The sequence below is a fragment of the Arachis hypogaea genome, chromosome 14 (assembly GCF_003086295.3).
Source record: "Arachis hypogaea cultivar Tifrunner chromosome 14, arahy.Tifrunner.gnm2.J5K5, whole genome shotgun sequence".
Taxonomy (NCBI): domain Eukaryota; kingdom Viridiplantae; phylum Streptophyta; class Magnoliopsida; order Fabales; family Fabaceae; genus Arachis; species Arachis hypogaea.
Window position 1 is genome coordinate 103,799,054 of NC_092049.1, and position 56,535 is coordinate 103,855,588.

Genomic DNA, 56,535 nt, shown 5'->3' on the forward strand with positions numbered 1-56,535 from the left:
TGAAGCTTTGTTTGCAATTGTTTGAACAGAGCATTCTAATTAGTTTGCACTAGTCACTTTTAAGAGATAGCAGTTAGAAAAGTTGTTCCAGTTTGGTACTGCTACCATCCAAATTTTGATTATTCATTTCTTCAAGTTCATCTGATTCCTGTTTCTTATCAGATATAATGTGTAACAGGTACAGTATGCTTGATCAAGGTCTTGTTAAGGAATTGGCGTTTTCATTTTGGCTGAACTATAACCCATAGGAAGAGAATGGGGGCGAACTTATTTTTGGAGGTGTTGATCCTAATCACTACAAGGGAAAGCACACTTATGTGCCTGTGTCAAGAAAAGGATATTGGAAGGTTAATCATTAAATATAGTCTTTTTTCTTAAAAATTACAATGCATTTTTTATTTCCCTTCTTTTTTTTACTAGCTTTTATCCTTTTTTTTTCTTTGCAAAAGTTTGATATGGGAAATATACTTATTGGAGACAAAAATTAAAACTGGTATGTGAAGACCAAAAAAATTAGCATAATTCTATTAGTTTTTCTTATGACATGATCATAAATGGTTCATGATTTCAGTTCTAATTTACTGACCTGATCACATTGCTATCTAGGAATTTGTGCTGACAGCTATTCAGCTATTGCAGACTCAGGGACTTCTTTGTTGGCAGGTCCAACGGTATGAATAAAATAAGTACTCTAACTATGGTTGCCAGTTTGTTCTTCAATACCTCCACTTGATGATTCTAATTCAGGTAAAGTAAATTGATTTATGCTGGCTGATTGGTTTCTTTTGACCAACAATTGAGCTATTTGGGAAGCCATTATAGGTTGTATCTTATTAATAATTAAAATGCAGATGGAATTCTGACAATTTTACATGATAAATTGAGCAAGATTATTTCGGGTGATGACACAAAAGCAATACAGAAGATTGCTATATCCATTGGACATATATGTGTAAAGGAAACATCATCTACACAGCTGGATGTGGCCCTAACTTTTATTTGTGGAATTCTTGTGTTGATGGTGCAAATGTCATAGGATTTCACATTTGCGTTTGCGAGTGACTTAGGGGACTTAGAATTAGAATATAGGAGGGAGGATAGTTTTGCATTGTAGTGTTCTAGCTACTAGCTGGTTGAACTGATCAAAGTTGTGAAAAGAGAGCTGGTTGAACTGATCAAGAGAGCGAGAGGTGTTTTGCATTAGCGGCTGTGTGTGTGCGTGTTACTTATATGTTGTAATTTAGGTTTTGCATCAGCTGCTTGTGGAATTGATAGTGGAGTAAGCATAGTTGTTGTTGTTTGTGGATTGATCATCCTCAAAGATTTAACTACTAGGTGGAGGCTCAGGAGTCAGTAAGAGTCACTTTGTTGCACTTGAAGTGCTGCGCTGAAAATTCAAGTGTATATTGAAATGGCTTTTCAGCGCGTTAGTGAAAATTAAAGGTCTGTCATCCTATATTGGATATTTTGAAATCTTAGTGCCTGTTTGTTTATTCTATTCTGTGAATGCAATGTGGACTTCCATATTGATAATTCTTCTTTTGTTATTTGGCCAAAATTTAAAAGTGTATTGAATATTTTGGAGAAATCATTGATTTTTTATTTTTCCCATTTCAAAATATGCTTGGAAGTTTTCAGTTATAAGGTTTTTTGAACTCAAAATAAGCTGATTCAAACATGAAGTTCTATTTCATTACCAGGTAGAGAAATTGACATATTCCCCCTATTTCAGTCACCTTACTATAAAATATGACACATAGTAATTTCACAATAGATACATAAATATATCTATATATCAATATATGTTATGGAAGCTTGTCAAGGAACTTATGAAGACAATCTAACGCCCCATGCCTTTGGAATAGGAAAAAGAAGATTTGGCACCTATCCTCCTGGTGAACATCTCAAAACTTCCTCTTCAACACCAGGAAATTATCCTTAGAATTATTGTTAAGGTATCAGCCTTCTTGAATCTTTTAATTGTGATATATTGTATATCTCTTTAATATATACTTCTGATTATTTATGGCTTTTGTAAGTAAGTCTGAGATTGAGTCCAAAGCTTAGGCATTGACTTCTTTGCATGGGAATTCTGTGGATGTATTTCATTGATTTAGCTTTTTGGAATCTTATCTTCCCTATTATGTGCTAGCAAGAGTCATGCTCATTCCATCCATCTTTGGGATATGCTGCTCCTTCTAATCAATTACTGCTTGCTTTTAGGTAATTGGTGAATGCCACTCAAGCCAAATTGGAAAATTGTAACCTTGTTTTGTCCTTTTATGTACTTCTGGCTACTGTGTCTTTCCATAAATCATTCCAAGGGTCTTATGTTAGTATCCTGTCTGCAGGAGTGCTCGGAACTAAGATAATAGATGAATCTCACGATCAGGATGCCACAGATTTACACAAATGTATTGTTTTTATTTATATATTAGATGGTGCTACTTCTATGTTATTATTTTTATTTTGAGACTTTTATGTAATTAGATGATATTGAAATATTAAAGTTGTTTTATTTTACTTTTTAAAGAAAAACAATATCATATAGAATTATGTTTGGAACTATTGATATTGAGAATTTTTTTATATAGAGTTATGTCTTATATTGATGAATTGTGTTATAAAAGATTTAGTTTTTAAATTTTGATTTTAAAAAATAAATTTCTAATTTGAGAGTATATGAATGAGATGAGATTAATGAATGATTTAAAAATAAAAATAAATAATTAATTACAGGATTTGTGGAGGTTTGAAAATCACACAAAATAGTTAATTTTTGTTAAATTAAAAAATTAATTTATGGGGATTTTAAACTGCCACAAAAGTGATTTAAAACCATCACAAAAGTCCAATATAAAACCCCCACTAAACACTCACAAAACCCCTCCTGAATAGATTGTGGAGGTTTTTAAAAATTCCCACAAAAGACCTCGTGGCACCTCAAATTTTGGGAATTTGAGAAACCCCCACAAACTATTTGGTGGGGGTTATAAACCTCCACAAATAAGAAAAAAAACTGCCACAGATCAGCAAATACCTTGTAGTGATCGTTCCCACGAGGATTAAAGGATTGAATCAAGCAACTTCTAATTAAATCTTCTAATTAGATCAATCGAACCTTTTCAAGAGGAAGATTGTCAATCTTGAAATAATAAAGAACGGTAAAGGATATTGTTTGGTGTGAATGAATGAATGCTTATGAAGTTTAAGATAGAAAACAGTAAACAAAGAATGTTAAAGGCTTCAGAGATGTTTAACTTCCAAAAAAGAAAACCCTCATGTTTCTTCACTTTGATTCAAGCAAAAATATTTTCACAACAAATTATATGTAATCAAATTTCAATTCCTTGACAATTTATTTTCTCTTAACTTATTTAATTACCAATTTCTTGGTTAACTAATTAAGAAAAGAGGTTAAGCACGATTCCGATTTAACACCGCACAACTTTTCAGAATACTATTCCTAGTCAAGTTGAAAATTATGAGAAAGAGTTTCAAGCTAATTTCAATATAAAATTTCCCAAAGTAATAACAGAATCCAAGACAGAATTAGAATATTTTTCAATACTTCTAACCATTAAAGATGAAAAATGAGACTCAATCTTGAAAAAAGTATAAATGCATAAATCAGAATGAAAGAAATAATTTGATTAATAATCCATTAAAAATTCAAATAGAGCTCCTAACCTTTAATAGAGGAGGTTTAGTTACTCATGATAAAGAAGAAAACAAACTAAAACTAATGAGATGCTGGATCAATTTCAGTTCGGTCCTCCTTTGTGAACAATACGTTCACTTATTTATATCGTAACTTTCTAGCTTAGAATTCAAATTCAAAAAGTTAATCGAATTTTATCTTTGAAGGATAAGATAGCTCAAAATAATAATTTAATTCTAAACTAAATCGTAACTTTCTAGAAGAATTTAATGATAACTAATCATTCAAATCTTGAACCTTTCGATTAAATTTAGAGCTCCTTGGGAGAAGATAATGGTCTTGGCACTGAGCTTGAGTGGTTGGCACCTAACTTAAGTGCGATTGTTAGCCACTGGGAGTGAAAAATCACTTAAAGTCGAGCTCGGGGAGTTGGCGTTGGGTGCCCAGTATGTTGGATCACGTGGAAGCTGGGCGCTAGCTTTGGGAGTTGGGCACCAGCATTGGGAATTGGGCGCCAAGGTCATCTTGGACCCCTGGAGGTGCAAATTGAAGCATGGGCACTGGGCTTCATGGTTGGATGCTGGGCTTGGATGCTTGAAGCTAGGCGCCACCCTTAGGTGTTGGGTTTGGCCTTCTAGGAAGTTGGGCACCCTACTTAGGTGCTGGGTTTGGGTGGCTGGCATTGGGCTTCAGATCCTTGAAACTTGGCGCCAGCTGCTCTTCTTCTTCTGGGAGTTCACTTTGTGTTTTCTTATTTATTTCTTTTATCCATATAATTTAAAAATAAATCCTGAAAATACAATAATCCTAAAACAACACCAAACATGTGATTAGATATGAAAACTTCATCAAAACATTAGAACTTTGATTTAAACCTAAGAAAACTATTCAAAAAGATATATAAAAATTACTAAATATGCCAAGGCATCAAAAACACTTCGATAGAGTTCTATATCGGGGCTAAGAAGTAATTACACACTACAGGGTTGTCAATCCCACTTCCTTGCATCTTCATCCCTGTCATATTTACATAACCTTTAATATAAAACTATTCACTAGGAAAAGAAAGAGAACAAAGCATAACATTAGCAGGAGACACAAAGTGACTTACTAGAGAGATTAGAGAGAGGCAGGTGAGAGAGACTAAGAGGATCGAAGAAGGAGGAAGTGACGTCATGAGGAGTAAGCTGGGAGACGGATTTTTGTTAAAATAAAAAAAAAACTAAATTCTATAGTTATATGCAAGATTGCGAGAACCGGACCGGTTAGTGAATCGGTGAAGTGACTGGTTCAATAGTTTAATGGTTCAACCGAGGTCGAATTGTGATTGAACCGATTTAATTAAATATAAAATAAATATATTAAAATTCAATATAAAATTTTAATATTTAAATTTAATTTCTAGTTTAATAAAATTCAAAATTTTACAATTTTATCTAATAATTTGTCTATAATTTATCATTAAAAATTTACAAACAAATTCAAAATTTATGATTAAAGAAAACCAAGGTAGCAATAAGGCATCAATTATTAACAAATCAATAAGAACAGCTATGTAGCACTTATTAGGCAACAAAAACAATCAGCAAGACTGCAAATCAAAGCACAATAACAATGAAACTAAAAAATTAGCCGAAGCTTGGTTCTTTCGTTTAAGTTTCTCGATCTTCATATATATATATATATATATATATATATATATATATATATATATATAACTCATTAGCAATAGGACTTCTAATATTGATCAAACAATATTTGTTCCAAATATAACAACAGAAGATAATCATCCATGATAGGCAACCGGTAGGTGATACCTATAAAACAAGTTTTACATTCTTTTAAGTACAAATTTTTTTTCTCTGATTTGTAAAAAGGTTCCATTTCAAGTGGATATACCAATTTTCTAAGACCAAATTCTGCAGCCCACCTCAATTTGAATAGGATGAAAAGAAATCATTGTAGTCTCCAATTTGAATGGGAAGAAGCAATTCCACGTCACAGTAACAAATTAAGAACACAACAAAATTGAACAACTAAATAAAACTAAACAAAAAAAAAAGAAGCAGTCATCAACAAAATGTGTTCTCAAAACTCAAAATAAAAAAAAAAGAGTCATGTACCTAACAGAAGCGAGCAAGGCTGGATGGAGAAATAAGGGCGGAGGCGACCAAGGCTAAGCTCAGTGGAGTGACAAATCATGACTGGAAGCAGCACAGCTAGAGGCGAGACTGGAGGCGACACAGCAGAGTGGGAAATCGGGATTGGATCTTCTCAAATTTTTCTCACTTGAGAGGGTAAAGTGTGATCTCTCACCATACATTTATTAGTGGGACCAAAAGAAAACATGAGAGAGAAAATATTGATGGATTAGATATCGCACTTTATTCTCTCAATTATAAAAAAATTGAGAAGATCCATTCCTAGAGAAAATCGGGCTTCAAGAGGGTAATGGCAGAGCAACGAGGAACGACATTGGCTAGAGAAGAGAGAGATGCCACCAAATGGAGCAGAAAAGAAAGCTGTGATTGGAAAATAGAAAGACAACAGAGGCTAGAGCAGAAGCAGACGACGACGATGACACCCTCGAGTGGACGAGAGGAGTTCAACGATGGATAATGTGGCTGCTAGGGCTGCTATTAGGGTTGGGTTTGAATCAGAGAGAGATAGAGAGAGAAAAGGGCAGGGATAGGCGTCGTTTTGATAGGTTTTATCTTTTTTCTTTGGGATAAAACGACACCATTTTTAGGGGTGGGATAGCAAACTGGAAGTCTAAAAAACTGGACCGGTTCTGTGGGTTCCCCAGTTAACCATTGATTCGTTCGATTTTTTTATTGGTCTTTTACAAGGTGGTTTTGAGAGTCAACTGGACTGGCCAAAGGACCAGTTCTTGGTTAACCTGATTGAACCGGTTAGTCCGGTCCAATTTTTAGAACATTGGTTATATACATATGTAGACTTAATGCATTCTTTTTCGTGTGGAGAGCATAAATCTAAGGGTTAGATTTGTGACCTTTAATTTTTTCTTTAACATGGAAATCTGAGGATCAGATTTGTTTTTTTTTTTAATTTAAAAATTTTTAAACATATAAATTTGACTCTCATATTTGTATTTTAAAATTAAAAAAATTAATTGTGCAAATCGGAGCATTTGATTTGTGAACTTAAAAAAAATCTGCCCATAAAAATATCTACAAACTTTATTATTCTTCAAATCTGAAAGTCAAATTTGTTATTTAAATTAAAAAAATAAAATCTATATCAAAGATGTTACGGACTCAGATTCCGGCCTTAGCGGCCTAATAACGATTCGGCCTTCAAGCCCAATTCATCCCCCTCGGCCCAAGAATTCGAAACCTTCTGGATAGCCACAAATCCTTAACTGGTATTTAAATTCAAATACGAATCGTATCTTTCCCAATTTAAAAGATCAGAGGAAGGAAAAAGCACTTATATAAGGGGAGTCTCAAACTCCCCCAAGTATGAAATAGATGAAATCCTAAAACCCTACCTTTTAAATTGATTCTCACTTGAGCTTCGGAATGCCTTTATAGGTCACCCCTCCATCGAACTGGACATCATAAAGCTTGTCACCTTATTGGATCGTTGATCCCATTGTTCAAGGTAACTCGTGAACATTGGTGCCGTCTATGGGGATCCACGACAAGAGAGCTTCATGCAATGGATAACCAGCACTCCCTCGCAGAGAATGGAAAGTACAACCCCCTAACAACCACCAGGCACCAACAGGGTTAGGATTTCGAGCGTGGTCCAGACGGCGATGACACCCAATCATCAGCCACAGTACAGTCAGAACTCACACTTTTAGTCATTCTCACGTCCTTTCGGCAGAACAGGATTCAATAGCCCCCAAATCATCCAAGAATTGGGACACAGGTAGAAATTAGAAAGAGAAGAAGATTCCACAAATTGCTACCATCCAGCACCTAGCTCCGAGGCACACTCGAGGATGCAACCCCAAGAGAGGCATCGCTCCCAATCGCCAGAGTGACAAAAACAGAGGATGCCACGGTAAGGATGATCAGTGCACGCCTATCGAGATGAAACAAGATCCCAAACCAAGCGCAACCCCTATCAAAGGGGAAACAGCCAGCCTCCCGAAGGGAAGATAAGGCGGTGCGGCGAACCCGTTATTCTAGGAGCAACCCTTTTTTATGAAAGAGTCTTCTGGGTTCGTGTTCCCAAACCCTTCGACAAGCTGACAAACATGCGCTATGACAGGACCAAAGACCTCTAAGAGCATCTAGCTATTTTTGAGGCACGGATGAACCTGGAAGTGGTTCCCGACGTAGTGTGATGTCATGCATTCCTAGTAACCCTTGCAGGACTAGCAATCAAGTGGTATAACTCGCTCCCTCAAGGGTCCATCCAGTTCTTCTCAGATATCTCCCAAAATTTTCTAGCCCAATTCACCACTTGGATCGCTAAAGCAAAGGACCCCATAAGTTTTCTAGGGGTGACTCAGCGTGACAGCGAGCCGACACAAAAATACCTAGACCGATTCAACGATGAATGCCTAAAAATTGACAGCCTCACAGACTCAGTTGCAAGCCTCTGCTTGACTAATGGATTGACAAACGAGGACTTCTGAAAGCACCTTACCACGAAACCCGTTTGGACCGTGCATGAGATCCAAACTGTAGCTGGAGAATATATAAACGACGAAGAGGTGAGTCAAGTAGTTGTAACCAATAAGGGAAGCACAACCAACCCGCCGAATCATCAAAACGGCCCACCCCATGCTGCCAGGGAAAGAGCCAAGGAATAGGAAAACAAGTCCTCTGAACCTCAAGAATTGGAAAGTTCACGAACTACACGCCCTTGGCCTCCCTGATTGCAAAATTCTATCAACAGATAGCGGATAGAGGCGTAATCCCAATAGCTTGATAACTAAACAATCGAACTGGAAAAAAATCCTGTACTACGATTACCATCATGCATACAGACACAAAACACAAGATTGCACAAACCTGAAAGATTCCCCCGAGCAGGCCATCAGGGGCGAAAAACTCCCTGAGTTTGAGAAAATTTTCCGCGAACCAAGGAAGTCTGCCCACAAAATGCCACCTGAGGTGGAAGAAGGACGGAATCCCAAAATCGTTAGAACAATCCCAAGAGATGAAACAGACCCTGACCCTACCAAAAGAAAAATCCAAATCCTCTCAAAAAAGGAACTCAAGATCCTTGTGGCCACCATCTCTAAATCCCGGACATAACCCATATTACCTCATATTAACCTCAACACGCAGGACTACAAACTCAGGGACCTGGCTGATGACCCACCCATGGTCATCACGGCCAGGGTGGAAACGGGCCTCGGTAAGAGAATTCTAGTGGATATAGGTGCCGACTCCAACATATTATTTCAGAATGCTTTCGACTCCCTGGGACTCAAAGAAGCAAACCTCCAGACCTATCAACACGGTGTAGTCGGCCTAGGAGACTTCTTCATCAAACCAGACAGAGCTATCAGGCTACCGATTTGTATAGGGAGCAGAAGCCAAAAGAGGTTGGTTCTGGCCGACTTTGTTATCCTCAAGGACTTCACTTCCTACAATGCCATTTTGGGAAGAAAAATCATAAAAAAATTCTATGCATTGGTCTTCACAATGTTCCTAATAATGAAATTTTGGGCAGACGACGAGAACAGAGGAACCATTCATGGCGACTTTCAATTTGCTATTGCCTGCAACAACGCCAATCTATCCCTGAGAAAGAAATATTGCGATGCTGCAGGAATATTCATCACCGACCTAGATGCGAGGATTGAGGAGCATCTCCAACCTGAACCAGAAGGAAACCTGGAGAAAGTACAAATAGGTGACACTGAGGAAAAATACACATTCCTAAAAAGAAACATACCTTACAAGCTCAAGGGAACCCTCTCAATCCTCCTAAAAGAAAATGAAGACCTATTCGCATGGACGCCTGCCAACATGTCGGGGCTAGATCCAGGGTTCATATCCATAGGTTGTCCATAAAATCACAGGCCAAGCCAATCGCACAAAAGAGCCGGAAAATATCCGCTGACTGGGCAGCTGACGTTAAAAGGAAGACCACAAGTCAACTCCAGGCTGGGTTTATCTGGGAACTCACATACTCGACCTAGTTATCTAATGTTGTCCTCGTCAGGAAACCCAATGGAAAATGGAGAATGTGCATGGATTATTCGGACCTCAACAAGGCTTGCCCAAAGACTCTTTTTTGTTGCCCAGCATTGACAACCTAGTCAACACAACTTTCGGATACAGGTATCTAAACTTTATGGATGCTTACTCCGGGTACAATCAAATTCCGATGCACTAGCCTGACGAGGCAATAACAGCATTCATCATGCCAAACGGCATCTACTATTACACAGTTATGCCATTCGATCTGAAAAATGACGGAGCCACATACCAGCGACTCATGACAAAGATCTTCCATGATCAAATCGACAAGACAGTAGAGGTATACATCGACGATATGCTCGTCAGAACTACATATGCGAGATCTCTATTAGAAAAATTGCAACTAGTGTTCAAATCGCTCTGCAAGCACAGAATACGACTAAACCTGAGAAAATGTGCTTTTGCCATAGAGGCAAAAAAATTGCTCGGCTTCATGATAACACATCATCAGTCGAGGCAATCCTAGATAAGTATGATGCGGTCATCCAGATGACCAGCCCCGAATCCATTAAATAACTGCAGAGGTTAACAGGACGATTCACTGCCCTCTCCCAATTTCTAGGAACCTTAACTCAAAAAGCGTTACCTTTTTTCAAGCAGATGAGGAAGAAAATTGCATTCCAATGGACAAAAGAATGCGAGGAAGCCTTTCTCCACTTTTAAAAACTCCTATTGGAAGTAAGAAAATTGGTTACAAAGATTATTAGTGGAATTCGGACACAAACAGGATATGATTCCAATATTTTATGATAGTCAAAGTGCTTTGCACATCCCAAGGAATCCAACATTTCACTCAAGAACAAAATACATTGGCGTTCAATATCATTTTGTTCATGAGGTAGTGGAGGAAAATAAAGTAGATACGTAAAAAATCCACACCAACAATAATTTTGCACATATCATGATAAAATTAATCAATACAGACAAATTTGGTTGGTACAGATTTTTTTTCCTATTAAAATTATTGCAGCATGGATGTGACAAAATGAAAAGATAATTTAGAAGATCTCAAAATTAATTTTGAGTGAGAGGTTGTGAAATTACAAAATTAATTTTGAGTAAAAGATTGTAAAAATCTATTATCTATCTATCTATCTATCTATCTATCTATCTATTAAAAGAGAGCCCAATGTAGTCTCAGAATGAGTTTTGGCTACTCAGTTTTACCTCATTGTGCTACATCAGATTATTTTAGTAGATGGCATATGGTTTTGTTTATCACTCTATTATTTGTTCTATATATCTTTTTATGTGATAGTAACTGTTCCTCAATTCAAGAACCATTATTTATTCCTTCTTTAATGAATGAATGATAACGTACCAAAAGAAATTAATGTGTGAATAATCATTTCATCCTTCAAGACCTATATTATTCCTTTTCTATAAACCCTGCTCGCCATAGTCTTTGCCATGAATCAACATCACTTATTATCACTGTTATTCTCTTTTTTTTTCCAATATTTTCATGTAAGTGCCTCTGCAATGATGCCTCTCCCTGTGCCTAAAGCAACACATGCCTTTACGATTCTAAGAAGGTATTGCATTAAAGGGCCTGCAACTCGTGAAACACGATTCCGAAAAGTGCAAAAAGCATAGATATAGCTTTTTGCCATATTTTTTGAGCTATCAGCATGCTTTTGAAAAGGTTACATCTGCAAGCGTGCCAGTTATTCTAGCGGCATGCTTTTCTCGATCTATTGGTATGCTTTATTTTTTCCACGCTTTCATCTATTGCCACGCTTTTGAAGCGTGCCAAAAAGTGAAGATACAGTCACGCTTTCAAAAGCGTGTCTATTGATTGGTTTTGGCTACGCTTTGAAAGCGTGCTAATAAGTGACATACAGCCACGCTTTCTTAAATATACTTAGATGGGTAAATCTATTGCCACACTTTTAAAGCGTTGCTATATCCATATGAAATTAAAAAAAAAATCCTGGTATGTGCTTTTACATTTATTCTAATGCGCTCTAAAAATAATAAAAAGACATTGACAAAAATCTATAAATATCATTTAAAAAATTAATCAATAAAAATTAGTATTACATTAATAGAATTTAAACCAAATTAGCAATATCGATCTCTTATAGCCAAAGTAGTTATAAAATACATCGGGATAAAAAAATTAATTACAATAGTTAAGTACAGTTAAAATCAGTCTAGCCTTATTTGGAGGGGGTCCAATATTACATTAGCTGAATCATCAAATCATAAACCCTGTGACCAAGTTCATTGAATCAATCCTATTACTTACTAACAGAGTCATTAAGCACATTAAGTAATTACACTACTATGTTGCACCATGATCTATCATTTGCCAACATTATCCTTGTGGGGGATTTTGAGTCTTTTTACCTTTATCCTCTTTTGTAATTTTTTCCTACATTTATAAAACCAAAACAGAATAAAGATATGTGCAAGACTTCACAATGTGAATGTAGCGATATATAAAAATAAAAAAACACACACTTGTCTGCATAATATCTCTAAATTGTTCTGTTTTAAAATCTGCACCATGAATAATCTTTGGATTTCCATAATGATAACCTTCATGAATTTTGTTGTCTTGTAGATCGTTCATAATTCAAAGAAGAGCACGTCAGGTAGCATCAACTTCAATTCAATCTCATTCTACCTCATCTTCCAATGGTCCAAGATTAATACTGGTGTCCTCTCGAATCGTGGCATGCAAGCAGCCCCCAATTTCTATAGCATGTATCCTTTCCTCATGAAGAGCTTTGTGTTTCACCAATAAATTGCCATCTTCTTTATAAGTTTGATAATATATTGTAGAAAAAAATTGCATAGCTTTATAAATTTGAAAACACTACAAGTTTTACTATCTCTTTTTCGTTGTTGTGTAGATCAATGTCTTGTCCTAGTAATAATTTTAGGATAATTCTTTAAAGTAAACGCAATTTCCAAGAATGTAATTACGAATAAGAAAAAGTTTTTTTTTTTTGAAGAAAGTGAGCTCAACACAGTAAAGTGGAGCAAGTATAAACAATAAACAACAAAGAAACCAAGATAAAGATACATAACTATGCGGTAGAATCCGTTGTCATCTCCGGCATTGCCATCAACAACCAAATGGATCTACACCACACCATTCCTTATAACTCAGAAACGACTTATTCTTGATTCCATCAACACCTGTCTCCAATCTCTGAAAGATTCTGCTATTTCTTTCTAACCAAATGTTCCAGATAACCACACAGAATCCTATCAGCCACCTCTTTCTCTCAGAATTACGACCAGGCACTTCAATCCAACTTTTAAACAGTTCTTTGATAGTCCCCGAAATAGCCCAAGCTCTGTCTGCACCTGTCAACCAAGCACACCACACCTGCTAAGTAAATTTACAACCAAGAAATAAATGGTGCATAAATTCTATTTTTTTACACAAAACACAAATGTTATCGCTATGATATATGATTCCTAGCCTACTCAGCCTCTCTTTAGTGTTGATCCTGCCTATTAGGACAAACCACGCAAAGAGCTCTACTCTTGGAGGAACCAATCCTCTCCAAATGACACTAGTGAAGCTGTAGCTTGTGATGTCTTCTGGGAGAGTCTCGTTCTGTAGCACCTGCACAAAAGATTTTGTAGAATAGATACCTATTTTATCATATTTCCATACAATTGTATCTCTACTAGGCGACATTCTTACTAGTCGCAACCACTCATGAAGTTGATTGAGCAACTCAAGTTCTCATTGGAATAACTCTCTCCTCCACTGAAAGTTTCACACCCATTCTATCCCATCCCAGAACCCACAATCCCCTACGATAGATCATTGTTGATTTGAAACAGAGAAGAGTCTCGGAAAACTATCTTTCAACGGACCACTTTGTAGCCAATCATCCTCCCAGAAACGAATACGTCTTCCATTTTCCACTTCCATAGCCAATCCACTGATCATCATATCTCTCACATGTGACTCTTTAATATTAAGCTGACAAATATCTTTCCACGGGCCACCCCTTAACGATAATTGCTATTTTGACATCATTACAGAAGGGTTCAAAAGATTATAAGAACATACAACCTTCTTCCATAGCAGACAAGCTTCCTTCAAAAAACGCCACCACCACTTGAACAGAAGCGTCGTATTCCTGATTAACGCATCCCCCACCCCCAAACCGCCTAACTTTTTCGGGGCTTGCACCATCTCTCATTTCACAAGTGGTATACAATTATTTCCATCTTCTTTACTCCATAAAAATCTTCTCTGTAGCCCGATTATCTTTTCTGCCACCGCTTTTGGCATTTTGTACAAGCTTAAGTAGTAAACCGGCAGACTATTTAGGACCGATTTTATGAGAACCAGCTTGCCAGCTTTGTTGAGGGACTTGGCTTTCTACAAACTGAGCTTATCTTCCCCCTTGTCTATGATCGGTTTCCAGGTCTTCACGAGCCGGGGGTTCGCACCTAAAGAGATTCCTAAATACCTGACAGGTAAAGTAGCTTCGGTGCATCCTAACAAACCACACATATTCGTCACCCATTTCTGCTCGCAGTTAACCGGAAGCATATTTGACTTGTCAAAGTTAATACTCAGGCCAGACATCCACTCGAAACAACGCAAAAGCCTCTTATAGTTCAGTATTATTTCCGTATCCTGTGGGCAAAATAAAATTGTGTCATCCGCAAATTGGAGATGCGACAATTCTATGTTGTCTCTACCCAACAACAGTGGAGAGATGCGACCATTCCTAACTGACTCGTCCACCATCCTATGCAAGACATCGACAACTAGTACGAACAGAAAAGGAGACAGTGGATCTCCTTGTCTCAGACCTCTCTCCATCCTGAACGGCTTGGATGGTGATCCATTAATCAAGACTGACATAGACGTTGTGGTCACACATTCTTCACCCATGCCCTCCATCTAAGACCAAAACCCATCTTTTGGAGCACCACATCCACAAAGCTCCATCTCACTCTGTTGTGGGCTTTCTGAAAATCTAGTTTGATAATTGCTGCCTGCTTTTTACGCAACTTCAACCATTGGACCGTCTCACAAGCAATGAGTGCACCATCATGTATTTTGCGACCCTTTACAAACGTAGACTGAGTTTCTCCCACTAAACCTGGCATTACTGACCGCATTCTTCTCACCAAGATTTTGGATATCACCTTATAGACGCAACCAACCATACTAATTGGCCTTAAGTCTTTAATTTCCTTAGCTCCCACAAATTTTGGAGCTAGCGCCACCCATGTTACGTTAGCATCTGTTGGTAGCTTCGCACTTTGGAAAAAACCTAAAACAGCTGTAGTAAACTCTTGGCCAATCTCACCCCAACATTTCTTTATGAAATTCATATTGTAGCCATCAATACCTGGCGCTTTACTGGAACCACAATCCCATACTGCCTCACGTACTTCCTCAGGCGATGGCATTACCTCTAACTCCCCTGCCTCCTCCTCATTAATCTGCCTTACCAACCCATCACAGATTCCAACCCTCAGATAATACTCCTGTCGATATAGTTCTTTATAAAATCCTGTATAATTGCAACTTTTATTCTGGCCTGCTTCCTCACCACTCTGCCATTAATTACCAGGGAGTCGATTCTGTTGTTTCTTCTTCTAGCCGATGCTAGGTTATGGAAGTATATGGTGTTCTTGTCCATATCTCTAGCATGTTGAGATCGAGACATCTGCTTCCAATGAATCTCCTTTCTGGCATACCACTTTGCACAACAAGTCACAAGAGCCTTCCGTCTAGCCTCCAACGTTCCATCATGACTACCAGCACTAACCATGTCATCAATCTTCTTAATTTCTTCCTCGAACTTATTTATCCTGTTGTCAATGTCCCCAAAATTGTCCTTGTGCCATCTCCTCAGCGGAACCGCCAAAGCCTTCAGCTTACTAGTAAACTGTTCATCACCCAATTTTCTCCACTCATCCTTCACCATCCTCAGAAACCCTTCATGTGTAAACCAGGAGTCTAAGCTTCAGAACGGTCTTAGACCCGCACTAAACCTCGCATCTTCTAGAATCAACGGGCAATGATCTGATAGCCCTCTAGGTCCTCTTCTCAAACGAGTATCTAGGAACTCCTCAAGCCACTCCACGCTGACAAGAACCCTATCTATGCGGCTAGAGGAACGACCTCGAAACCATGTGAATTTTTTATCAGTAAGCGGTAAATCCACTAACTGTAATATTGTACCCATTCCTTAAAGTCTTCTGCAGATGCCGGTAAACTAGCTGCGCCTTTTCTTTCCTCCAACTTTAGTATCTCGTTGAAATCTCCAATGAAACAAAACGGAACCTGACATAGACCCGCAATATAGCTCAACTCCTCCCACATCATCTGTTTCTCACTACGGACATGTGTGCAATACACCAAACAGAATGCATAGTTAAAGTTATTTTTTGTCAGCACTCCTTGCACACAAAGCCAACTATCTCCTTTATAGCAGTTTAACCGTTTAAATAGCACATCATCCCACATTAATAATAAACCGCCAAAGGCTCCTACTGATTCCACATATTCCCAGCCCGCCGCGTCACAACCCCACACTCGAGCAACATCAAATTTGGTCACTACCTCCCTCTTAGTTTCAATTAATCCTAGCATATTCAACTTAAACTTCTTTTTCAACTCTTTTACCATACTCAACTTTCCATCCCCCATAAACCTCTAATATTCCAACAACTATAAATCATTTAAATGAAATTTTACACACCTTTTATGTTGCTTGGGCCTACTCCTCCTTGCTTTCTCCTTTTGTTTTGCCATCTTTCTTTTTGCCGCCATAGCTGCATTCTGACTTTGTAAAATCGCCATGATGTCTTCTTCTTCTTCATAGAAAATTGCACCAGACTCCACAACCAACTTCCATGTTTCTTTATTTTCGGCTAACTAATCTTCCTGCGTAAGCCTCTTATCAACATCTTGATTTGTTTCTTCCTCTTCTGCATTGGATCCTACCTCCTTTGTGCCTCTTCCTTCCACTTTATGTTCTGCAGCTGCGTCCTCTTCTCCGACCTTTGCATCATTTCTCTTTTCTTTCTGGAGTTGCACCCTGCCGCTTACATGAGTCTCCCGGTTCACTCTTCTTCCATCCGACCCCTCTATTGCCAGACCTTGTTCACGGCTAACCTCACTGTCTTTCACTGACTAGCTCTCCACAGTAGCGTCACGGTTGCCTCTAAGTTGGCTCCCAAGACGCGTCACAGAATCAGGATGTAGGAGGCTTTCCTTCAATGCGGCGTGAGTAAGGATTGGGGAGCGCTGAAGTGAGCAGCCCAATTCGCAAAGCCCAGCAGAGTTCATGGAGGGATCTGCCCGGCCCGAACCGACTCCCCTGACCAGCCCCTAACCCGACCCATGTCCCTGACCGGTCTCCTGTGACATTATCTCCCAGCCCATTCGCTTCTCTTTTACCAGCCCATTTTTCGTATGACCCAATAGAAGACAATACTTGGTACCTTGTGCGTGGGCCTCAGAATTATTAGAGCCCAGACCACACCTTTCCAGCCTTGTACACTTACCTCTACTCTTTTGGTCCCACTTCCCTCATCAATACATGTATCCGTTTTTGTTCTTTCCAAATCAACCTCCACATAATTATCAAATCCCACGCAATCAGCCTCGCCATTAATTCTATTAATTCTGAAGGAACCCGTTATCATTTGCATTTGATGCTGTTTTGAATTTCCTTGATTGCACTCGTTCAAAAACATATCTGATGTTACCATTCTACCCTTGTCTTCGTCTTCCTCATTTTTGCGTTCCATGATGATCTCAGTCACCGGATCCCACACCGCCGCCATCACGACCCTTCCGCCAGACTGTGAACTAGAACTTTCCCCTCTCCATATACCTCCTGTCCCACCTCTTTCACGAAGACATCGAAGCCACTAGTACCTACGGTGATATGAACCCATTCCTTGATAACATCAAACACACAAGTATCAATTAGCACACAAGCAGAACTGAATGATAAGGCTGATTTCGTCCTTTCATCACACTTGATTACTTCTTCCCATAGGCCACCTATCCTGTTGAACGTCTCCACTGACCAAATATGTAGCGGCACTCCATAACATTCTAGCCAAACTCTTCTAGTCTCACTACGTTCCGATTCCTCCCATCTCCATATACTATGAAAGAATTGTAGAAAGCTGTTCATTTTGAATGTGAACGCTTCTTCTACATTCTTCACAGTATCGAAAACAAGCAAGGCTTTATATTCTCCAAGTTCTCTGACTTTGACAACTTGAGAAAAATTCTTTCTGATCGCTGTCTATAGCGATATGAAGTTAATGGCCGTCGTCGTTCCTCCTACTAGACTCCTCAGCAACCAATCGAAATTCTCTTTTGCTATTGGAACTTCAACCTTCTTCGTCCAACCTTTTTCGTGCGGGTCCTTGAAAGATGTAACGTTCTGTGTTTCTTCCACTCGTGTCAGACTTTTGCGTTTCTTAAGTTGTATGTTCTCTGTATCAGGTCCTGCCCTGACTTCCTTTCGTTTCCCGGTAGTCTTCCCCTCCATTGGCCTTCTATACTTAGCCTTACTTACTGAGATTATATTCCCCCTTATACTTGTTTGATGCATTTCTGCTATGGCCTTCATTGTCTCCCCTTTCATTGTATATCGAACAAACACAAACAAGTACACCTTCTCATTTTTCAGTTTTCGAGATAAGTAGATATCATTGATTCGCCCCGTTTATTGGAACAACTTAAATAATTCCTTCTTGAAAATATCTTGTGGCAGATTGGTGATAAAAACAAAGAGTGAATCGTTTTCCAATCTTAGATACTCTTCTCGATTCCAAACCTTAGGATCCTTTATCTGTAAACCTCTAGTTCTACCATACTCTATGTTTTCCCCCTCGCTCTCTCTCTCATCTCTCTCTCTTGTTTTGTTTTTAATTTATTTGGCCTTCCTAGTAGATAGATAGTAAATGATTTTTTTATTACAAATCATCAGCCAAAGCATAGTAATTACGAATAAGCGGAATAGCTTTCGGAAAACTACCTTATTTCTTTCAATATATCCAAGGCCTTCATAGGAAAAATTTTAACATGTTGTGACTAAAAAATCCAATAGAACAGATCAGAATAGAATGTATACTAAGAAATCATAACGACAAAATTCTTCTATGTTTCATCATGCAAAACACACCTTAACAGCCACCCTTCTCAAAATGAAAAACACAGCAGTTGATTACAGACACCAACGTTAGTGTACTTGGATTTGCTTTGCTTATTTCATGCCTCGCAGTTTGGCACCAAAGGCCCTCTCCAACTCTCCAATTATCTACTGGTTTGGAATCACTTTTCCTGACTCGTACTCCTAGATCACTTGAGGCTTCTTATTGATAATCTACAAGTGACAGAATCACCATTAATGGTGTCAAAGTATACATTATCAACATGAATGGGTGAACAACATATTTGGTGAAAAGGTGAAAGAGTAAAAGGATAGTATGGTACCTAAGCAAGTTGTGCTTAAGCGAATTTCTCGTCCATCCTTGCTTGCATAATAGCCTTCTTAAGTTCAGTCGACACGCGTTCATTTACACACAAAATTCAAATTTCATGACATAAGCAAAATGGCTGGAAGAGATGTCAATAATGTGTGTGTATGTGTATCCAAGAAGGTGTCATCTTGAAGGGATCAAATAATTAAAAGTTTAGACAAATAAAAAAAATAAAAAATCAAGAAGTTTATAACAAAAAACTTTAAACCAGGATTCAACTCTTTACTGCCGACGTCGGCAATCCATCTGGTGTCGAGCTCGAGAGAGACACCACCGAATATTTCCTTCCGAATCCTGCCGCCGATTCATGGATAAACACTAGAGACGTGTTCGGTAGGTCGGTTACCGGACGGTTCGGGTTAGGATCTATTGTGAAGGAAGGGGCTCGTCGGGTCACAGTCTTCCAGTCCAGGGGGCGCGAGTTCCCGAGCACTTCGTATGAGAAAAAGGGGGGGTGCCACCTGCAAAGACACTCCGACGCTCTTGTCAGAATATGTGCAGGCGGAATGAGGGTGGTGTAGGGATGTGACATACCTTGGGGGAAGAGCCAGTCTTCCCCTTATATACATGTCAGTAGTGGGCCCCTCTGGAGGGCAGGCCCATATTCTCAAGGACGCTGTCCCATAGCTGCAGGAGAGCCGTACGGGACGCGTGTCCGGGTTGGTTGAGAGGCGTGTAGTCGGGCCGGGTGGAGCTCGGGTCGGGTTGACCCGCGGGAATTCTGGGCCGTAACAGTGCCCCCGACGCGTCAGTGATGGTCGTGAGGTGATCGGTGGCGCGTGATGTCCTTGTTCGTGCGTTGTCGCCGAGTCGGCTGACCGTGGGAGAGGCGCGTCTCTTGTGCGCGTGTCTCTTGCTCTGCTGAGGCGTTCGTTCGCCGCTTCGTTCTTCGCGCTGAGCATTAAATGCTCATAATAAGTTAAAACCCCGTGCGTAAAGACCATTTTGCCCCTGTCTCTTTTCGCGCTCCTTGTGGTGGTTTTTAAACAGTTTCTTTCTCTTTTCCTCCTACCCTTGCTATTTTCACTTTCCTCTCTCCCTGATATCCAAAATTCCTTGTTCGAGCCCTCTCGTGCCTCTTTTTTTCTCTCAAGTTCCTGCAACCAATTCAGGTAATTTTTGCTTCCTATTCCCTTGTGTTTACGCTATGTTTTACTGCTGCGTAGTTGTTATTTGCGATTGTTGCATGCTTGGTTTACTTTTGCCGAATGACCTTCCAATGGTGGGGTAGACGAATTAAGGGAGGGGTACCATTCCTGGGTAGGTTTTAGGTGATTTGCGTGATAGGCGTAGCTTTTAACCGTATTCGGCCATGATTTGAGTTTGAAAAGGTGTAGTTTTTGGGTTTCTATGGACTCCCGACCTCATAGTCTAACGGAGTGGTACCCCGCTGTAGGTATGCCTCGCATCATTTCCCGGTCTTCTGGATCTGGCGCGGCCTACGACCCGTACGCCTGGGTGACTGACGATATAAAGATCTCGCCCAACCAAATGGATTTGGAGGAGTTGACCGAGTTCCGGCGAGCCGGCTACTTATGTGGGGGGACGGACGAGGAGGCCAACTATGAGACCATTGTTCCCGCCCCCCACGAGCGTATTTATGAGCTTAACTTCCACTCTCCTCGTGTCCCCGATTGGATTTGGTTTTACAAGTCCATGTTCACACAAGTTGGCATTCGGATACCGTTCTCTGATTTTCAAATGGCGCTGTTGAACCGGATATCCGTCTCCCCCTCTCAACTTCATCCGAACAGCTGGGCCTCGATCCGCTGCTTCGAAATGGTTTGCGAGCACCTAGAGCTGCCGGTGTCAGTGGACGTCTTCCTCTTCTACTTCAGCCTTACCAACCCTTCCAAACAGGGGAAGGCGAGGAAAGGGTTTCTCTCTTTTCGTTCCGCCCAGGGTAGGAGAATTTTTGGCCTTTTTGAGGACTCCTACCATGGTTTTAAAGACAAGTATTTCAAAGTTCGTCCCGTCAAAGGTCGTCACCCCTTCTGGTTGTCGTTGGAAGGGGAGCGCCTTATCCAGACTTATTGGAGTTTTGGGGCGGGGTCGAATCCCTTCATCAAGGTGACGTACAAGAGGTTGTCGCCTGTAGATAAGCAAATAGCTGACGTACTTTTTGCCATTTTTGAAAAGAACCCCGTGAACCCTCATCTTCTTATGGGTGAACGGGAGGCCGCCAGGAGCTATATCCGTGAGTTGTCTTCTTTGTTTGCTTACGTTTGTTTATTGTTGTTTTCTTTTCCCGATCTAACGACTAATGTGCCTGTTGTTTACTGTAGTGGAAATGTCTGCCACCGTGACTGGTCTTGAGAATCTGATGAAGACCTTTTTTGAAGCGAGTGACGACGAGAATGCCAAAGAAAAAGATGCCGGTAAGTCGGGGGGTCCTTCTGGGGAGAAGGAGAATCAGGCTGTGTCTTCTCCCCAGGATACCGGCGTGTCGGAGAAACAGACTGCAGGGGTCCAGGCTTCCCCTATTCGTGAAGAGGGGCCCGCTGAAGGGCACGCGTCCTTTACCCCCAAGCCGGATAGCGACGTGGAGCTCATCCATACTCCCAAGAGGCAGAGGATGTCTTCCATCCCGGAAGGGGCCCTTACTATAATGGAAAGGAACTTTGATGCTACCAAATTTATTGACTCACAGCTGATACCCGGGACGGAGGAGCATTTTCATGGGACCGATCTGTCCGGGCAGGCGAGGTGGATGTACCGGACCTTGCTTCGTGGAGCCGTGATAGCTCGGAAGGCTGAATTCGAGTTATCGGGAATGGAGGCGCTCTGGAGGAAGCTTGAATCCTCTGTTAAAGCGAACAATGACTTCAAGGCCCAAGTTGAACTCCTCCAGGGTCAGCTGTCCGAGATGGGGGGAAAGCTTAGTGCTTCTGAGGAGAAAGTGTCATTCGTTGCGGAGAGGTTGAAGGCGTCCGATGAGACCGTGGCCCGGCTGCTTGAGCGTGAGATGACCTTGGAGGGTCAGCTGAATGCCGCTCAGGGTCGGGTTGCCGTCTTGGAGAAAGAGCGGGAGCAGGCCGTCTCCGAGGCAAAAACCGCTAAAGCCGAAGCCGCAGAGCTTAAGAAGAAGCTTAAAGTGACCAAGGAGCAAGGGAAGAACGCCATCTCGATGACCGAAGATGCCCTGAAGGCTCAGCTAAAGATCGCAGCTCCTGATTTCGACACGTCGTCAATTGGCGTTTTCAAGACTATCCAGGACGGAAAGATTGTTGACATGCCGAGGAAGTGAGGTCTTGTAACTTGGGATATTTTGTAACGCATTTGCTGAACAACTTATTGCTCGTTTTTTGTTTTGACTCTTTATAAGTTATACTTATTCAATCGTTTGGCTGGGTTGCCGTTTACTATATTTGTTATCGTTATTTCTCTCGGGGGTGGGCTCGCGCCCATTTTCCCGTTTTATGTTTGTTATGTCTTGGATCGCCGTGGTCGTGTTGTCGTCGTAGTTGGCTCTGGCCATAAGGAAGATGGCCCCCGGGGTGATCAGTCCCGGTCTGCCGTTTTAGGGCGCGCTCGTGCGCGGCGCACGTAGGAAAGTAGTGGACAAGTACGAAAATTTTTGACAAGTATGAGTTAGTCGTTAGCTAAGCAAATTAATCAATATGGCGAGTATTTGATAAAATAAAAAGGCAGATCATCATGCGAACAAAGCGAGTATTTACTATTTGTTTGGGTTTTCAGGTCGGCAAGTCGTCTGGTCATGAGTAGAACCTTCTTAGGCTACCCGCATTCCATGTTCTGGGTATTTCCTTGCCGTCGAGTCTTTCGAGCTTGTAAGCACCTTTGCCGAGTACCTCCCTTACCCTGTAGGGACCTTTCCAGTTTACCGCCAGCTTGCCTTCCCCTGGGGTCGGGACACCGACGTCGTTGCGTCGCAGGACGAGGTCCCTTTCCTCGAAATCTTGTTTGAGGACTTTAGCATTGTAACGCAGGGCTATTCTTTGTTTCAGCGCTGTTTCTGATAAGCGAGCCATCTCCCTTGTTTCCTCGACCAGGTCCTTTTCGACCGCTTCGCTCATGCCCGCGAGTAGTAGTCGGGGGCTCGGTTCGCCGATTTCGACGGGTATCACTGCATCGACCCCGTATGTTAGGCGAAAAGGAGTTTCCCCCGTGGCACTTTGCTCGGTTGTCCGGTAAGACCATAGGACGGAGGCGAGTTCGTCAGCCCATGTTCCTTTCTTATTGTCTAGGCGCTTCTTTAGACCAAGAAGGATGACTTTGTTTGCAGCTTCTACCTGCCCGTTTGTTTGGGGGTGTTCTACCGAGGAGAACCTCTGTTTTATCCCTAGGCCAGAGAGGAACTCCATGAATTTCTTGTCTGTGAATTGGGTCCCATTATCTGAGATAACGACCTCCGGGATACCAAAACGGGTTATCACCTGCCTCCACATGAACTTCCGGCAGTTGGAGGACGATATCGTAGCCAGCGGTTCAGCCTCCACCCATTTGGTGTAGTAGTCAATGGCGACAATGAGGTATTTGACTTGTCCTGGGCCGATCGGGAAAGGCCCCAGGAGGTCGACTCCCCATTCTGTGAAAGGTCGAGTAGTCGTCAGAGAGCTTAGCTCGGAGGCTGGTGCCTTGTGGAAGTTGGCATTTTGTTGGCACTTTATGTACCTTTTGACAAATTCCCTTGAGTCATTCATCATTGTTGGCCAATAGTACCCGGCTCGGATGAGCTTTCTTGCTAGGGCCTTGCCCCTGATGTGGTGCCCGCAACACCCCTCATGGACTTCTCTAAGCACGTAGTCCATTTGGTCGGGGTGTAAGCACTTCAATAGGGGCTGGTTGAGTCCCTTTTTGAATAGTTGTCCCTGTATGATTGCGTATCTGGCCGCTTCCCTTCTTAGAACTTTGGCCGCTTTCTCATCTTCAGGCAACTTGCCGAGTTCCAGGAAGTTAGTGATGGGGTCTAGCCATGAGGGGCTTGACTTCGTCAAATGGAGGGCGATCATTGGTTCCTTCGCCATGCCTTGGATGAGGGACCGGTTACCCGATCCTGGTTTTGTGCTCGCCAGCTTGGACAGGAGGTCCGCACGTGTGTTCTTTTCTCTTGGGACGTGTTGGACGATGACTTCCTGGAACTGACTTGTTATTTCTTTAACCTTTTCCAAGTATTTTTGTAGGAGGGGGTCCCGGGCTTGGTAGCTCCCGTTTACCTGCGCAGTGACAACTTGTGAGTCGCTGCATACTTCGACCTTTGTCGCTCCGACTTCCCGAGCTAGTATTAGTCCGCCCAAGAGAGCTTCATATTCTGCTTGGTTGTTCGACACTGGAAACTCAAACTTGGTCGATTGCTCATAGATGACCGCTGCTGGGCTTTCTAAGATGACCCCTGCTCCCCCGGACGTTTGGTTGGAGGCCCCGTCAACGTGGAGCCTCCACCGTGTGCCCGTTTCCTCGGGGGTCCCCCGTCACCTCTACCAGAAAGTCTGCCATTGCCTGAGCTTTGATTGCATGTCGGGGCTCATATTGTAGGTCGTATTGGGAGAGCTCGATGGCCCAGGTCATCATCCTACCGGCCAAGTCAGGTTTTTGCAGTACTTGGTGAATCGCCTGATCCGTCCTCACTACTATACGATGGCTCTGGAAGTATTGTCTTAACCTTCGGGAGGAGACTAGGAGTGCTAGCGCCAGTTTTTCCAGCTTGCTGTATTTCAGTTCTGGTCCTTGGAGGACCCTACTCACGAAGTAAATGGGTTGTTGGGTCTTCCCCTCTTCTCTAACGAGCACTGTGGCAAGTGCTTCCTCGGTTACTGATAAGTAGAGATAGAGCGGTTCTCCGGCCCTGGGTTTTCCGAGAACTGGTGGTGCCGCTAAGATCTCCTTGAAGTGGTTGAACGCCTCTTCGCATGCTGGGGTCCATTCGAACATCATTCCCTTTCTCATTAGGTTGAAGAAAGGTAGGGCTCTCGCTGCCGACGCTCCGAGGAATCGGGATAAAGCCGTTAGCCTCCCGGCAAGTTGTTGTAGGTCCTTGATACAACCCAGGCTCTTCATCTGGATAACTGCTTGGCACTTCTCGGGGTTGGCTTCCACTCCTCTTTGAGTGATCATGAATCCCAGGAACTTCCCGGCCTCCATGGCAAACGCGCATTTGAGCGGATTAAGCCTCATGCCGTGCTGCCTTAGTGACGAAAAAACACCATCAAGGTCGTTCAGGAGGTCGTCGGGTCGCGCGGTCTTTGCGAGTATGTCATCCACATAGACTTCTACTGTTTTGCCTATGAGTTCACTGAATATTTTATTCATCAGCCTTTGGTACGTGGCCCCAGCGTTTTTCAAACCAAAAGGCATTACCCTGTAACAATAGATTCCCCCTGGCGTTATAAACGCCATTTTCTCCTCGTCGGGTCGGTGCATCGGTATCTGATTGTATCCTGAGTAAGCATCCATGAAGCTCAGATACTGGTACCCCGCCGCTGCGTCGACGAGTGCGTCAATGTTAGGCAGGGGGTAGCAGTCATTGGGGCACGCCTTGTTGAGGTCAGAGTAGTCTACGCACATTCTCCATCTCCCATTGTGTTTTTTAACCAGGACCACGTTCGACAACCAAGTCGAGTAGTTCAATTCCCGGATGAATCCTGCTTCGAGGAGGCTGGCCGTCTGCCTGGCTACCTCTTCTGCCCTTTCCTGCGACATCTTTCTCCTCCTCTGGGCCACTGGCTTGGTTCCCGCCTTGACGGCCAGATGATGCGATACGAGCTGGGGATCTATCCCGGGCATATCGGCAGGCGTCCAGGCAAAGAGGTCGGCATTATCCCTGATCATTTCCATCAAAGGTTCCTTCATCTCATGGAGGAGGTTTCTGTTTATGAATGTGAATTTATCGTCCTCCTCGCCGACCCTGAACTTCTCCAAGTCTCCTTCTGGCTCTGGTCTGGTTTATCGTCTATCCTGGCGTCCAGGTCAGCAAGGAAGACCCCGGATGCTTCTTTGGACTTTTTCCTGAGAGAAAGGCTGGCGTGGTCGCAAGCGACTGCCGTTTCCAGGTCGCCTTTGATGGATCCTACGGATCCATCATCGGTGACAAACTTCATCACCAGTAGCTTTGTACTAATGGCCTCCCCCAGGTCGTTGATGTTTTTTCTCCCCAGGATGATGTTATAAGCCGTGGAATCTCGTAATATTACAAAGTCCGCCATGACTGTTCGTCGCTTCTGCCCCTGTCCCACGGAGGTCGGGAGTGAGATGATTCCATCCGGCTTGATGAAATGGTCCCCCAACCCTACCACACCGTGCTGGTGGGTCGTCAGGTCGGCGTCTCTTAGTCCCAGGGCATCGAAAACGTTTCGAAACATGATGTTTGAGTCTGCCCCCGTATCTACCAGGATTCGCTTGACGAGGCCCGTTCCGACCCTGGCCGTGATGACCATGGGCGGGCTTTCTGGCGCCTCATCAAACCATTGGTCCTCTGGCCCGAAGGAGATGGGTGGGAGGCCCTGGGGACCCCTAACAGACGAGGTGGAGACCGCTAGGACCTTGGCATCTTTTTTCCATGCCGACGTTGACCTTGGGGCGGTGTTCCTGGCCGTTACCACGTCCCGGTTGCGTCTCCTCGTCTCCCGTATAAGGTGGGAGAAGTCGGCAAGTTTCCCATCCCTGATAGCTTGTTCCAGGGCGTCTTTTAGGTCGAAGCAGTCTTGGGTCTTGTGCCCGTAACCCTTGTGGTACTCACAGTAGAGGTTCTTGTTTCCTCCGATCCTGTCCTTCAGAGGTCGGGGCTTTGACAGTATCCCCTTTTCCGCTATCTGTTGGTAAACTTCGGTGATTGATGCCGTGAGGGGGGTATAATTGGTGAACTTCCCAACTCGGGGGAACGGTTTGGGTGTTTTACTCGGACCGCCGTTCCCAGCGTGTTCCTTTGGTCTTTCTCTGCCTTCATAGTGCCGGGCTTGGTTGTAGGCAGGCTGCCGTTTATTGGCAGCCACGACCCGGCTGACTTCTTCGTCATTGATGTACTCTTTGGCCACGCACTGGATCTCTTGCATTGTCCAAACGGGCTTTGTGGTAAGGTGTTTCCTGAAGTCCTCATTGGAGAGCCCGTTCGTCAAGCACAGACTTGCCACCGAGTCCGTTAGACCGTCAATTTCCAGGCACTCGTCATTGAAACGGTCCAGGTATTTCCTGGTCGGCTCTCCGGGTCTCTGTGTCACCCCTAGCAAATTGATTGGGTGTTTGACTTTGACAATCCTGGTCGTGAATTGAGCCAAGAAGGCGTGGCTGATGTTGGAGAATTGGGTCACCGAGCCCTGTGGGAGGTTGTTGAACCACCGTATCGCTGGGCCCGCCAAGGTGACCGGGAAGGCACGACATCTGACCTCGTCTCCCACCCCTTCCAGGTTCATTCTGGCCTCAAAGGCCGTTAAGTGTTCCAGGGGATCTTGTGTTCCATCATACTTCATGTCCGTTGGCTTGTCGAAGTGTTTCGGCAGCCGGACCTCGAGTACGGAACGGTGGAAAGGGGTCGCTCCTATTATCACTGGTCCCCGGGTAGTTCTCCTCGGCTCGTCATTCTCCCGACGGGCGTCCTCTTCGCCCCTGTTCGACGCACGCAGCCTCTCGTGTCGGGAGTAAATGATGGGGTCCCGACTTCTTCTTCTGGCTCGCCCCCGTCCCCCGGTGCTCTCCGACTCGTATTGGGGGCTGGGTGAGCGCCTCGAGCGGCTCCTTGAACGGGAGCGAGTGGGGCTCTGCTCCGGGGTGCGTTGGTCGCGTTCTCTTTCGGCTAGCCGACGTTCTAAGTCTTGCATCCTATGGCGTAGCTCTTGCATTATCTTGGCGTGGTTGTCGCCAGTCCCTCCAAAGGGGCGTCTTTCGTGAGTTTGCGTCGTGTCCCTTGGAGGCGACCTCTGTTATTGTCGAGTTTCTGTCGGGACGGCGCCTCCTCCAGGCACAGGGGGTGCGGCCTCGCAGCCTGTCCCAGTTTGGACTAGCACGAAGTCCATGGACGAGTCCCCACAGACGGCGCCAATGTTCGGTAGGTCGGTTACCGGATGGTTCGGGTTAGGATCTGTTGTGAAGGAAGGGGCTCGTCGGGTCACAGTCTTCCAGTCCAGGGGGCGCGATTTCCCGAGCACTTCGTGTGAGAAAAAGGGGGGGTGCCACCTGCAAAGACACTCCGACGCTTTTGTCAGAATATGTGCAGGCGGAATGAGGGTGGTGTAGGGATGTGACGTACCTTGGGGGAAGAGTCAGTCTTTCCCTTATATACATGTCAGTAGTGGGCCCCTCTGGAGGGCAGGCCCATATTCTCAAGGTCGCTGTCCCATAGCTGCGGGAGAGCCGTACGGGACGCGTGTCCGGGTCGGTTGAGAGGCGCGTAGTCGGGCCAGGTGGAGCTCGGGTCGGGTTGACCCGCGGGAATCCTGGGCCGTAACAAGACGCTAGTACCGACAATTATGACGGAGGAAAAGAGTGAAAGTCCATATAGAGAGAAAGGGAGAGAGAGAGTAGCAGAATAACAGTTGATGCTGATGGATGACGCTAACGGTTGGCGCGACGAGTGAAGGAGAGGGAAATGGCGGTGCGAGGCAAGTTCTCAATGTGTGAATAAAATTGGGTTAACCACCAAAAATACCCCCGAATTATTCAAACACTGACAAAAATGCACCCGAATTTTACTATCGACAAAAATGCCTTCAAATAATTTAAAAACACAACAACAATACCTAACAGTAAATATATATTTTCAAAAAATACCTTAGAAATTGAATTTTGATGTAATTTTTTGTAAGAATGATTATAAAAATAAGATATTATTATAAATAAAAATTAGTGATTTTTCGGTAAGTATATATTTTTTTATAATTTTTTTTGTTAACAACCAATAATACTTTTAAAAAATCACAAAACAATATATACATAACAAAAAATTACCAAATTTTAAGAATAATAATATCTCATTTTTATAATCATGTTTGCAAAAAATTACATCAAAATTCAATCTCTAATGTATTTTTTGAGAAATACATATTTAATGTTAGTTTTTTTTGCAAGATTATCTAACATTAAATATGTATTTTTCAAAAAATACATTAGAGATTGAATTTTGATATAATTTTTTGCAAACATAATTAAAAAAATAAGATATTATGATCCTTAAAATTTGGTTATTTTTCGTTGAGTATATATTTTTTTGTAATTTTTTTGTTAACAACTAATAATACTTTTAAAAAATCACAAAAAAAAATATACTTAGAAAAAAAAATACCAAATTTTAAGAATAATAATATCTCATTTTTTTAATTATGCTTGTAAATAATCACATCAAAATTCAATCTCTAAGATATTTTTTGAAAATATATATTTATTGTTGGATATTGTTGTTGTATTTTTAAATTATTTAAAGGTATTTTTATCGATAGTAAAATTCGGGTGTATTTTTGTCCGCGTTTGAATAATTCGGAGATATTTTTGATAGTTAACCCGAATAAAATTCAAGTCAAAGGCAAATTCATAGTTTGCCAAAGCATTTAATGCACACCTGTAACTTAAATTTCAAGTGGGATTCGTAAAAGATTTTTGAAGAAGCAAGAAAGAATAAATTTGAAGCACATAAAGATTGAATAGTTAAACACCAACTTGACAAGTTGAAAGGATTTGATAACATCGTCAACTTATACGTATTGGACTTGATGAAGCTAAATTTAAGATGTTCTTTATGTTTACCGTCATAGCTTTGTATATGGGGTAAAGCTTCATATCTTTTTTTATGCTTTGTTTTGTAAGTTTTAGTGTGAGAAAAAATTAAGAGTGAAAATAGTAAAGTTTTACATATATATAATTCTTTTGTACGAGTATTATTTTTATAATATATATGAGAATATTATAGATATTTTTATATATTTTTTAAGAATTATAATTTTACTATTTAATCATATTATTTTTATTATTGTCTAAATCTTATTTAGTTCTATTCATTTTTTGTCTACGAATTTTAATTGTCTTATTCTACTCCATTAACTCTAGTAAGTAACAGTAAACCGTTCAAATTTATTGGATTGATCCCTGAACTCATCAAATAGAATATATCATCGGACTATTATTTGAAATTCTTAAAATAAAAAAAAAAAATTGCCAAAATCACGGGTTTCAGTAGAGGTTTTGACGGGCGGACAGGCTGACCCGTCATGTCAAAGGCTCTTTTTTTAATTTTTTTTATAAAAAAATGATTAATAATAAAATAGATATATAATTAATAATTATATAATTTTTAAATATATTTTTTATTTTTTTATTTTTTATTATTTATTTTATTTTATATTTTTATATATATGTTTAAGTTGTGTGATTTATTTTTTACCACAAAGATAATTTTATTGACAGCTATTATTGGGAATAATTCTATTAAAATTAAAAATTAAAAAAATAAAAAATATATTATAATTTGAATATTTTTTATTTATATTTAATTTTAAATAATTATTTTTATATTAATTTTAATTAATTTTATTAATTTTTCTAAAATAGTTAAACGGGTTAGCCCACAATTTACCAACCCTCCATAAAGCGGGATGAACCAACATTTTAAAACTATTTTATTTTAACAAGTTGGTCTATTCCGCTTCTGTTTTAGGTCGGCCTTAGAAGCGGAGCGGGCTATCCGCCTTGTCTCTTTGCCACCCGTAACTCGTGTGAATTCTTACAATGGACAATGAGACTCTTTACAAGAAAAATGATACTTTTGCCCCAATTTTATTGTTTAAGACAACTATGAATTCTATTAAAAAATCTGTCAGATAGTAAAAAAATTGATTTTGTGAAGTTTTTATTTGTGATTTGTGGAGATTTAAACTTCTTCATCATAAACCTCTTTTCTACAATAGAACCAATTATCAATCTTTTTTATTATGCAATCATATTTTGTCATTATCAATATTTTCTTTAACATTATCAATCTAACACCCTAACTATCAAAATGTCACGCTTCCGGCTGCGTCATTCTGATAGATCGAGTATTACGACAACTCTTATAATATTTAATACTAAAATATGAGCCTGTTTAAAACTTTAAACCGAATATTTCAAAAACATACATTCATACTCACAATATAAATTACAATACTCATAGAAAATACATATATATACATACATTTATATACATATTACTTTACAAGCATCTCATATCAAAATCATATCCCTCTTACAAAACTTGCAAAGTTAAAGGCGAGGGAAACATAAGTACTAAAACAATACAGAAATATCATCTAACAGAAAAGAAATAAGCTCTTTCGAACTTCGTCGTCCGTAACCTGAAAAGGAAAGACCTGTAGGGGAGTGAGAACATCATCCTCGAACGGGTTCTCACTATAGGGTTGCAGAATTACTATAATAGGATCATTACAGTGATTAATAGTTGCCTTATGCATCTTTTCAAAATAAAAGGTTTATTATAAAAGAAAAATCTGAAATCTTTTCTGAAAGAGGAAACTGTTCATTTCTTAAAAATTAAAAAAAGTCTTTCAAAAGGTTTATCTATGCTGAACCATAGTTTTTCATACTTTTCTAAACCAGAAACATCAACCAAATATAGCCTTCGGCCCACCTCATGATCAATCACGGCCCTAGGCCCAAACAGTCCAAACAACAACCAATCACCACGGTCCAACAGAATCCCAGTCGTAAACACAAGTAGAAAAGTTCAAGCACAAACAAACAATTACTTCAAGTAGAACAATTAGCAGTTAACCACAATTAATCACAAAGGCAAACCAAGTACAATATGCACACCCAAACAATGTCACATAGATGCATATGATGAATGCCTGTCCTAGTGGCTGATGAGTCTCATCTGTCGGTTATAAAGCCAACCTGACAAGTCCTGGTAGCTAACCATTGGACTGTCCCTCTGTCGTGCATCCCCAACTCGAGTTATTCACAATCATAATCATAATTCACATCCAACACCCTCACTGGTGTATATTCATGGGGGTGAATTCATCTAAAACTTTCACAGTGTCTGGCCACACTTACGACATAGGGTCAACAGAGTATCGAGTCTCAACCTGGAGCACGTGGTGGCTAGTTACTGCTTCTACCCAGGGAAACTCGTATCTCAGATAATTGGAAGTGCAACAATCACAATATCAATAACTCATCATATATGCATTTATTCTCGGCCATAAATCAACATTCAACTCAGTCATCCGGCTTAAATTCATGATTCATAGTCAGCCATCTGGTTCATAACATATTCCGCAATCAGCCATAATTCATTATCATACACAGCTATTCCGGCTCATAACAAAATAGCACTTCCACCATCCAACATCATCAAATTCATAAAATCATCATTCAAGCCATAAATCACTTTTTCTCAATTCACTTCACTTTGAAATCAAAAATTAATTCTTTTCAGCCTTGGCTTTAAAGTTCCCATTCCTTAAATCATCTCAGGCTCATAAGCCACTTTTACTCAAAGTAGGTTCCCTTTTTAAAACAAAGCCACTCTCGGCATCCTCTTTCCAAAACTTCCAAAACCATGGCAAATTAAAGATCTCTTTCGAAATATTCAAAATCATCCATCCAACAACGGGATTTTATAATAAAAGTTCCTCGACAGAGTCTCAAGTCTTTAGGGGAGAATAACATAACTCATTTCCTCAATTTCGTTCAAAATCTTTAAAACATTGGCTTCCTGATTTTAGTAATAAAAATAGAATCTAAGCCAAACCGAGTCGTGTAATCAATTACTCCTTTCAAAACCATTTTCTTTACTTAAGCAAAATCAGCTTCAATTCCCTGATTAAATCTAAAGCGTTTCAAACTGCTCGAAAATTGTTTTAGTCTTGCAAAAATTCATAATTCAAGGAGTACTTAAAACTTTTCCCCAAAACATTGTAAAATGAAACTTTTCAATAGACATTCAGGTTCTTTCAAAGTCACTGAAACTCCTCCAATTGAAACCCTCAAGTCAAATTCAAAGACATAAACTCTTTTCACATTTAAAACAGCCTTAAAACATAAGTCTTATCTAAATAACTTGCTCCCAAAAGAGATACAATACTTTTCTGAAGAAATAAGACTAAATCATAATTTCCCTTTTAATAATTCATTTCAAAAGCATAAGTCATCCCTTTCTTAAATAATCCAAATAAAATAGTAGAAGTCTTTAACTCATAATTTTCCAAATAACATTTCAATAGAGTTCCGAATTCTATCGGAATTTCGGCAGCACCTCCCCTAAAACTTGGACTCTGTCACCCTTTCCGGGTCCCATCCAAACCAATCCACAACCCTCTTTAAAGGGTTCAAAACCAAATAAGCTTAAATTTCAACTGAATCCAAAGGTACATTCCATTTTCATATTTCAAGAAAACCAAATCAAACTCAAGTAAATTTTCAACAGATTAAACTTGATTTCAAAGTTTTAAAGAAGCGACTTTAAAGAAACACTTCAAAACCGTCCGTTTCACAAAACCAAATAATAATCGAATTAACCAAGCATTCATATTCATCCAAAATAACCAACATTAGATAAGACTTATACAATTACTCAAGTATACATTTTTACCACATAATATCCATATATAATAATTTCAATTTATAAAATATGCTTTTCTGAAAAGGCCCCTACCTCGACAAATTGAAACCATAACCCAAAAGCCTCTCAGAAAGCCTTTCGTCTCGACCCAAAATCAATGGCAGCTTCAAAGCACAGCCCCACACACTTTCGCAGCAGCATAAACAGCTTTAAATCACAACAAGCAACCTCGATTACTAAATCCTAAGAACATTAATATCGTAAAGGCTTTAATACACGTACAGAACACTAACATGGGAATTTCCAAAACATAAATACTTACTTAAATGACCAAACAAGGTAGCTGCAACTCCAAACACGGAATGCGAGCACGAATACACAAACCTATGACGGACAACACCGCAACGCCTCAGCATAATAAGTTTACAGGGCAGTGACAAAAGGCCTTTCAAATTAGAAATGCTTACCAAATACAGAGGACTCAGCGGCTGTTTCCGGCGACAGAGGCGGCGGAGGCAAGGTACGGCGACACCCAACGGCTCTTCCTCCCTCCACGCGACCCAGACGGCGGCTGCATCAACATTCAGTGACTACAGTATTTCCAGAATTCAAAAAGGACCAAAGCTAATAACAAGACCCTTACCGCAACTAAGAAGAAGTGACTGAGCCAAGTAGCGGCATCCCTGGCGGTGTTTCCGGTGGCCACAAGACTGCTCCTGGCGGCCAGAATAGCGGCACGGCTTCTTCCTCCTTCGACAGCAACACCAGTGGTGTTTTCCGGCAACCACAGATCTCCAGCAACAGTAACAGAAGCTCCAGTTAGGCACCGCGGAGCAGCAGTTCGGCAGTGACGGAGGTAGACGGCGGTGATAGGAACCATCTCAGCCTCGGACCTCTCCCCTTCTTCTTCACGCACGTCGGGCTCCTCCTCATGCATCTCGTCTCTCCTGGTGAAACCCCATTGACGGCGACGATGGAACAGTGGCAGTCGGTGGCGCGACACTACTAGAAATAGGACTTTTTCGGACGAAAATTTCAAACGAAATTTATTCCGTCTAAATGACTTTTTCATTTCGGATAAATTTGAGACAAATGTTGAACAACTTTTAGTGGAGACATTGGAATAATATATTCTGTCCTAAATTTTATCCCAAATTTTGGCGCCAAATTTTTTTTGGATGGTGCTAAAATTTTCATAAAAATTAGCAATACATTTTGGACAAAACTATAATTCGTCCATATTCCATCTGAATATGCACAATAACTTCAGACGGATTTGGGAGCATTTTGAAAAATGTTAATTCTATCCCAAATTTGTCTATAATTAGTCTTAAATGCTTTTACTATAGCTAATCCTTTGAAGTAGCTAAAATTTTTTTCCGACAAATTTGGGACGAAAATAACATCATTTGTAAATTCTGTTTGAAAATGCATCAGTTTTCAAACGAATTTCAAATGTTTATTGAAAAATTTTAACATTTAATATAAAAATATTGTTTATATTTTAAACTAGTCTATTATTTTTTAATTTATTCTTTTAATTATTTACGTTATAATAATTCAAAATTTAATTTTATAACAAATTTAAGATAAAATGTATCTAAAAGAATCACATATATAAAAACTTGAAAATAAATTATATCCAATCTTCTAAAAAAATAATACAAATAAAATATAATAAAAAATTATATAAAATAAAAAAATCATATACTTTTTCATATAAGATTAAGGTATAGTGAAAATTAAAAAAAGAAAATACAAATGAATATATTTTATAGTGCACTTTTTCATACTATTCAGTTTGACCTTCATCCTCATTGTTCTCATCCTCATCCTCGTCTTCATCCTCGTCCTCGTCCTCATCCCCAAGTGTGTCATCATCATCATCATCATCATCATCATCATCATCATCATCATCATCATCGTCTTCATATATTGTACTATTGGTATCCAATAAATTAATAATAGTGTCAATATCATTTGAGATATGATTGTTAGATTGATTTGTGGCATTTTCTTGATATGCAAAATCTTCCGTTGTTTCAATCTCAATCTCACCTCTTGCTTTAGTCTTGAATATATACAAACCACCATTCTGCTTTTTTCCTGGTGTTGCTCATTGGATGAGGTGCAAAATATACTTGGATTGCTTTATGTGCAATGATAAATGGATCATATTTACCATATCGTCAATTCTTTCAAATCTGTATGATTCCATACTCTTTGTTTACCTTTGTTCCTTTGCCAATTATGGGATCAAACCATTCACATTTAAATAGTACAACTCTTTTTAGTGGTAGCCCAGTATACTCAACTTGAATAATTTCATCAAGCTGGCCATAGACATATTCACCATAACCTATGCCTTTGACACATTCTATAATTCTGAGTTGACTTTCTACTTGAGTGAGATTTTGTGTGAAACTTGAAGCCATTGACTTTGTAAATAGGCCAACATTTAACAATTCTCAAAGGACCCAATACTAAGGAATGAATATTCAAATCCGTCACATTATTTAAAGGATCATGAACCTATATTAAATAAGAACCAATAAGTTTGAATATAATATGTCATCTACCAAAAAATGTGTATACAATAAGACTATCATATCATGTTGACTTACATAATTTTTAAACGACTTTGTAAAATTCGCTTCAATAAATTGATCAACTTGTTCATCACTTAAAGTAATATGATTTTGGCGTATAAAGTCACAAAGATCCTATAGTACATGAATTTCAAAGAAATTTAAATTATTAATATAAAAAAATATTATTAATAGTAAGAATATACATAAGAAGATAAATACTCACTCAATATATGGCTTAATTTTATCACAATTTATTAGTATATGATTCATGGCTGCACTGAGTTCTTTGATATCTAAATAAAGAGTTTTGCATTCACCAGCCAAACAACCAGGCAAATTAAAAATAGACAAAGTTGGTTGTATTGAATCATCACCCTCATCATTTTGCTTTGTGTTGATGCTAGTTTGGTTAAAATAGTACCCACAAAAGTAAGAAATCTCCTCAATTAGGTATGATTTAATGATAGATCCTTCAACGTGTGCTTTGTTCTTGACCTTTTTCTTAAGGTGATGGAGAAATCTGTCATAAAAAAGTTCATAACAAAAATCAAATAACAAATAATTGGCTTAATAAAATAGTAAAAAAAATTTGAGAATAAATATAGAGGTGTGACTAAGGTACCTCTCAAAAGGATACATCCATCTATATTGCACAGGATCACCAAGCAATGCTTCAAATGGCAAATGAATAGGTAGATGTTCCATTGAATATAAAAATTCAGGAGGAAAAATATGTTCTAACTTGCATAGCACAGTTGGAATATTTTCTTCAAGCTTATTGAGAACATCTTCTCGTAATGATTCTGAGCACAAATCTCGGAAGAATTGACTTAACTTTGTTATTGGCTTCCATATCTGCTCTGGCAATGAACTAAACGCAATTGGGAGTAAACGTTCTATAAATATATGACAATCATGACTTTTTATTCCAGATAACTTGCCCTCCTTCATGTCAACGCATCTCCCTAAATTTGAAACATATCCATCAGGCATCCTTAACTCTTTCACCCATTCACATATTGCCCTCTTTTGCTAGAGGATAAATGTGTAGTTTGCTTTGAATTTTATAATTTTACCTCCACTTTGTTCTAGCAGTTCTAAACTTTTTCACTTGCAGTATAATGACAGATCCATTCTAACATTTGCATTATCTTTAGTCTTCTCTTTGATGTCCATGACAGTATTAAATATATTATCAAATACATTCTTTTCAATATGCAATACACCAAGGTTATGACGGATTAAATTATGATGCCAATAAGGCAAATCCCAAAATATGCTTCTTTTGGTCCAATTATGCGTACTTCCATATCCTTCTATCTCAAGTTGCTCAACATCACTTATCTTTTCATAATTCTTAATTATATCCCATGCTTTCCCTCCAATTAATCTTGGCGGAGGTTCTGATCTCTCAATTCTATTCTTATAGAATGCATCGTTGTTTCTTCTAAACATGTGATTATCTGGCAAGAATTGTCTGTGGCAGTCAAACCATGATGGCTTTTCCCTATTTTTTTAATTAGAATGCCTTGGTTCATTCCATACAGTATGGATATGCTAGCCTACCTGCTGTCATTCATCCAGACAACATCCCATATGCAAGAAAATCATTAATAGTCCACAACAAGGCAGCTCGCATTACAAAATTTGACTTGGAATGAATATCATAAGTTAAAACACCATCTTCCCATAGTAGTTTTAGCTCATCAATCAATGGCTGCAGGTATACATCAATCCTAGTTTTGGGATTACGAGGACCAGGGATAATCATGGATAAAAACTTGTAAGGAGTTTTCATGCACATAGAAGGAGGCAGATTATAAGGAGTGACAATTATTGGCCAACATGAATATTGTTTACCAGATTGACCAAAAGGGGTGAATCTATCAGCACATAATCCTAGTCTGACATTGTGTGGTTCTTGAGAAAATTGTTGATATTTTCTATCAAAATACTTCCATGCTTTTGAATCCGATGGATGCTCAAGAATTCCTTTAAATTCGTGATCAAAATGCCATCGCATGTGAGGTGCTGTGTGCATTGAAGTATAAAGTCTTCTTAAACGAGGTATAAGCGGTAAATAGTGCATTCGTTTCAAAGGCACTTCTTTACCTTTTTTACCCATCTTGTACCTTGGAGAATGGCAAAATTTACATTCCTTTCTTGGTATATCATCCTTCTTGTAATATAGCATACAACCATTAATGCAACAATCAATTTTCTTGCTTTCCATACCAAGTTTTGATACTAGCTTCTTTGCTTCATAAAAATTGGAGACAAGTAAGTTATCCTTAGGCATCACTTCTTTCATAGCTTTCACGAAATCATCAAAGATTTGTTGAGATACATTCCCTTTAGCTTTAATACTCAACATTTTAACTGCCATTGATAATTCTGAATGACCAACACATCCCTCAAATAATGGGCGTTGAGCAGACTGTAATAAATCATAAAATTTTTTAGCTTCTGCATTCGGAGGCTTCTCCATGTATTCTTCAAATTGACTCATCAATTCTGGTCCAGTAGCATCAACCACCATAGATTCATACGAATTTCTTATTGGCACACTAGCATGAGGAGAAGAACATGTGCCTTCTTGATTATTATAATCTACATTCAAATGCAATGGACTCTCTCCATGTGAATCCCACCACCAGTATCTTAGCATGAAATCATATTTATATAAATCTAGTGAAACCTCTTTCGGAGATGAAAAAACTTTATTTTTATGTTTGTTGCAAGGACATCTAAGTACACCACCTTCAAGTATAAATTCCTGTTTTACTGTATCAATAAAATGTCGAACACCATTGATAAATTCCTGTCGTAATCCTCCTCGATTTGGCAAATTTCTATTGTACATCCACTTTCGATGTTCTGGAATTTTCATATCTATATATAAAGAATATAAAAAGTTAGATTAATTAAATTATACCTTTATGAGATAACCAACTATGAGTAGAATGAATTTAATTTTACAAAATTATAATATTATTTTTGGATTTTTCACTGAAATAAAATAAAAAATTTAATTAATTTTTCAAACAGGATTTTTGAACTTTAATTCCTCAAATACGAATTTTTTTTGGCATTTAGGCAAGTTCACCGCACTCCCGGCAAACTCTATAAAAGTTAACAACTTCTATAAATTAGCAAGTTCTATAAATTTTATAGAGTTCTATAAATTTAAATATGGCTTATTCCGGTGTACTTGTGTATTTTTAGAGACGATGATAATGGTTGCCATTGTTAAATATGGCTTGTTTTGTTTAATTTATAACTAAAAAAAATTTTTGAAGAAGCTATGCTTGTTGTCTGTGTATTTTTGTGTACTCCTGTATACTGTTTGGAGATCTATATACTATGTTGGAGACTGTAAGACCCTGAACTTTTGAAAAGTCTTATTATGATCAAATTTCAAATCATATAGTTATTTATAGTCTTAATTTCAGAAATTATTTTATTAAAGATAATTAAAGCATGCTTTGATTTATTGAACTTGAAATAAATTAAGATTATTATCCAATTTTATAATTATTAGATTATTTTCTATATTTAAATCATAAAGTTGGTAGTTATAAAATAATAATAATTTTATATGATTTGGACTAAATAATTAATATTTTTAATATGTTAATACTGCTATTTGGAAAATAGAGAAATTAATTTTATTATTTCTAATTATTGGATTTGACTATTTTATTGAGAATAATTTGTGAAATGGATGAACAAATAGTATTTTATATATTATTATTGTTGGATTGAAATTTATTTCTAATTACTATACTATCTCTATTTTTATTTGAAATTACAAAATTACCTTTAAACCTAATTTCACCTAAACCCTAATTCCCAAATTGGGAAAACCCTAACCTAGCTACCCTTTCCCCGAAAAAACCCAGCAGCAGCAGCAACACACAAACACGGTTTTCCCTTTTTCCATGAAAGAAAGGAACAAAAGCAGAAAGAGAGAGGGGGGCTGAGTTGCGGCAGAGGAGAGGAGGAGGGAAGCTCACTGTGTCGTGCCGCCGCTGCAGTCCATGCTGCCAGGGTCACCGTCGCCAAGCCTCCTCACCGTCGCACCACCACGTCGCCACCGATTTGCCGCCGCCGAAGCATCCTGTGACGCCATCAACCTGCTGTCAAAATCATCGCCGCCACTGTGCTATGGAGAAGAGAGAGCCTGCGCCGTCGCTGTCGTGCCTGGGTGCTGCTGCGAGCTCACGTTGCCCGCGTCACCGTGCCACCGTCACACCATAGATCTATCCCGTTCTCGAGCTGAGCTAAGGGAGAAGAGACGAGCGCGACAGGGAGGAATGAGTGAGCCGCGCCGGCGTTGTTGGGGGTCTCACTGCCGCCATCCCTGTTGTGGCTGGTGTCGTCGCCGGAGAACCACCATCGCGGAAGCCACCTGCATCACCACTGGAGGAGGGGAGATCTGCGTTGCTTCTACCGCTCGAAACCCTGCTGCCGTCATCGGAAAATTTTGTCGATACGGGTTTTAAGTTGGTTCTCCTTTTTGTTGAGTTTCCGGAACCTCATTATCACTGCATGTTGTTCAGGTCACCGCTGCCACTTGAGGTGACTGCCAAGCTACCGCCAAACTGGTTCAGAGACCGCTGTCGGTTCAGCCGTTCTTTCTTCGTTTCAGTAAGTGTTTTCGATTTGAAAGCCCTTTAGTTACTGTTCTGTTATCTCATGCTGAGGTTTGTGGCACAAATTGCTATAAGATTAAGTTTCGGTTGATATATGTCGCGATTAGAGTTGCTGTGGTTACTGCGAAAGTAGCTTGGAGCTGAGGTCGCAATTGCCGTTGATTTCGGGTTGAGAGGAAAGGTTCTGTTGGCGCGTTTGGTTTATGTGTTCGACGAGTTGAGGTAGGGGCTTTTCTAAAATCTCAATTTTATAATTTAGAATTGTTATGGATGGATACCGATGTGAGAAATACACCTTTTAGTGATTGTACAAGTCTTATGTATTGTCTGGCTATTTTGGATGAATGTAATGATATGTTTGATTGGGTTTTGATAAATGGATTGTTGATGAATTTTCTCTTTAAAGTTTTGGAAAAGAGTTTAATCAGTTGATAAAGATTGATCTTGAGATGACTTCTAATTATTGTTTGGTTTTGATAAATGGGCTGTTGTTGAACTATTTCTTTAAAGTTTGGAAAATGAGTTTAATCGGTTGATTATGATTTGATCTTGAGACGATTTTCTTGGGATATGAAAATGAGTTGAATGTTGGATTCAGTTTGTCTTTGGACTGATTTTGGGTTTTGAACCATTGATAAGGATTGTGGATTAGTTTAGATGGGACCCGGAAAGGGTGGCAGAGTCCAAGTTTTAGGGGAGGTGCTGCCGAAATTCCTATAGAATCCGGGACTTTATTGAAATGTTATTCGGAAAATTATGAGTTAAAGACTTCTACTATTTTATTTGAATTATTAAGAAAGGGATTACTTATGCTTTTGAAATGAATTATTAAAAAGGAATTAGTCTTGTTTCTTAAGAAAAGTATTGTATCTCTTTTAGGAGCAAGTTAGTTAGATGAAACTTATGTTTTAAGGCTGTTTTAAATGTGAAAAGGGTTATATCTTTGAATTTGACTTGAGGGTTTCAATTGGAGGAGTTTCAGTGACTTTGAAAGGACCTGAACATCTATTGACAAGTTTCATTTTAAAATGCTTTGGGAAAAGTTTTAAGTACTCTTTGAATTCTGAAATTTTGCAAGACTAAAACAATTTTTGAGCTGTTGAAACACTTTAGAATTAATCATGGGGTTGAAGCTGGTTTTGTTTAAGTAAAGGAAATGGTTTTGAAAAGAGTAATTGATTACATGACTCGGTTTGGCTTAAATCCTATTTTTATTACTCAAATCAAGAAGCCAAGGTTTTAAAGATTTTAAGCGAAATTAAGGAAATGAGTCATGTTATTCCCCCTTAAAGACTTGAGACTCTGCCGAGGGACTTTTTTTATAAAATCTCGTTGTTGGATGGATGATTTTGAATATTTCAAAACAAATCTTTAATTTGCCACAGTTTTGGAAGTTTTGGAATGAGGATGCCGAGGGTGGCTTTATTTTTAAAAAGGGAACCTATTTTGAGTAAAAGTGGCTTATGAGCCTGAGATGATTTAAGGAATGGAAACTTTAAAGCCAAGGCTAAAAAGAGTTGAAATTTGATTTCAAAAGTGAAGTAGATTGAGAAAAAGTGATTTATTGCTTGAATGATGATTTTATGAATTTGATGATGTTGGTTGGTGGAAGTGCTATTTTGTTATGAGCCGGAATCGCCGTGTAAGATAATTGTAAGACCCGGTTAATTAACGGCTACTTAACTCATAAATGAGAATTTATTCTAGAAAGCCAAAAATATTATTTTTATGGCTAAATGTGATAGAGGAGAGTGAGATGAGAATTTCGGTACCAATTTTATAGAAATCGGACCAAGATTGGACCGAATGGACCAAACCGAGCCAACCGGACCCAAAGTGGGCCCTTGGCCCAACTAAACTAAACCTAATACACTCATTTCAGCACTCTCTCTCCTCACTACACTCAAGAAACACGCTGAAATGGAGGCCATGGAGGGAAGAACACTCTCTCAAGTTCTTTCTCTCACTTGATCTTCAAACCACCATAACTTTTGATCTAGAGCTCCGATTGCCGCACCGTTTGTGGCCACACGTTCACCGCGGAGAGCTCTACAAAACCCATACAATCAATCTTAAGGTAAGCCACATTTTTCTCTTCGAAATTCCAGCCCTTGTTTTCGAGTTTCATGGATGAAATGTTGAGATTTTGGGCTCTTTGATGTTATAGGACCCAACTCTCTTGAAGAAGAAGGTTAATCTTGTCTCCTTGGACCTTGGGTGTGATAAGATTCTCAACCCTAGTGTAATTTGTTGTTCTATGATGTTGGGTATTGAGATGTTGTGTATGGGTATGATGATTGTGGCTTAGATTGTGTATATGTGAAAGTTGGAGCTTGATTGGTGATTCTGGAAAGCTTGGGAGAGGGTTTTGTGTGATAAAATCTGTTCTTGGAGGTGTTGAGACCTTGAGAGCTTGTGGACAAGTGGTTTGGAAGTGCTCCGGTTGAGCTTGGGAAATCGGCTAAGGTATGGTCTCGGTTTCTCGTATCTAATATGTAATGTGGTAAGAAATACTTAGGCTAGAGGCCCTAAGATAGGTATTGAATTGTTGATGTTGTTGAATGGTTGAGATATATGATGTGATCATATATGTGATTATGAATATTGATGCCTTGATTGTGTGATATATGAGAAATGCATGTTGTGATATATGCTTGATGGATGATTGAGATTGAATTGATGGGTGGTACCATGTTGATGGTGAGTATGATGTTGATTATGTATAATGATGGTTGATTGGAAATGGTATTATTGGAAATCGGGATGAGGGAGGATGTATGATATGATATTGTGTTTGTCCTTTAGCCATTTGATTGAGAAGTGTTAAAATGGTTGGATGTGGTTTTGGGAATTTTGGTAAAGTGTCAATGTGTGAGTTGAGGATGGCTTGATGTTGATTTTGGTACACTTTGATTGATTTCAAAGAAAAGGGATGAAACTGGCATGTTTTGATTGATTTTGAAAAGAGTTGAAAGTGGCTTGTTTTGAAAATGGCACTTTGTGGTTTTGTATGAAAACATGGTTTTTGGGCATACTTTGACGGGACATAACTTGGACTAAGGATTTCTGTTTTGTGCCAAATTTGTTTAAAGATGAAATTGGATCCGGGATGTCCATGTCGTTTGAAGAACGGGTGAAAAACGATTTAAAATGAGAAAATTATGTCCGTCGGAAGATTGGGGGTTGAATCTGTAAATTCTGCAGCTTTTAACTTAGAAAATTTTTAGCAGAATGACCCTCCGCGCGTAGGCGCACTTGGCGCGTATGCATCGTTCTTCAAGAAAGCACCATCAACGCGTGCGCGTGGTGTGCGCGGGTGCGTCGATGCGCTGCTCCAAATGCCCAGCTATTTTCCCGAGAGTTGTGCCAGAGTTGTGCCAGTTTTGTGCCTAGGGCGCAAGAGCACCCACGCGTATGCGTGGTTGACGCTCGCGCGTCGTTTAGCTATTTTTAAACCCGAGCGTCTGCACGTATGACGCTTGCGCGTCGATGAGATTTTGTGGCCATCCACGCGTGCGCGTGGAGTGCGCGTACGCGTGGCCCTGTTTTCATCCTAAAGTTGATTTTTGAGTTTTAAAAGCCAAATTTCATACTTCTAAGCCTTCGATCTCACCACTTATGTTCTAAATCATTATAATATGCCTAGCAATGAGGCAAGGGGCTAGTAAATGTGGTAACTTGCAAGTGAAGCAAGGGAAAAATGAATGATCAATGAGGATCAAAGATGATTATGTGAGATGCGGAGGATGGCGGTGGAAGTGCTTGTTGTGCCATGGGTCGAAGGGCCGTAATTGTTAATGAATTGGCTGGTTATGGATTTAACCATGAGCCGGATGGCTAGATTATTGCCGTGTTACGGCGGAGCCATGATTATGGCTAAGTATAAACGCATATATGTTGTTGAATGAATTGTGAATGTTTGCACTTCCACCATCGGAGATGAGGGTTTCCCTGGGAGGAAGCAGTGGCTAGCCACCACGTGCTCCAGGTTGAGACTCGAAGCTCTTTTGACCCTATGTCGTATGTGTGGCCGGGCACTGTGAAAGGCCCGGATGAGCTCGCCCCCGTAAATATTCATCAGTGAGGGTGATGGATATGGATCATGATTATGATCAAGTTTATGATGAGTATAACTCGAGTTGGGGATATGCGACAGAGGGACAGTCCAATGGTTAGCTACCAAGACTTGTCGGGTTGGCTCTATAACCAACAGATGATATCATCAGCCACTAGGAACAGGCATTCATCATATGCATACTCCATGAATTGTTTGAGATTGCCTATTTGACTGCATATTACTTGCTAATTGCCTAAATGTCTTATCTGTTCCTAATTGTAAATCTCTTGTCTGATATAACTGTGTTTGCTATATTATACTACTGTTGGTGGTTGGGAGGTCTGAAGGAATTGAAAAGGGAAGTATTAGTTAGACTGAAGGATCTTTAGTTAGTTGCCACTTACGGTTTAGCTTGTTTATAAGCTTTGATATTATCTGGAGGAAGTTCTAGGATTGCCTTCGGCTTTCCTCTATTATTATGTATTATATATGTGGAAGTTGTTACCATGCTGGGGACCTCTAGTTCTCACCCATGCAGATTTTGTGATTTTCAGATGCAGGGCGTGAGGTTTCTCGCTGAAGCGTGCTGGAGGCTTCTGGATTAGCGAAGATTCTTGTTCTCGGGACTCTGTTTTGGTTTATATGTTTTGCCTAGATACTTTTATCTCCATTACATAATACCAACTGCAATGACTCCTCTTATAGGAGGTTTTTGGAGAATAGGTTTCTGTATTTGTGTCCCTTTGGGTTTCCTTTGGGGTTTCCTTATCTTATTACATGTATATATTGCTATGCTCGGACCGGTTATCTTCGCATCCGGATTTGAGTTTTGATATTCCCGTTTTTGACACTCCTTTGTATATATATAATCTCGCGTTGACTTATCCTTTGCTCGTTACGTTATCGATCGGAGTGTTGAGCTTTCGAGTTACGATTTTTGTTTACCCCTTTTTCCACAAAGGCTCCTAGTTATAATCTTTATTCACACTACTATATGTACTAAATTTTTGTTCTAGAGGTCGTTATACCTTGCCATCTCTGAATTATGACTTAAGCATAAGACTCTGTATGGTAGGATGTTACATTATGGTACCAGAGCAGTTCGTTCCTGTAGAGCCTGAGGGACGGACTGACTATAATTCTGTGCATTCTCTGTATGTGTGTTATGTGCTATTAGTATATCTGCTTGATATAATTGGCATAAATGTTCATGAGCATGCATTTGGGACTTTGAAGCACTAAACTTCCGATATTGAGACTGATAAACTTAATATCGATTGTTTGGTGTATATAGAAACCAGATGGCGCCTCATGGACGCGGTAGAGGTCGTAGGAGCGGTCATACGAATGCTCGTGCGCCGGAGATTAACCCTAGTGACCCGGTGAACTTTATGACTGCGTTGGAGAACATGGCTGCTGCTATGCAAGCCACTGCAGAGGCTCTTGGTCAACAGATGAACAACCATGGTAATGACGGAGGTGGAGTTCAGTGCCCGATGACACTGGCAAACTTTTTGAAGGTTAATCCACCTAAGTTCAAGGGAACCACTAGCCCGACTGAGGCCGATACATGGTTTCAGGCCATGGAACGAGCACTGCAAGCGCAGGTGGTACCTGAAAGGCAGCGTGTGGAGTTCGCTACCTATTTGCTCACTGGGGAAGCGTCGCATTGGTGGCAAGGAATCTGACACCTCCTGCAGCAGGGTGATGATTATATCACCTGGGATGTCTTCCAAGAGGAGTTCTATAAGAAGTACTTTTCGACTTCTGCTAGGACGGCCAAGGAGCTTGAATTATTGCAGCTGAAGCAGGGTACTATATCCGTATCTGAGTATACTGACAAGTTTGAGGAGCTGTTCAGATTCTCTTGTATGTGTCAAGGGACTCCGGTGGAATATGAGGAATGGAAGTGTGTTAAGTACGAAGGAGGACTCCGGAGCGATATTTTTGGTTCGGTGGGGCCAATGGAGATTAGGACTTTCTCCGAGTTGGTGAACAAGTGTAGGGTTGCTGAAGAGTGTGTGAAGAGGGCAGCCACTGAGAAAGGAAGTCACAAAGGATCATTTCAACAGAAACGAGGGAAGAGTTTTGCACCTAGAGGTCCGCCTTTCAAGAAGGGAGGTTCCTTTAGGAGGCCCAACAACAACAACTCCCAAGGGAAAAGGTTTGGGAAGCAGCCTCAGAATGATCAAGCTGTACTAGGTGTGGGAGTCACCATCCGGGAGTACCATGCAAGGCCGGATGGGGTTTGTGCTACAATTGTGGAAAGGCGGGGCATAGAGCCGCAAGTTGTCCGGAGCAGCAGAAGTAAGGTGCTGGGAAAGCACAACAGACCGGTCGGGTGTTCACCACCTCAGCTAGGGGTACAGAGGGATCCGAGACACTCATTCGAGGTAACTGTGAAATGGCTTGTCAAACTTTAAATGCTTTATTTAATTCGGGAGCATCGCATTCATTCATTGCATTTGAGAAAGCCCATGAGTTAGGATTGAAGATCGTAACCTTAGGTTATGACCTAAAAGTATATAATGCTACCCATGAAGCCATGGTAACTAGGTTAGGATGCCCGAAAGTTTTGTTTAAGTTCAAGCAGCGTGATTTTGTCCATAATTTAATCTACTTACCGATGATCGGTCTTGATCTTATCTTGGGATTGGACTGGTTATCTGAGAACCATGTCCTGCTTGAGTGTTCTACAAAGTCAGTGTACTTTATGCCGGAAGATACAGAAGGGCCGGTTGTGGTGAATAATTATTACTTGAATTCGATGATGGTGAACTGTTTCGGAATCAAATGTCAGGGTATCCTGTTGTTAACCGCGGGTGTTTCAGGTGATGACCAAAGGTTGGATCAGGTTCTGGTAGTGTGTGAGTTTCCGGAAGTGTTTCCCGATGATATTGAGGAATTTTCACCTAACCGAGAGATCGACTTTGCTATTGAATTGGTGCCTGGGGCGAAACCAATCTCAAGTACTCCTTATAGAATGTCACCGTTAGAGATGGCCGAGCTAAAGTCTCATTTAGAGGAATTGTTGGGTAAGAACTTTATCCGACCAAGTGTTTCCCCGTGGGGTGCTCCAGTGTTACTGGTAAAGAAGAAAGATGGAAGTATGCGACTCTGTGTGGATTACAGGCAGCTGAACAAGGTCACCATAAAGAATAAGTACCCATTGCCGAGGATTGATGATCTCATGGATCAGTTACAAAGAGCTGGGGTTTTCTCCAAGATCGATTTGCGATCCGGTTATCACCAGATAAGGGTGAGGGGTGAGGATATCCCTAAGACCGCTTTCCGGACTCGTTATGGTCATTACGAGTACACTGTAATGTCCTTTGGGTTGACGAATGCTCCTGCGGTATTCATGGATTACATGAATAGAGTGTTCCGTCCGTTTCTGGATAAATTCGTTGTTGTCTTCATTGACGACATACTAATTTACTCCAAGACTGAAGAAGGGCATGCGGAACACTTGAGGACCGTGTTGCAAATTCTAAAGGAGAAGAAACTCTATGCGAAACTGTCTAAGTGTGAGTTTTGGAAGGATGAGGTAAAGTTTTTGGGTCACGTGGTGAGTAAGAAGGGAATAGCTGTAGATCCAACTAAGGTAGAAGTTGTGATGGATTGGAGGCAACCAACCACAGTAACTGAGATAAGGAGTTTTCTGGGCTTAGCTGGCTATTACCGAAGGTTCATCAAAGGCTTTTCGCAATTAGCCTTGCCGTTGACAAAATTAACCCGCAAAGACACTCCGTTTGTTTGGACTCCTGAGTGTGAGGAAAGCTTTCAGGCATTGAAGAAAAAGTTGACCACTGCACCTGTGTTGGTGTTACCTGAGCCGAACGAACCATTTGAGGTGTACTGTGATGCCTCACTAAAGGGTCTAGGATGCATGCTGATGCAGTATCATAATATGGTGGCGTATGCCTCATGACAGTTGAGACCTCATGAAGTTAGTTACCCTACGCACGATTTGGAACTCACTGCGGTCGTGTTTTCCTTGAAAGTGTGGAGGCATTATCTCTATGGGGTTAAGTTCCAAGTCTTCTCCGATCACAAGAGCTTGAAATATCTCTTTGATCAGAAAGAACTTAATATGAGGCAAAGGAGGTGGATGGAATTATTGAAGGACTACGACTTTGAGTTGAATTACCATCCGGGAAAGGCAAATGTAGTGGCGGATGCGTTAAGTCGGAAGTCGTTATATGCGACTTGGATGATGCTTCAAGAGGAGAAGTTGCTCAAGGGATTCGAGAGTCTAAAAATTGGTGCTCGAGAAGTATTTGGAACCTTGTGTTTGAGCCGATTAGAAATCTCGAGTGATTTTAAGTCCGAGCTCCTAAAGGCTCATGAAAATGATGAAGCGTTATGGAAGGTGTTACCGGCCATCGAGCAAGGAAAACAGTGGAGAGTATCGGAAGAAAAAGATGGGTTATGGAGATTCAAGGGTAGGATCATTGTGCCGGATGTTGGCACTTTGAGGCAAGATATCTTAAAGAAGGCACACAAAAGCGGATTCTCCATTCACCCGGGAAGTACCAAGATGTACCATGATTTAAAGGCGATGTTTTGGTGGCCAGGTATGAAGAATGATGTGGCGGAATATGTTTCAAAGTGCTTAACTTGCCAAAAGGTAAAGATTGAACATCAAAGACCTTCTGGAATGTTGCAACCTTTAAAGGTTCCGCAATGGAAGTGGGAAAGTATTGCAATGGACTTTGTATCGGGATTGCCAAGGACTAGGACTGGTTTTGATGCTATCTGGGTGATTGTGGACCGACTGATGAAGTCAGCTCACTTTTTGCCCATTCGGATGACTTACACCCTTGAGGAGCTAGCTCGGTTATACATAAAGGAGATTGTGAGACTCCATGGTGTACCTGCTACTATAATCTCTGATAGAGATCCTCGTTTCACTTCGAGGTTCTGAGGTGCATTTCAGAAAGCTTTTGGAACCCGATTAAGCTTGAGTACAGCGTACCATCCTCAAACAGATGGTCAATCCGAGAGGACGATCCAAACACTAGAGGATATGTTGAGAGCTTGTGTTTTGGATCAACCGGTGAGTTGGGATCGGTATATGCCGTTAGTGGAGTTTGCATACAATAATAGTTACCATGCGAGCATCGGAATGGCTCCGTATGAGGCATTGTATGGGAGGAAATGTCAATCTCCGCTATGTTGGTATGAAGCTGGAGAGAAAGGCTTGTTGGGGCCGGAGATGATAGCTGAGACCACTGAACAAGTCAAGAAAATCTGAGATAGGATGCTTACGGCGCAGAGTCGCCAGAAGAGTTATGCCGATCAGAGGCGAAAGCCCTTGGAATTTGAAGAAGGAGATCATGTTTTCCTGAAGGTTACTCCAACCACAGGAGTAGGTAGGGCGATTAAAGCGAAGAAGTTGAATCCTCGATACATTGGTCCATTTGAGATCTTGGAGAGGATTGGACCGATAGCGTATCGGATGGCTCTACCACCTTATCTTTCGAACCTGCACGATGTGTTTCACGTGTCACAGCTTCGGAAGTACACTCCTGATGCAGCCATGTATTAGAACCTGAGTCGGTTCAGTTAAGAGAAGATTTGACGCTTCCAGCGGCTCCAGTTAGAATTGACGATACTAGTATCAAACGGTTGCGTGGAAAAGAGGTTTCATTAGTCAAAGTGGCTTGGAGTCGAGGCGGTGTTGAGGAACACACTTGGGAACTTGAGTCGGAGATGCGAACGGATTATCCGCACTTATTCTCAGGTAATTGAATTCGAATTTTGTGGGCAAAATTTCCAATTAGGTGGGTAGGATGTAAGACCCGGTTAATTAATGGCTAATTAACCCATAAATGAGAATTTATTCTAAAAAGCCAAAAATGTTATTTTTATGGCTAAATGTGATAGAGGAGAGTGAGACGAGAATTTCGGTACCAATTTTATAGAAATCGGACCAAGATTGGACCGAACGGACCAAACCGGGCCAACCGGACCCAAAGTGGGCCCTTGGCCCAACTAAACTAGACCTAATACACTCATTTCAGCATTCTCTCTCCTCACTACACTCAAGAAACACGCTGAAATGGAGGCCATGGAGGGAAGAACACTCTCTCAAGTTCTTTTTCTCACTTGATCTTCAAACCACCATAACTTTTGATCTAGAGCTCCGATTGCCACACCGTTTGCGGCCACGCGTTCACCGCGGAGAGCTCTACAAAACCCATACAATCAATCTTAAGGTAAGCCACGTTTTGCTCTTCGAAATTCCAGCCCTTGTTTTCGAGTTTCATGGATGAAATGTTGAGATTTTGGGCTCTTTGATGTTATAGGACCCAACTCTCTTGAAGAAGAAGGTTAATCTTGTCTCCTTGGACCTTGGGTGTGGTAAGATTCTCAACCCTAGTGTAATTTGTTGTTCTACGATGTTGGGTATTGAGATGTTATGTATGGGTATGATGATTGTGGCTTAGGTTGTGTATATGTGAAAGTTGGAGCTTGATTGGTGATTTTGGAAAGCTTGAGAGAGGGTTTTGTGTGATAAAATCTGTTCTTGGAGGTGTTGAGACCTTGAGAGCTTGTGGACAAGTGGTTTGGAAGTGCTCCGGTTGAGCTTGGGAAATCGGCTAAGGTATGGTCTCGGTTTCTCGTATCTAATATGTAATGTGGTAGGAAATACTTAGGCTAGAGGCCCTAAGATAGGTATTGAATTGTTGATGTTGTTGAATGGTTGAGATATATGATGTGATCATATATGTGATTATGAATATTGATGCCTTGATTGTGTGATATATGAGAAATGCATGTTGTGATATATGCTTGATGGATGATTGAGATTGAATTGATGGGTGGTACCATGTTGATGGTGAGTATGATGTTGATTATGTATAATGATGGTTGATTGGAAATGGTATTATTGGAAATCGGGATGAGGGAGGATGTATGATATGATATTGTGTTTGTCCTTTAGCCATTTGATTGAGAAGTGTTAAAATGGTTAGATGTGGTTTTGGGAATTTTGGTAAAGTGTCAATGTGTGAGTTGAGGATGGCTTGATGTTGATTTTGGTACACTTTGATTGATTTCAAAGAAAAGGGATAAAACTGGCATGTTTTGATTGATTTTGAAAAGAGTTGAAAGTGGCTTGTTTTGAAAATGGCACTTTGTGGTTTTGTATGAAAACATGGTTTTTGGGCATACTTTGACGGGACATAACTTGGACTAAGGATTTCTGTTTTGTGCCAAATTTGTTTAAAGATGAAATTGGATCCGGGATGTCCATGCCGTTCGAAGAACGGGTGAAAAACGATTTAAAATGAGAAAATTATGTCCGTCGGAAGATTGGGGGTTGAATCTGTAAATTCTGCAGTTTTTAACTTAGAAAATTTTTAGTAGAATGACCCTCCGCGCGTAGGCGCACTTGGCACGTACGCGTCGTTCTTCAAGAAAGCACCATCCACGCGTGCGCGTGGTGTGCACGGGCGCGTCGATGCGCTGCTCCAAATGCCCATCTATTTTCCCGAGAGTTGTGTCAGAGTTGTGCCAGTTTTGTGCCTGGGGCGCAAGAGCACCCACGCGTATGCGTGGTTGACGCTTGCGCGTCGTTTAGCTATTTTTAAACCCGCGCATCCTCGCGTATGACGCTTGCGCGTCGATGAGATTTTGTGGCCATCCACGCGTGCGCGTGGAGTGCACGTACGCGTGGCCTTGTTTTCATCCCAAAGTTGATTTTTGAGTTTTAAAAGCCAAATTTCATACTTCTAAGCCTCCGATCTCACCACTTATGTTCTAAATCATTATAATATGCCTAGCAATGAGGCAAGTGGCTAGTAAATGTGGTAACTTGCGAGTGAAGCATGGGAAAAATGAATGATCAATGAGGATCAAAGATGATTATGTGAGATGCGGAGGATGGCGGTGGAAGTGCTTGTTGTGCCATGGGCCGAAGGGCCGTAATTGTTAATGAATTGGCTGGTTATAGATTTAACCGTGAGCCGGATGGCTAGATTATTGCCGTGTTACGGCGGAGCCATGATTATGGCTAAGTATAAACGCATATATGCTGTTGAATGAATTGTGAATGTTTGCACTTCCACCATCGGAGATGAAGGTTTCCCTGGGAGGAAGCAGTGGCTAGCCACCACGTGCTCCAGGTTGAGACTCGAAGCTCTTTTGACCCTATGTCGTAAGTGTGGCCGGGCACTGTGAAAGGCCCGGATGAGCTCGCCCCCGTAAATATTCACCAGTGAGGGTGATGGATATGGATCATGATTATGATCAAGTTTATGATGAGTATAACTCGAGTTGGGGATGCGCACAGAGGGATAGCTACCAGGACTTGTCGGGTTGGCTCTATAACCGACAGATGATATCATCAGCCACTAGGAACAGGCATTCATCATATGCATACTCCATGAATTGTTTGAGATTGCCTATTTGACTGCATATTACTTGCTGATTGACTAAATGCCTTATCTGTTCCTAATTATAAATCTCTTGTCTGATATAACTGTGTTTGCTATATTATACTACTGCTGGTGGTTGGGAGGCCTGAAGGAATTGGAAAGGGAAGTATTAGTTAGACTGAAGGATCTTTAGTCAGTTGCCACTTATGGTTTAGCTTGTTTATAAGCTTTGATATTATCTGGAGGAAGTTCTAGGATTGCCTTCGGCTTTCTTCTATTATTATGTATTATATATGTGGAAGTTGTTACCATGCTGGGGACCTCTGGTTCTCACCCATGCGGATTTTGTGGTTTTCAGATGCAGGGCGTGAGGTTTCTCGCTGAAGCGTGCTGGAGACTTCTGGATTAGCGAAGATTCTTGTTCTCGGGACTCTGTTTTGGTTTATATGTTTTGCCTAGATACTTTTATCTCTATTACATAATACCAACTGCGATGACTCCTCTTATAGGAGGTTTTTGGAGAATAGGTTTCTGTATTTGTGTCCCTTTGGGTTTCCTTTGGGGTTTCCTTATCTTATTACATGTATATATTGCTATGCTCGGACCGGTTATCTTCGCATCCGGATTTGAGTTTTGATATTCCCGTTTTTGACACTCTTTTGTATATATATAATCTCGCGTTGACTTATCCTTTGCTCGTTACGTTATCGATCGGAGTGTTGCGCTTTCGAGTTACGGTTTTTGTTTACCCTTTTTTCCACAAAGGCTCTTAGTTATAATCCTTATTCACACTACTATATGTACTAATTTTTTGTTCTAAAGGTCGTAATACCTTGCCATCTCTGAATTATGACTTAAGCATAAGACTCTGTATGGTAGGGTGTTACAATAACGAATCATGGCTGACTATGAATCATGAATTTAAGCCGGATGGCTGAGATGAATGTTGATTTATGGTTGAGAATAAATGCATATATGCTGAGTTATTTTGATATTGTGATTATTGCACTTCACCTATCTGAGATACGAGTTTCCCTGGGTGAAAGCAGTGGCTAGCCACCACGTGCTCTAGGTGGAGACTCGATACTCTGCTGACCCTATGTCGTAAGTGTGGCCGGACACTGTGAAAGTTCTGGATGAGCTCGCTCCTGTGAATATACACCAGTGAGGATGTTGGATGTGAATTATGATTATGATTGTGAATAACTCGAGTTGGGGATGCACGACAGAGGGACAGTCCAATGGTTAGCTACCAGAACTTGTCGAGTTGGCTTTATAACCATCAGATGATATCATCAGCCACTAGGACAAGCATTCATCATATGCATCTATGTGACATTATTTGGGTGTGCATATTGTACTTGGTTTGCCTTTGTGATTACTTGTGATTAACTGCTAATTGTTCTACTTGCAGCAACTGTTTGTTTGTGCTTGAACTTTTCTATTTGTGTTTACGACTGAGACTCTGTTGGACTGTGGTGATTGGTTGTTGTTTGGGTTATTTTGACCTAGAGCCGTGGTTGATCATGAGGTGGGCCGAAGGCCATGTCTGATTGATATTTCTGGTTTGGAAAAGTATGAAAAACTAATTTGGTTCAGCATAGTTAAACCTTTTGAAAGGTTTTTGCATTTTTAAGAAATGAACAGTTCCTCTTTCAGAAAAGATTTCAGGTTTTTCTTTTATAGTGAACCGTTGCTTTTGAAAAGATGCATAAGGCGGTTATTAATCACTGTAACGGTTTTACCTTCACGTATCCTATTATAGTAATTCCCAAAAACCCTCTACTGAGAACCCTTTCGAGAATAATGTTCTCACCCCTACAAATTTTCCTTTTCAGGATGTGGATGCAGAAGTCACGAAGGATTTATCTAGTTGTTGTCGTGATGTTTTGTATTGCTTTAGTTATTATTTATTGTTTCCTTGTCTTTATCTTTATACATTCTATAAGAGGGATAGGAATTGTATTAGTTAATGCTTGTGTGTGTGTGTGTACTCTTTGTGAGGTTTTAATTTGTAAGTTGTATGACATGTATGGATGTACGTTACCTAACAAAAGTATTTTAGATTAGTATTGTGGTTTAAAGTTTTAAACATGCTCATATTTTAGTATTAAATAGAATAAGAGTCGTCGTAATATTGGAGCTATCAGAGTAGCGCTGCCGGAAGCGTGACTTTTGATAGTTAGAGTGTTACAGAGACGATGATATGGATTAAAAAAATGGGGTTTGAGAAAATAATAATTTTTGTTATTTTATTTCAGAATAAACCTATTATTTTTTTATAAATATACATCAGTGAACATAAAAAAATTCTAAAAAAAATATCTATACTATGAAAAAGAAAAAAATTGAAAATTGATAAAAAATAAAAACTTTACAAAGAATACTGGCAGTGATATTATCAAAACCAATTTATAAGGTAGTGTTTCGATCCGGTTGATAAACTGATTTTTTTCATAAAATTAATTTTTAACATATAAAAAAAATTAATTTTAACCTCTCTACTTCAATCTTTTTCTTCTAATGGTAAAGTTGTGCATAAACCGAATACTCAAAAAAAATGTTGTATTTTTTTAAAAATTATTTATATTTATTGATTTTTCATAAATTTGATATAATTAAAAATGTGACAAAAAATTTATACTAAAATTAGAAGAACTGACAAATTTTCATTTGTCGTGCATACAATGATTGATTTTAATTGCATAATTAATTATAAGTTTTTGTTCAATTATAAAAATATTATCCACAATATATAGAAATGATTAATTCAATGTTTTGGCCTCATATTTATAAAATTTCAATTATCATAAATTGATCAATTCACTAATGGGATAAAATTTTGTTTAGACATAGATTTATATTTGACATTAATTTAATGGGGAATGTTAGAAAATTAAGATTTCTATTTAATATAGAAAATACGAAAATTAGATAGTAAATAATATTAGTTTATATATAAGATTAAAACAATAAAAAATATTGA

At 40.1% G+C, this 56,535-nt stretch overlaps 2 protein-coding genes across 2 annotated transcripts; both read right to left on the minus strand.

Annotated features, from left to right (window-relative positions):
- Nucleotides 1–14,712: 14,712 nt before the first annotated feature.
- LOC140178648 (uncharacterized) lies at nt 14,713–17,643 on the minus strand. The gene is made up of 4 exons (XM_072215857.1): nt 17,362–17,643; nt 16,021–16,507; nt 15,417–15,787; nt 14,713–15,333 (listed from the first exon to the last, which is right to left on the minus strand). Exons 1-4 carry the CDS (start codon nt 17,641–17,643, stop codon nt 14,713–14,715), a joined length of 1,761 nt encoding a protein of 586 aa, XP_072071958.1.
- A 20,386-nt stretch (nt 17,644–38,029) lies between these two features.
- Nucleotides 38,030–39,343, minus strand: LOC112742849 (uncharacterized). The gene has a single exon (XM_025792088.1). The coding sequence runs from the start codon at nt 39,341–39,343 to the stop codon at nt 38,030–38,032; it is 1,314 nt and encodes a 437-aa protein (XP_025647873.1).
- Between the last annotated feature and the right edge of the window lie 17,192 nt (nt 39,344–56,535).

Coding starts and splice junctions, on each gene's coding strand:
- LOC140178648 (XM_072215857.1), bottom strand. CDS start 17,643: ATGGCGGCGGTGTGGGATCCGGTGACTGAGATCATCATGGAACGCAAA. Junction 15,788..16,020: donor GGAATGGGTACAATATTACA/GTTAGTGGATTT, acceptor TTACACATGAAG/GGTTTCTGAGGATGGTGAAG. Junction 15,334..15,416: donor ACAACAGAATCGACTCCCTG/GTAATTAATGGC, acceptor CTATATCGACAG/GAGTATTATCTGAGGGTTGG.
- LOC112742849 (XM_025792088.1), bottom strand. CDS start 39,343: ATGAAAATTCCAGAACATCGAAAGTGGATGTACAATAGAAATTTGCCA.